The sequence below is a fragment of the Prionailurus viverrinus genome, chromosome D1, assembly GCF_022837055.1.
Source record: "Prionailurus viverrinus isolate Anna chromosome D1, UM_Priviv_1.0, whole genome shotgun sequence".
In the NCBI taxonomy this organism is placed as follows: domain Eukaryota; kingdom Metazoa; phylum Chordata; class Mammalia; order Carnivora; family Felidae; genus Prionailurus; species Prionailurus viverrinus.
In genome coordinates this window covers 21,301,345-21,373,433 of record NC_062570.1, presented here as the reverse complement: position 1 = coordinate 21,373,433, position 72,089 = coordinate 21,301,345, and the positions used below count along the sequence as shown (strand labels likewise).

Sequence of the window (72,089 nt, the reverse complement as noted above, 5' to 3'; positions counted from 1 at the left end):
CCTCTCATCCCATCTCCCCCTTCCTTCCCATCACCCCCTTCTCATCCCATCACCCCCTTCTTTCCCATCACCCTCTTCCATTGCCATTACACCATTTCCTTCCTATCATCCCCTCTCTTCCCTCCTCCCCTTCCCTTCCCATCATCCCCTTCTCTTCCAATCATTTTCTTTCCTTTCTTCAAATTATTGTTTGTATTAGAAAGGCACATTTCACAGGCTATGCTCAGTAGGTAAAAGAACAAAAGAATGTTAGCAAAGAGAGCTAAAGTCACAGCCTTTTGGTAAGCAGAGAATCCAAAAGCAGACAGCAGTAGCAGCTTGGACTTTTTGCATTGACCCCTGGCTGTGCTGCAGATTTCAAAGACCAACTCAAATTTCTGATACTGAAAACAACAGAATTAGTCACCCTTTCACAGATTCTCCCTGTCTAGCCTCTTCACATTCTCTAGCCTCTCATCCACTGCCCACCTCCCAGACGATGGACTGTTTCTAGATCCAAGACTGACAGGCTTTGTAGGTGATCTCTGATTCACCCATAACAAGCCTGCCCCAGGTCTCATCCAGAGAAGCCCTTTTCCTTGACACAGCATCTTTACATTCCAGAAGTCACAGAATGTCACCTGGAGCAATGTGGTTGAAGCCCCCCCCCCCCCCCCACTATTTCAAAAACTCCTAGACCATCAAATGGCAGTGTATCTGATGCAGGCATTTGAGAGAATAATTGGATAATCATGCCAAGATGAGGGAGTGCTAGAGTAAGGGAAAAGGGAAAAGAAGGAGAGGATGTGGGAGGAGGAAAATAGGAAATGAAAACAGAATGAGGAACAGCAGAACTAGGCTTTCTTGCAAAATGGGAAGAGATAATCCTTTGTAGGCAGCATAATTTATTAGTTATGTGGCTTTGAACAATCCACTTTATGACTTCAAACCTTAGCTTCTTTAAACAAATTTTTTTAATGTTTATTTTTGAGGGAGGGAGGAGACAGAAAGAGAGAGAGAGAGAGAGAGAGAGAGAGAGAGAGAGAGAATCCCAAGCAGTTCTCTCACTGTCAGTGCAGAGCTTGATGCAGGGCTCGAACCCACAAACCACGAGATCATGACCTGAGCTGAAATCCAAGAGCCGAACACTTCACCGACAGCCACCCACGTGCTCCAAACCTTAGCTTCTTTATCTATTGAAGGGCCTTTGATAACATCTGTGTCCTAGCAATGTGGTGCTGTTGAAGTGTAGTCACTAATCTCTCTCATTGCTCAGGAAGGAAGGCTACCTGCTGTAATACCTTCCTCAGAGAATATTTTACTTCTTTATTTCTCAAGCTGTAAATCAAGGGGTTCAGCATAGGGGTGACCAAGTTATTCAGGACCTGAACAGTTGCATTGAGCCAGGGATTGGGGGTGGGCTGCAGGTAGATGAGGACCACTGGCATAAAGGAGAGGAGGATGGCAGTAAGGTGGGCACTGCAGGTGGAGAAGGCACGGCGTCTGCCTTCAGTAGAGCGGATCTGCAGGATGGAGCAGACAATGCGGCTGTAGGAGGTGAGGATGAGAAGGAAGCAGCTGAGGGGCATGAGGCCCACGCTGACGAACCCCACCATCTCCAGGGCTGAGGTGTCAGCACAAGCCAGCTTCAGCATCACCGGGATATCACAGAAGTAATAGTCCACCTCATTGGGGCCACAGTAAGGCAACTGGAAGGTGAGGGTGGTTAGAAAGGTGGCCTGAATGCAGCCAAAAAAAGAGGTCCCCACGGCCAGGATGGCACACACCCTGTGGCTCATGATTACCGTGTAGCGGAGAGGGTAGCAGATGGCGACAAAGCGGTCGTAGGCCATCACCGTGTACAGGAAGCACTCGGTACAGCCCAGGAAGTGGTAGAAGAAGAGCTGGGACACGCAGCCCGCATAGGAGATGGCCCGGCTGTTCCCCGAGAGGTAGAAGAGCATCTTGGGGGAGCTCACAGAAGGGAAAAATATGTCACACACAGACAGTTGACACAGGAAGAAGTACATGGGGGTGTGAAGCCGAGTGGAGGAGACAATCGCCAGTAGGATGAGCAGGTTCCCCATAAGAGTGAAGACGTAGCAGCCCAAAAACAGGACAAAGAGCATAGTCTCCAGATCCTCCGTGTGTGGGATGCCCAGCAGGATGAACTTGGTCACCACTGAAGCATTCCCCATCTTCGTCAGATGTTGGACTCCCAATAGAACATAGGTGTCCAAAGTGTGAACACTGATGTAAAACTGAGAATCTCTCCAATGGATGGATGTGTAGGTTTCATGTTTTAACAATCAACAGTAAACCTTATGTAAGGGCATTTCTACATCAAAAGATAAAGAAAATAAAAATTTTTTACTGTATTCTGAAAACTTTGGTTTGGGCCAAGTTAGATTCAGTTCACTATATTCTATCTTCCCCAGAGACTACAATTAAAAACTCTGGAGGGACGCCTGGCTGGCTCAGTCAGAAGAGCATGCGAGTCTTGATCTCAGGATTGAGACTTTAAGCCCCATGTTGGGTCTAGAGGTTTCTAAAATAAATAAAACTTTAAAAAAAACACCAGACAAAACAAAAAATGTATTTACCTAAAAACTTTTGAACATAAACAGAAGGAAGCAGATTGTGAAAAGGAAATAAAACCTGGAGGAGAGGCCCCCACAGCTATGCTTCCACTTTTTCCTTCTTTCTCTTGTGCTTTTGAGCTGAGAGGGGTCACTATTGCAGAATTGTGTGGTGGCTCCTCTGGATGCTGAAATTCCAATAGAAAACCCATCTCTTTGACAGGACAACTTGATAAAGGGTGCTTCCCAATCAAAGACCATGAAGAATTAACTGGTGTCCACCCCCCTCTTTTTTTTTCCAGCCCTGCCCCAAAGAAATTCTGAAATTATGTGGCAGCAGTATGAGCAGTAAACATTTGCAGACAAATTCCAATTTATGGACAGAGGATTTTCACACTGAGGAGACAGGAGAGAATATTTGTGTGAAAACACACTGGGCTCTATATTTGCCATGTAATTGGAATGTTTGTTGTACTTTAATAAAGCCATGAACTTAAGGAAAGAGAGAGAAAGAAAATTACCCAAAACCAACATGTAGTTACAATGCTAGATGCAGAGAAAAATGAAGACTCCAAAGAAAGAGTCAGTGACATCCTGAAAAAAAAAAAAAAATCACCTGTGTTTACCAGAAACTTGTTTCTCATTACTCACTCTAGATATACTAGAAGATGGTCTGTGTGAAATTCTGACTTATCTGGATTCCGTCCTTGAAGAAGTTTCATCATAGCCTCGCCCTGGAAATATTTCCTCTTTTGGTCAGTGAAGACTCAAGAGTTTTCTGACTGTAACCACGCTCAGTAATTAATATGCCATTCCATATTTAATGGCCACTAACTTGCCATTAAATATCCCATTCCAGGGATAATTTACTATCCCTAAGACAACAAATCTATGATCCTCTTGTTTTCTCAGTCCTTTTCAAGTAAGAGTCATCTTCAAGAATTAAAAACCTAACAACTCCCAACAACTGGATCCCAACACTTCGGTGAATAAGAAGCGAAAGATGTCTGTGAGAGGTGAGAAAAAATCTGAACATGCACCTTGTTCACAGGGAACACGGTGGAATTTTCTGTAGTACAATAACAAGATAACCCAAGTCACACTCTCTGGTTCCCAGAAGAACACAAAGTACCCCAGCCACAGGAACTGAGATTTAGGTGTTTATAAAATAAGGTACCAAGAGCATATACCCTCAAGACTTGAACACATTCATTCCCTCTGGGTCATCTCCTTCAGATCCCTTTGGACATTTCTCATGATTCACAGTGGTAGTTCTGAGGGAACAATTAGATTAAAATTAACCACATTTACCCCCAAGACAAAATAATTATAGATGTTTTGAAATGGAAAACATCTACATCTCTTTCAAGTCTGCTGGCCTGGAGAATGGACTCCAATCTTGACTTCAAGGCTTCAGGCTGAGTACTTTTTTTTGCCTCCTTTACTTGCCTGTCTTTACATGTGGTAATATTGCAACACCTTATTTTCAAGGACGCAAACATTTTTAGGACTATGTAGATATTTACAATGAGTATCACTGTTGCAGACGGGATATAATCAATAATAAGGAATTATTTAATTATCATCTTATGTGGTTTTTTCTAGCAAATGCACCTTACAAAAAAAACATTAATAAGCTAAGTACTTTCAAAGGAAGATTATAAATCGGTAAAGTGTCTTTAAACCATCCCGTATGAAAAAGATTTAATAAAAATAACAGTAATATACATTGAGCATTTGGCAGGTACTATGCTAATTTATTATTATTTTTTTGTTCTTTTATGTTTAAATTTAGGTCTCAAAACAATCTTATTAAATAGGAGAGGAAATAAAAGCACTGGGAGTTTTAGAACTTGATCGTATAGCTGCAAAGTGAGCTGAGGTTAAATCTCACATCTTTTCCAGATCTGATTCCAGACCAAAGCTTCAAACTTTTCCACTATGAAAGCTCCTGGGACGTTTTGCATACAAAAGCAGAGACATGACACTTATTTTCAAATTCATGAGCAGCTGCTAATTAGAATTATTACATGCTTTTTCGCGGCGAATAACCAGTAAAAAAAAAAATGGAACTAATAAAAAGTTAGATTTCGTTTCAGTATAGAAAGAAAAAAATTAATGGGATAAAAATGACTTGTCAAGGATTGAGTTTCTATCACTATAAGGGTTTAAGTATGAGTAAGAGGGCATGCTTACAGGGCAGAGGAGGCCTTTGAGCACAACTGGTCTGGGCTCAAATGCAAAGTTAGGTGGAGACACACACACACACACACGCATGCATGCATGCTTGTGTAGAAACACACACACACAGCAATATAAAGGAATATTACTCAGCAATATAAAGGACGAGATCTTGTCATTTAGGACAACACAGATAGACCTGGAGGGTATTATGCTAAGTGAAATAAGTCAGACAGAGAAAAACAAATACTATATGATTTCACTCATATGTGGAATCTTAAAAAGAAAAAAAATGCAAAAACAAAAAAAAAGCAGAAATAGACCCATAAATACAGAGAACAAACTGATAGTTGCTGGAGGGGAGGAGGCACGGGATGTGAAAAATGAGCGAAAGGGAGACGGAGGTACAGGCATCCACTTATGAAATGAATAAATCACAGAAATGAAAGATCCAGTATAGGGAATATAGTCAATGGTATTGTCGCAGTGTTTTATGGCGAGACATGGTAGTTACACTTGTGGTGAGCTTTGCATAATGTATAGAGTTGTCAGACCACTGCGTTCTACACCGAAGACTAATGTAATGTGTGTCAACTATACTTAAATAAAAATAATAAAAATACATAAAAGGGGGAAAATCAAAGACCAAATTTTTTAAAAAAGAGTACAATGTATCTCTACTGCTGGAAGCAATAACCAAGGCTTTACATTTAAATATTTAATGCCCTTTCTTCTTAAGTTTAAATAGCAAAGAATTTCCTCTATGCCAGTAGGTGGAATTATTTGGGTACGGTGGCCAGACGGGGTTGTTTCGGCCCCAGACATCATTCTACCACATGATTTGCCATGTTGACCCATTTGATTTCAAATCTACTTAATTTTTTTGAGTATCTAAGGCTGCATACTTAAATTCACGAATAATTAGACTTGCTTTAGGGGCTCCTTGATTGTTGACAGGATTTAATGACATAAAAAATCAGGTATTTGCAGGTTACCATATCTGTGCTGGGATTTGCCACAGAAGAATCTCAGGACTAGTATTTGTTAGTTGTTTTTTTTTTATTATTATTACGTTTCTTTATTTTTGAGAAGCAGAGAGAGACAGAGCATGGGTGGGGGAGGGGCAGAGAGCAAGGGGGACACAGAATCTGAAGTAGGCTCCAGGCTCTGAGCGGTCAGCACAGAGCCCGATGTGGGACTTAAACTCCCGAACCGTGAGATCATGACCTGAGCCAAAGTTGGACGCTCAACCGACTGAGCCACCCAGGCACCCCAGGACTAGTATTTCTTAGTCCTTGTACAGAAACAACTAGGGATGCTACAAGTTATCTTAGAGATCCTTAGAGAATTCTCCAAAGTTACACCTCATTGATTTAAACTGAAACCAGAAAGCCACATATATCACTTGAAGGGGTTAATGGGTGAAGACCTACGTTGGATAAATATTAGTTTTCATATGAATATTTTATAGGGGGAAAGTAATTACCAAGAAAATTATCAAGACCCTTTGATAGCAGGCATTCTGCTATTTGGAGATATGGCACTGAACTGCATGTACAGGTGTCTACCTTGATGGAGATTACAGTCTAGTGTGAACTTGGACAATACACAGATCATTGCAAACTAGATTAGCGGATGCCAAAGCAGGAGGATATTGGATTGGGGACAATAACAACACCTACATGGGCCTGTAACTCAGATTTAACGTTCTGTCCTTTTCCACGGTTAATAACCAGTAAAAAAAGAAAAAAATGGAACTAATAAAAAGTTAGATTTCCCTTCAGCATAATAAGAAAAAATGTTTCTTACGTATGAAAGAGAGGAAAAAAGTTTCTTAAGTTTCTTAAGTATGAAGTAGAGGAAATAACTCAGAAAAAGAAAGTACGGGGTAGGATATAGTGGGAAAGAGGTTTTCCCAGATTAGAGGTGTGCAAAAACTAGAGATTACAGTCATTACATTGCTATGATTTTTATATTTTTGATTGCATAGAAGAAAAGGATATGGCTAAGCACTTCTGGAAGATACTTTCATTATGGTTGCAAACGGAGTTTTTATCAGTTTACCGAAGACAAGGGGAGGAGGTGATGGTAGTGGCATTAGTGGGTTCATGTATCCAGGTCATCCTTAGTACTTCTAATCTGTGTCTCAGTGATACTCATGGGAGAAAAATCCAGAGAGCAGTGACATCAGAAGGCCATAGGAGTAAGAAATAATGTGAATAGAAGCCCACTAACTGAGGATGTGTATTGACAAATGGGCTGAAATTAAACATATTGATTCATACAATGTAACAGACAATGACTGAGACTAATAAATGATCCTCATGTTATTTCTAATCACAAGAATATTCTTCTCTCTAGCACTTTCTTCAGTGCGACATTGACATCTTTATTCCTCAGGCTGTAGATCAGGGGATTCAACATAGGCACAACAATAGTATAAAACACAGAAGACATTTTTCCTTGGTCCAGGGAGCTCACAGATGATGGCTGCAGGTACATGAATGCAGCAGATCCAAAGAAAACGGCAACAGCTGAGATGTGGGAGCTGCAGGTGCTGAAGGCTTTGGCTCTGCCTTCGGTGGAGCGGATGCGGAGCATGCTGGCAATGATGAAGATGTAGGAGCTAAGAATCATGAGGCTGGGGGCGAGGATATTAATTGCACTAAAGACTAGAATCAGTAATTCATTGACGTGGGTGCTAGAACAGGAGAGCTTTAAGAGGGAAAGAAGATCACAGAAATAATGGTTGATCACAGCAAATTTGCAGAAGTGAACCCTAAACAAGCAGCCTGTATGAACAAATGCACAAACCAGGGCTATAATATACACTCCCCAAATCAGGGAGAAACAAGCCTGATGGGACATGTTGATATTATAAAGCAGGGGGCTACAGATGGCAACATAGCGGTCGTATGCCATTGCAGCTAACATGTAACACTCTGAGATAGCAAAAACAAGGAAGAAATAGAGCTGAGTTATGCATTCAGAGTAGGAGATGGTGTTCATCTCTGTCACAAAGTTCACTAGCATTTTGGGGGTAATGACAGTGGAATGGCAGAGATCAATGAAGGACAAATTACTGAGAAAGTAGTACATGGGGGTGTGTAGGTGAGCACTGAGCCCTATCAGTGTGATCATGACCAAGTTCCCCACCACTGTGACCACATAGACTCCTAGGAAGAGAAAGAAAAGGGGCAGCTGGAGTTCTGGCTGTTGTGTTAGCCCAGTGAGGATAAACGCAGTCACTGTGGAAAGATTTTCTGCTGCCATGTTCCTGTGAGTGGTTTCTGAAGGGGACAGAGAAAAACATGGTTGTTGGGAAAACTTCATTATTCTCTATTTAGAGTAGGATGCCCCATGTAGATGATTCTTGTTTTAGATATCCTCTTGGTCTATATGGTTATTTAACTCTAGGTCAACTTACATAAGTGAAATTCATCATGATTTAATATTTATTAAGCCTCATTTTCAAATATAATAAATGTCTTTATATAAAAATAACCATGCTTATAAATCATTAAAAATTGCCAAGTGTTTCCCATTTTGAACATTTCAATGATAATCAAGCCAATATTTCTCAGTTGAGGCTCAGAAACCTAAATATTTAGAGAAGCCAGTGTAGATGAGTAGAACTGGCATCATGACACCTTGAGGAGACCAAATACTGCTAAACGTGAATAGCCTGCAATTAATTTCTGGCAGAAATGCGTGAGATCTTATGATTTTCAGATCTTTACATTTTAAAAATAATTATCAGGAAATCTGAATCTCTACATAAAGTCTTCAGATGTTTAAATACTATTATTCAGATGAAACAACACCTACAGCTATCATTGTACAAATCTACCAAGTGGATTGGCCCACCATTAGTGGCTTTGTGGTCCTGGACCAAGTACTTCTGCCTTTGCTTGAAAGAAAGCGGTATGAGTAGTGGTTAAAAGGCAGGCCTTAAATTCAGATTCTGATACCGTCATTTAGTTAGTAGCTGATACCCTTGGAACAAGTCAATCAATCTCTTTCTGTCTTGCCTTCTAAATCTATAAAAGAGAAATAACAATATTATCCACTTTGTCATAAAATTGGGAGAGATTTATCAATCAGAAAGTGAGAATAATCAATTACTGTGTTGTTTTTCATGATTAACAGTTTATCATTTGCAAAATAAGCTGCAACTTACTTCAAATTACAGAAACAGAAATGTTAGCATCTCAGTCCTTCTTTCTGTTCCTTCATCTTTGATACAAAGCAGAGGCATAAAATTAGAAAACAGAATTACAAACGCCCTCCCGATTCAGTTAAATGGCAAAAAGATTATTTTACCATTACGTGCACCAAAGTAAACATTTCAAATGGGTTAGAGTTGAATTTATGTAAATATAGAAAATACAAAAAAATCTATGGGGCGCCTGGGTGGCGCAGTCGGTTAAGCGTCCGACTTCAGCCAGGTCACGATCTCTCGGTCCGTGAGTTCGAGCCCTGCGTCAGGCTCTGGGCTGATGGCTCAGAGCCTGGAGCCTGTTTCCGATTCTGTGTCTCCCTCTCTCTCTGCCCCTCCCCCATTCATGCTCTGTCTCTCTCTGTCCCAAAAATAAATAAACGTTGAAAAAAAAATTAAAAAAAAAAAAAAAGAAAATACAAAAAAATCTAAAAATTTCTATCTCACTTCTGCTCCAATATAAACCTGCAATCAGATCTGAGCACAAGGACTAAAACATCAGAAAGAAGGGACTGAAGAAAATCTCTTAGATCATGGAGTAGTTTTAGATTTTTTTTAAAAAGGGTATCTATGTATGTATATATATATATACATATATATATGTATGTATATATATATATATATACACACACACAAGAATAATAACAAAAACAAAAGATATAAACAACAAAAAACTAACCATAAAAATTATTTACTTGTACTTCATCAAAATTAGGCCGGCACCTGTTGGGAGAAGCACTGGGTATTGTATGGAAACCAATTTGGCAATAAATTTCATATTAAAAAAAATAAAAATAAAAATGACCATTAAGAAAATGAAAAGCGGGAAGACTGGGTGGCTCAGTGTCCGAATTCGGCTCAAGTCATCAACCCATGGTTCGTGGGTTGAAGCCCTGTGTCATGCTCTGTGCTGACGGCTTGGAGTCCAGAGCCTGCTCTGGATTCTGTGTCTCCCTGTCTCTCTGTCCCTCCCCCACTTGTGCTCTCTCTCTCTTTCTCTCTCTCTCTTTCTCTCTCTCTCAAAAATAAATAAATAAACATTAAAAAAAAAAAAGGAAAAGAAAAGAAAATGAACAGTTAATCCCAAAGCACAAGCTTTGAGTTGGTGGGGCTCGAACTCACCAATAGTGAGATCATGACTTGAGCCGAAATCGAGAGTCGGTTGCTTAACCAACTGAGCCACCCAGGTGTCCCAATATTTGCAATTTTAATGTAAATACAAGCAAAGTTTAAAATATATGAGCAGATTCCTCACAAAAATGCATTTGAATAGTCAAGAAGTATATGAAAATATACTCAATATCCTTAGTCACCAAGGACATGAAAATTTAAAACTAAACGAGACACGCCTATACACCTACACTGGATTGGGTGATGAACAACCACAAATACCCTGGCAATACCAGATGTTGGTGAGCAGCAACTGGACTGATACAAAACTGGTGGGATACTAATATGGTTCAGCCACTTTGGGGAAGAAGTTGGCAATTTCTTGTAGATTGAAATAGACAATCCAACAATAAAGTAAGTTCACATTAAAACAGATCTAGGGATGACAAGTGTGGAGCCTGCTTGGGATTCTCTCTCCCTCTATGCCCCTCCCCTGCTCTCACACACGCTCTCTCAAGCTCTCTCTCTCTCAAAATAAATAACTAAACTTAAAAAAAAAAAAAGGTGTGCTCCCAACAATAGATAATAGCAAGTGGTCACGATATATATATATATAACTATAATATAATATAATATAATATAATATAAATATATTATATTTATTAGATATATAATATAATTACATATAAATATATAGACATAATAAATATAAAAATTATATATAAATATATTTATAAATATATATAAATGTAAATAATTATATATAATTATATATATAATATAACATAAATGTATATATAATATAAAAAATATAATATATTATATATATATATACATATGTAAAATCAGGGGTGCCTGGGTGGCTCCCTTGTTAAGCGTCAGATTTCAGCCAGGTTATGATCTCGCAGTTCCTGGTTGGAGTCCTGTGTCAGGCTCTGTCTCTACTCATGCTCTGTCTCTGTCTCTGTCTCTCTCTCTCTCAAAAATAAACATTAAAATAAGTAAAAAAATTAAAACAGATCTATTTAATACAATAATTCATTTATCCAAAACAAATGTAAGCATTTATATCTACAACAATTTGTACAAAAATGTGCATGCCAGCTTTGTTCATAACAACACCAAATTGGAAACAACTCAAATATATGTTCATCAACTGCTGAACAGATGGATGAGTTGTAAAATACATTGCATATATACATACACACACACACACATATACATACGTAGATATATATATATATACACACACACACACACACACACACACATATATATATACACACGTATATGTATATATACATACAGAGAATGGAATAGTACTCAGGTTTTCTTTGTGTGAGAATTTTTTTTTTTTTTTATAAACATTTTTTTTTTAAATTTTTTTTTTCAACGTTTATTTATTTTTGGGACAGAGAGAGACAGAGCATGAACGGGGGAGGGGCAGAGAGAGAGGGAGACACAGAATTGGAAACAGGTTCCAGGCTCTGAGCCATCAGCCCAGAGCCTGACACGGGGCTCGAACTCCCGGACCACGAGATCGTGACCTGGCTGAAGTCGGACGCTTAACCGACTGCGCCACCCAGGCGCCCCTCTGTGTGAGAATTTTTAACAAAGGATTGGATTCATTTAATAGATACCACCTATTTTTTCTTTCTTCTGAGTTTTCCTAAAATGAAATTTCAATGCATTCATCCACTTTGAAAATGATCAAATGTGTGGTATTGGGTTTTTCATGATGATTTCTTTAACATTGAAAAATATTTTTGATTATGCAGAGATTTCTGCTTATTCATTTCTAAAATCAGCAAAGTATGGTACTTCTCTTTTTCCTTGATTTCTCATTCTAGAAGTTTTTCAATTTTATGAATTGATTTCAGTAAATCAACTTTTGGCTACGTTGATTTTATAAAATATATGTATATTTTCTATTTAGTTTATTTTCTAATAACTATTTTTTTTATTCTTTGTTAATTTCTTCAGCATGATTTCCTGTTCTTTTCCTAACTTCTTAAAATGGAAGCTTAAATCAGTATCTTCAGCTTTTTTTTCTAGTGTGTACATACAAGTTATACATTTCTCTCTAAACTCCACTTCAGCTGAATCTCACATGTTTTGATACATCAAGTGTACGATATCATTTACTTTAAAATATAATTTCGGTTTCATTATTTTTACTGCTCCATGGATTACGTGGAAGTGAATTGTTACCTTTCCAGAAGTTGGGCTTTTTTCTTTTTTTTTTTTTTAGGTAGTCCTGTTTTTAGATGTTTGCCTTAATTTCATTATGTCTGATGAACATACTATGAATTATCTAAATTATTGAAAATTGCCTAGAATTCCTTATAATGAAGTATAAGGTCAGTTATTATAAGTATTCCCAGTGCATCTTAAGGCATGTTGTTTGTTTTTGAGAGTCTTGTGCTATATATTATTACAATTATTGAAATAAATCACATATTGAAATAATACACAGTCACTTATTAATAATGTTGCTTAGATTTTGCATATGCATAATGATTTTTTTTGTCTGTTATTCTAATAGTTATTGGGATTAGGTATGTCAGTGTCTCCTACCAAATTTCAGATTGTCTCTTTATCCCTTTAGTTGTTCAAGCCTTAAATTAAACCTTTTATTGTTATGGAATGGCCCCTTTTAAATTTAGTAATGTGTTCTGGTTATAGTCTCCTTTGTCTGATATTAATACATCATCATGAAATTTATTTTTGGCTAGTGTTTGCAAAGCATTTCATTGTCCATCTATTTAATATTTCTGCATATTTTTTGAAAGAGGCAACAAGTGAAACAATTATTTTAAAATAACATTGCACAAAATAACAACAGGTAAACATCAAATACATCAAATCTAAGAAAATTTGTGCAATGTTTATACACTAAAACTTATAACTAATTCTGAGAGAAACTAGAAAAAACCGTAATAAGGAGAGAAACTTGCCATATGCATGGATTAAAAAACTGAATAGTGTAAAGATATCCCTCTCAAGTATAGGGATAGTTTCAACATATTTCATTTCCCAGATATAATTTCCCTTTTTAATGTTTACTTGTATATTTTTGAGAGAGAAAGTGCGAGAGAAAGAGAGGGAGACAGAGGATCCAAAGCAGGCTCACTAGCCAAAAATACATACACATATATATGTATATATATATACTTATATACTTATAAGTAATACATATATATACTTATATATAATACATATATATGTATTATACATATATATACTTATATAAGTATATATACATATATATATATACTTATATACGTATATAAGTATATATACGTATATAAGTATCCAAAGCAGGCTCACTAGCTAAAAATACATATATATATATATATATATATATATATATATATATTGTTGGGAGCGCAACTTTTTTTTTTTAAGTTTATTTATTTATTTTGAGAGAGAGAGAGAGCTTGAGAGAGCGTGTGTGAGAGCAGGGGAGGGGCATAGAGGGAGAGAGAATCCCAAGCAGGCTCCACGCTTGTCATCCCTAGATCTGTTTTAATGTGGACTTACTTTAATTGTTGGATTGTCTATTTCAATCTACAAGAAATTGCCAACTTCTTCCCCAAAGTGGCTGAACCATATTAGTATCCCACCAGTTTTGTATCAGTCCAGTTGCTGCTCACCAACATCTGGTATTGCCAGATGTTATGTATATATATATAACTATAATATAATATAAATATATATATTATATTTATTAGATATATAATATAATTATATATAAATATATGCATATATAAATATAAAAATTATATGTAAATATATTTATAAATATATATAAATGTAAATAATTATATATAATTATATATAATATAACATAAATATAAACATATATAAAATATATATATATTTGAGCTGTCAGCACAGAGCCCAACGTGGGGCTGAAACTCACAAACAATGAGATCATGACCTGAGCCGAAGCTGGCTGCTTAACTGACTGAGCCACCCAGGCACTCTTTCTAGATAGAACTTCTAAACAGATAATCAGTATATTAAACACATGTAGGGTCCTGAAGGGATCATTTGGCTACTTCTGGTCATCTCATGGATTTATGGAAAATATCAACTTAGTATAATATCAGAGGAGAATCATGATATTGATTCTCAAAAGGTTTTAAATATTGTACTATAGAAACTCTAGCACATTTTCCTGTGCTAGACTTCATTCTCTATATCCCTTTCTCCTTATATCTGTTTTTACTTAATTTATACATATTGGATCAGTAAATGCCTTTCTTTCTAGAATCCTATTTGTCCAAGTCAGAAGAATTTTATGTCAGTTGTTCAATATGAACACAGACACAATTTATTGTTATTTCATATAGGCAGGTGGCACAGGTAATAATACTAATAAGCTGTAGGTAATACAGAATTCCGTAGGCTAGTTGCTCTACAGACTGTGCTAGACTTCAGCCAGATGTAGAAGACCATATCTGAACACAGAGTGGTCAAGGATTCCTCAATATGGTTGATCGGGGTTATCTAGGGAAATTACAGTATTTACAAAAATGATGACTGTAAACATAATTATAATGAAAAACAGAATTTCTTGAATCACCCTCCCTGTGCTGTTGGTCTGTTCCTGAGCAATAACGTAATGTCTGCAGAATATCTCTGGTAAAGTTTTTTTTCTTTTCCATTTTTTTCTGAAGGTTACCTCTAGAGTTCTAAATAATGTGTTCATATTGCTATTTCTAGAATTATCAACTTTGAACATTAAACAAACTTTCCATGTCATAGGTAAAATTACTTTTTATTAAAAAGTTAAAGTGGTAACCATCACCTTCCCTCTCATTCCAATATCTAGTAGTTGGATTCTATTTTTGATATTTTCTTAATCACTTTTGCATATTTAAAAATATTCTCAAAACTCCTTTATTCATAACTTTCAAAATTCTCTCAACTCCTCTGGAGAGATTTTGTTTGTTTAATATAAAATTTCCACCCCTATTCTAGACATTGTGAATCAGAATCTCTGAGGATGAGAAAGTTTATAGAACTGAACTTTCTAAAATTAAAATTAAAAGAAAACAAACAAAACTATCTGAGTAATTCTGGTGATTGTTGGGGAATAATTGGATTAAGAAATTAAAGTCAGTCTATTGTTTCAAATGGAGAGCTTCTCTCTTTCTTTGGTTTAATTGAGCAAAAATTACTGAGAGACAACAGAGTGCCCGACACTGGGCTGAGGTATAGAGATATGAAAAGTAAAATGACATACTCCTTGCTCTAATAGAATTTAAAATCTAATTCCTATTTTGTTACATATTTTTCAATACCTTCTAAAGATTAAGATGTAAATGTTGTGATCATCTAACTTAGGGATTAAATGAATTTGGGAGGAATAGCCTAATAATCAATAGTGAAGTTGACTTTTAATACAACCCAACAGACCTGTGCTAATAGCTAGAGAAAATATTGTGTAGATATTTGATTTTAAGGAGGTCTAATATTCCTTATAATTAGACATAATGTGGCAATAAAATCAGAGTGAAGTCAGAGAGAAATAAAAATTTTGGATGGTTTCCTTAACTGATTCAGAGTTATGAACCTAAATGTATTTGAGTTTTTATTTATTTAAAAATGTATTTTCTAATCATTTCTCAGCCTTTTGACTAAGATCAAGTGTAAAAATGTATTTTCTATAATTTGTCATAACCTAATGTCCATAGGATCAATATAAGGCTCTGAAAAATATCTTTGCTTGTGAAAAAAAACCTATGTCCCCTATAAACATAAAGACAAATTAAGCATATAGGGGTCCCTGTCTATTACATTCAAGTTTGGTCATTAAAAATTCAGCATATATGATAATGGCAATAAAAAGTCCGGCCAGACCCAGTTTAGAATATAAATCATATAACATCAAAGAATGAGATAAGGTCACTGAACATCATAAATATTGAAGGCTTTTCCTTCTACCATTTACTTACTTGGACTGTAGTAGTCATGATGGGGAGTACAGTTGTAAAAAGCATTGTGGAATCAAACTCTGTGGAGTTTTCCTTTTGTGAGTTCAGCTTGGTTTGAGAAATTGCCACTCCCTCGTCGTATGGTGTAAATCGTACCATCGACAATACCATCATATAACTATAACTTCTGCCCTAAAGGACTATCAGGAAAATGAACCCAGACACTGAAAATAGTTCAAGCAGTCATACAGAGAAAGACAGATGCCATATGTTTTCACTCTTACGTGGTTCCTGAGAAACTTAACAGAAGACCATGGGGGAGGGGAAGGGGAAAAAAAGTTACAGAAAGGGAAAGAGGCAAACCATAAGAGACTCTTAAAAACTGAGAATAAACTGAGGGTTGATGGGGGGGTGGGAGGGAGGGGAAAGTGGGTGACGGGCATTGAGGAGGGCACCTGTTGGGATGAGCACTGGGTGTTGTATGGAAACCAATTTGGCAGTAAATTTCATATTAAAAAAAAGAAAATAGTTAAAGCAAACAAGTTAGAACTTGGTGGAGAAAATAATTGTTAACTTCTAATGTAAGTTAAAAAAAATTCTTCCTGTACACGGTATGTGGTTTGAATGTAATTCTTATGAAACATAAAATAAGCATATTCCTTATTAAATCAGTAAAGCCCATAGAATAGTGGGTGAAAGAAATGGTAATGGGAGATTTTGATTTCATTTATAAAAATGCTAGACTATGATGATGAATAATCCACATAAGATCGATAATATAGCTTCCCCCTAACTCAAGCGCTGAAGAATTGGAATATCATGAAATGATCACAATGGTGAAGTATTGTTTTTTAGCCCTCAGGATAGTGGGGGCAGCTTAGGACATACAGAGCCTCTTAGCTGGTCACCAACAGCCACAAACTATCTCATCCCCTTACCCCATTATGCCACATCAATATTAAATATTCCAGGTGTGCCATGAGGCTAGGAAGCACTGTGCTACACTTATATCCATTTATATCCATAGTTCTGTATTAGTTATGGATTTTTTTTTGAGGAGGAGGGGCACTGACACTATAGAAAGCATGCAGAAGTATCAAGAGTTTGGAAAATATTTGAATGTAATGGGATAACTTGCATTATCAAACAGGAAGAGAGTTCATTGTGTGTATGTGCTGGAAACATTCATGAATATATATACCCTTTAACCAATGTAAGGAAAAATATTCTAACATTTATTAGAAATGGAATGAGCTATTTATTGTTAGTGATAAAATACACTCAACCATAAACCAGTTGATAATCCACATTCAGGGACATTGGAGAAAAGATGTCCTTAATTGAATTTAGGATTAAGTACAAAAATCCACACTCTTGCCCTTCTCCACCCTTAGTTTTTGTATCGTCTTCCTCCACCACAAAACATTTGGCTTCTGTCAGCTCCTGGAATATGGGATGTTTTCTCAACTGTCTACCTTTTTTTATTTGCTATTTTTTCACATGAAATGGCTTTACCAATTCTTTGTCTCTCTGTTGTCTGTTAAATATCATTTTCCTTTTCAAATCTCATTTAAAGGGGCGCCTGGGTGGCGCAGTCGGTTAAGCGTCCGACTTCAGCTAGGTCACGATCTTGCGGTCGGTGAGTTCGAGCCCCGCGTCAGGCTCTGAGCTGATGGCTCAGAGCCTGGAGCCTGTTTCCAATTGTGTCTCCCTCTCTCTCTGCCCCTCCCCCGTTCATGCTCTTGTCTCTCTCTGTCCCCCCCAAAATAAATAAACGTTGAAAAAAAAATTTTTTTAATCTCATTTAAATTGAAGAAACTTTTGAAACATTATCCAATTCCTTGTAATTGATCAGACCTTTCAACTGCATTCTCAGAAAACTGTCATTTCTAAACAGCACATTTTCAGACTTGAACTACCCTAGAAGTCAGATGATGGACCAAATCAGACCTCTTCTCCTCTGTGTCCCAAGTGTGTAGCACAATGTTTGGGACATTAAGGAGAATTGCCAAAAGTATTTTATAGATCAATCAATAAATGTATTGAGGAATATTTGCCTGAATTCCAAGGTAATTACTTCCAGACTTAATCATCTCAAATCACAAAGGTGAGATGAGCACAGTCACCTCTCTTCTTCCTAGAAACCTCAATTCCAAATTGTATTTCTACATGCTCTCAGAGCAGAAAACACTCATGCTGGTACTGGGGACGCCACACTCCGCTATCTTTAGTGCCAAGACGGCAGGCACAGCCACTGGTCCCTGAGCCACTTTTTGAGCAGGTCTGTGACACAGGCCAGCGTCTCCAATTGTAGGTCTCCAGTTTGTGTTTCTCCAGCTTCAGAGTAGCAAACCCCTTACCTTCACAGTTCCCTGATCACTTCTGATCGCTGCTCTCTGAAAATTGGTCCTGGATTTAGGCATGCCAGGCACCAAATAACGTGGGGACAAATACTCTTGAGGATTTCCATGTCTCAGGCAACCAACTCTTGAGAAAAGAAGCAATTGCAGTTGGCATTTCCCAGTTGTGTAATTTTTTCCTTCTAGAGAGATTCTTTTTCAATTCTGAACTTACCAATTAGTGATAAAGATTTGCTCACAGGAGCACCTTAGGATTTTTTTTTTTTTTTTTTAATGCAGAGAGTGATCCAGCCAGATCAGATTATGCATTTCTTACAAACTCTTAGCCAGTGCTTTTGGTTCACAGTCCACACTGTGAATAGCAGGTTTTGGAGGATCAGGGCATATCCTGCCAAGGTGTCTTATGTGGAATAGGGTTACTAATTTTAAAATAATGGATTAAACCATCTATTTCCTCGCACAAAATATGTGTAATTTATTTTATGCATAAGTAGGTAACGTACTTACCTGATTCAAAAGTAAAATCTGTGTATAATTGAATTTTGAAGTTATGGGACAAGAACTCCGAATATTGATATAATATTTGCCTTTTTGAGGTCCTTGTTACCAATAATTTCATTTGCTAAATTGTGTATTTAAAGACAGTACAGGGGCGCCTGGGTGGCGCAGTCGGTTAAGCGTCCGACTTCAGCCAGGTCACGATCTCGCGGTCCGGGAGTTCGAGCCCGGTGTCGGGCTCTGGGCTGATGGCTCGGAGCCTGGAGCCTGTTTCCGATTCTGTGTCTCCCTCTCTCTCTGCCCCTCCCCCGTTCATGCTCTGTCTCTCTCTGTCCCAAAAATAAATAAACGTTGAAAAATAAATAAATAAAAATAAAGACAGTACAGTAAAAACCTTGGATTGTGAGTAACTTGTTCTGTGAGTGTTCCGCAAGATGAGCAAACATTTCTGAAAAATTTTAACTTGGTAAATTATCCATGTCTTGCAATACAAGTAGTACATGAGGTCGAATGTCACGTGATCACAACTGAGCCCATGGTTCTTGAAATTCGCTTTGATATACAAGCACTTTGGATTACAAGCACGTTTCTGAAACGAATTATGTTTTCAAACCAAGGTTTTACTGTATTTTATTATCAGGCATCTATGTTTCATATTCCTTTCCTTTATTATATATTTTCAGACTTTTTTTCATTAACAGGAATATTTGAAAGCATTCCAATCTGAATCAAGGTAAATTGGATGCTCACATCAGGGAAACTCTTATAAAATATGGTTAAATATATCAGGTTCAATTCTCTTTAAAGAAGTTTAAGGTTGGTTGCATCTTAGTGTTTCTCAATTTTCGAATTTTATTTTTTTAATTTTTTTTAAACGTTTATTTATTTTTGGGACAGAGAGAGACAGAGCATGAACGGGGGAGGGGCAGAGAGAGAGGGAGACACAGAATCGGAAACAGGCTCCAGGCTCTGAGCCATCAGCCCAGAGCCTGACGCGGGGCTCGAACTCATGGACCGCGAGATCGTGACCTGGCTGAAGTCAGACGCTTAACCGACTGCGCCACCCAGGCGCCCCTCTCAATTTTCGAATTTTAGATGCACGTTTTAAAACATCAAAAAAAAAAGTTTTATTAATCTCAATACCAAGGGTGTACTCCACAGCAATTAAATCAAAATTTTAAAGTCCAAGGTCAGATATCAATATTTGTTAAAAAGCTTCTCAAAATTTAGTGTGCATGAGAATAATCTAGGGATCTCATTCAAATGCAGATTCTGAATTCATAAATCTAGTGTATGGCTAGAGATTATGAATTTTTAACAAATTCTCAGGCTATGCCAATGCTGTTGGTCTATGGATCACATTGAGGAACAAGATGTTAGATGATCTCTTGTTTTGAATTCCTTCCACTATAATTCTTTCAAATTCAAGCAAGGTCCCACATGTCCATGCATTACAAAGCTTTTTATCTTTGGAATAGCAGTGGCTTCAGGATTCTGGAATGTTTATGGTAGAATACTACGTGTCGGGAAAGCAACCTTACAAATGAACAGACTAAGATGTGTCCTGAACGAAAGAAGTGGGAAGGGAGTTGGAACTTGGTTAAAGTCAGAAAAGGGAAGGGTAGGAACAGACCTTTCCATAAATGATTGCACAATAATGAAAATATTAAATTCATAGTAGCTATAGTGTTCATTCTGTCAGTGTATATGTACAGATTCAGGAGAGAATACATAAAGAGAAACAAGGAGACAGAAATTTGAATGTTACCAAGACTTACGTGTCCCAGTTGCGTCGCTATGAATTGTTGCTTAGGTTTAGTGAGCTTAATCTTGAGAGTTCAACAATTGTCATCCTTCCATTTAGTAATCCAAATTAGAAATTTGTATCCATTCTCACAGTTTCCTGTACCTTCAACTCACCTCGGTTCAGCCATGTCTGAACAATCCACTTTTCAAAAATCTTTTGAGACTTTCCTTCCTTTCTAGCTCCAATGTCACTGCATGAAGTGTCCTGTTTAGAACAATCAAATGGCTGCTGACCGGTCTTGATTCAGCCTTGTTGTCTTTCCATTATCTTCCAACCAGCGTAAGTGTGATACTACTAACATGCTAAGCTAATTGTTTCACTTCCCTGATTAAAAAATGTGTAGCACCTCCCTTCACTAAAATAAGGAGACAGTGACCCAGAGGTGATTCATGAACTGTCCTCTGTAAGTTTTCTCTTTTCATAGCTTTGCCACATCACCCCAAATGTAACATGATTTTCTGGGTCTGCAGAGGCTTTTCCCTTCTTAGCAATGAGACCATTACCTTTCACATGGTCTGTATTTCATATAGAAGCTTAAGCCCAGGTAATTCAAAGGTCTACCTACAAGGACTCTTTTTGTTTGTCCTATGTGAGTCTTTCTGTGTCTGTTGGACAGAACACTGGACTAGGAATCACACCTAATGTGTGTGGTGCACTTGTAGCCTTTTTCTCTTGCTTCATACAACTGATGAAAATTAAGCCAAATAGTAAATATGACGGCTTTTTGAAAATAAATGTTTGCAATCAGTGAGTGGATACATAATGGGTACAAGAGTGGTAAGATATTTATTTTTGTCCTATATTTGGAAACTATGTGTAAATACTGCAACTTTTTATATCAGGTGAATAACAGAACATTTTCCTAAGGACATTGATCTGACAATAATGATGTGGATGGTGTGAACCAGGAAGAGACACAAGACAACAGTTTAGACTATTATGTAAATGTATAGTTACAAGATCTTAAATGCCCAAAAACAGAAGAACAAAATATGAAAGGAAAGAAGAGTTGTCTCAAAGAGACAATTGTCATGAAACGGCAACTCTTTCTAAATTATTGGGGAAAAGAACATGAACCACAAGAAAATGATACAACTGAGCAGGACAAAACCGGTTGTTTTCAAGTATAATAACGTGAAACTCTGTAAAGAGATTCCACAATGAGTCTCCATGTTTGCTCTGTTTTGGCTTTGATCTGTACAGGTTTGAAATATTTTTATTATTTTCTTTGTATCACATGAAATAAAAGTGCAGTTCGCGTTGAAATTATTTATACGAAAGCATCAGTCACATAGGAAACTGGAGATGATATATGTGTAGAAAGAAATTCTCAAGGATGTCCCAGACTTATCCACCATCATCCGGGGCCAAAGTACCACTTTGAATAAAATTGTGGGCCATGGAGTCAATTTTGTAGAAAGATCGTTATTATGTTTAGGACCAGGGCACCTACAAACCAAATAAGGTTCTATATCTTCATCTTTCAAAGGAAAATAGCACATTCTGTGACAGAATAAATATTAAATAAAGTTATTTATTTAAAATGCTTGACACAATACTTCAAATTTCATAGGATGTCATAACATATGTTATAATTATTATCTTCATCATCTTCATCATCATCATCGTTATTATTGTTGTGTGTATTATTATTAAACATAAACCTGAGGCTCCTTTCATACTCAAGAGTCTTTGATTTCATTCTTAGTATTTCTCCACACATAATCACTGTAATAAGGTTTACAGGAGTGGCCTGGAGAGGAATTTAGGAATTGTGTTCTTTGGGGAAGTGTTATTGGATTTCCAAAAATGTGTACGATAAACCTAACACATTACATATCTCAGCAAATCTGAAAGACCTGCTTCTGATATGACATTATGATATTGATTCTATTCATGAACATTTTCTACTGCCCAGAATTTTCTTCAGGGCAAATTTGACATCCTTATTCCGCAGACTATAGATCAAGGGGTTCAGCATGGGCACAATCGTGGTATAAAACACAGAGGACACTTTCCCTTGGTCCATGGAGCTCACAGACGATGGCTGCAGGTACATGAACGCAGCAGATCCAAAGAAAACGGCAACAGCGGAGATGTGGGAGCTGCAGGTCCTGAAGGCTTTGCACCTGCTTTCGGTGGAGTGGATGCGGAGGATGCTGGCAATGATGAAGATGTAGGAGGCAAGGATGGTGAAGGCAGGAGTCAGAATGTTAAATGCACTCAAGACTAAGACCAATAATTCATTGATGAAGATGCTGGAACAGGATATCTCCAGGAGTGGAAAGAGATCACAGAAATAATGGTTAATCACATTGCTCTGGCAGAAAAGGAGCCTCATCATAAACAGCGTATGGATTGTAGATCCAACGATGCCCAAAATATAAACTCCCACTGTGAGCCGGAAGCAGATGTGTGAAGACATGACGACATTGTAAAGCAAGGGGTTGCAGATGGCAGCATAGCGGTCATAAGCCATTACAGCTAACATGTGACACTCTGCAATACCAAAAAGGAGGAAGAAATAGAGCTGAGTCATGCATGCTGAGTAGGAAATTATGTTCTTCTCAGTCACAAAGTTCGCCAGCATTTTGGGGGTAATGACAGTGGAATGGCAGAGATCAATGAAGGACAAATTGCTGAGGAAATAGTACATGGGGGTGTGCAAGTGAGCACTGAGCCCTATCAGTGTGATCATGGCCAGGTTCCCCACCACCGTGACCGCATAGACTCCTAGGAAGAGAATGAGAAGAGGCAGCTGAAGTTCTGGTTTCTCTGTTAGTCCAGCGAGGATGAACTCAGTCACTGTGGAATGATTTCCAGAGTCCCTTATCTTTGCAGCAGGTTCTGATTCTAAAAGAGAAAAAATGAATATTCCTCTGTATGTGTATTTGTGTGTACACATATATGTTTGTGTGAGTATATGTGAAGAGAAGAATAATTCCATGAAGATCATTATTCCTGATCAGAAGAGATTCACAATTCAGGGATCTATTGAGTCTTTCCTGCTGATCAATCAGTGATTCTGGTTGAACTGGAGAAGTAATTACAGACTTCAGGAACCTTATAAATTAGAAATTTCATAACTTTTTTGCGGCACCTGAGTGGTTCTGTCAGTTAAGCATCTGACTCTTGATTTCGACTCAGGTCATGATCTCACAGTTCGTGGGTTTGAGCCCTGCATCAGACTCTGCACTGAGAGTTTGGAGTCTGCTTGGGATTCTCTCTCTCTCTCTCTCTCTCTCTCTCTCTGCCCCTGCAGCTCTCTCTCTTTCTCTCAAAATGAAAAAATAAACTAAAAAAAAAAAGATATCTCATAACTTTTTAAGAGAAAGCACCAATTTCCAGACTTTTAAAGTCAGTCAGAAGGGACATTGCTACTGTTATTTGTGTGGCCTCTTTCTTCCTCCCATGTTCTATATGTATATATTAATATCATGCTAGTCAAATGGCAAACAGTTTTGATTTATTCAGAATAAATAATAGTAGCATGTGCTTTCTATAATGAATAAACATAGGATTCATAAGTCCGCAAAAAGTAATTATGCTAGTCTGAGCTTTTTTCCTTACTGTATCTCATCTCAAAATAGCTGAAGGATGGTCAATTACTGATATCTTTCCACCAGAGAATCTCTGCTTTATATGCACCAGCTCTCATCCCTCAGGCCGATCACCCCAAGAGCAGAAACATACTGTTTGGCAGACATCATGCTTATATCTCAACAGCTTTTCCCAGAACAAAGAGCCATTCTCCCTTGTTCTAATTTGGTTAATCCCAGGCTATCATATAATGGCTTAAATGTAGGTCATGTTGTCCACCAATATGACCAGGAGTGCATATTATTGATCTAAGCAACTTGGATTTCCTGCTTAAAGTGGTGGAGGTCATAAAATTATTTATATTCTCAAAATATGAGAAGGGATTTTGAAGACAAACTGTAGGTGTTACTCTCCTGGTCTTGTTTTATAATCCTATAATTTGTGTGTGGTTTTTACAGAGTTCCAAGACATTGAAGATATGGATCACTAGTGCATGCACAAATACAATTAGAACTTGTAGGTTATGTTCAATGCTAATCTAGAGTGTGATGTGTTGTTTTTTGGTTTTTTTTTAAAGACCAATGTACTTTGAGTTTCGACTTGGAAAGAAAATGAGTACATTCTAGAAAATGCAAATTCATATTCTTAATATTCAAGCAATTGTTAGATTAGTGTTTTTAGGTTAGGGTCAAATACTTTATGTGATATAGAAAAATTGGACAACTTCAGAAAACATGATCTAGAAATTTTTCATTTTAAGAGTGGGCAAATAACCAAAGATATTTTGCTGGCAAAGCAAAAATTCATGTGGCACGTGACAACATGACATGTTCAACAGTGTCATCTGTTCAATATGTCACTGTTCAACAAATTGCTTTATTTAAGAAGTACTGGAAAGGTGCCTGGGTGGCTCAGTCAGTTAAGCATCCAACTCTTGACTTTGGCTCAGGTCCTCAGCTCATGGTCCGGGCTGGACATGGAGCCTGCTTGAAATCTCTCCCTCCCTCTACCCCTCCCCACCTTAAAAAAGTGAAGAAGAAGAAGAAGAAGAAGAAGAAGAAGAAGAACTGTACTCATTGCCTATGTCTCCAAGAGAGTGAAATAAAGCTAACTGCTTGAAACCCTGGAGAGAAATCTTTGGTTTCACAACAAAGATGAACAGTCCCAGAAAGATCCTTGATCTTACAGTCCGAAATGTTTGAGCACAGCCTGAATAACCACTTTCCAAGCTGATATTGTTCAAGGACACAAGAACCTAATGGGTGATGGGATTATATCATCCATATCACCTCATCTAGTTTCACTGATTCATGATTCGCCAATTCTAGTGGGTTTTGATAATTAAGTTAGACCAGAATGCATTGAAATCTCAACTCAACCCCATACTTGCAGAGCAACCTTGGGATAATTACATCCAATCTCCAGCCCTCTGAAAAACAAAAAATGCTATTATCTGTTTCCAATGAAAACTAAATTAAATGATGCCCACAAGGTGCTAAGCACAGTTCATGGTTCTTGGTAAGAACTTCATAATGTCAATGTTAATTTAATTTTAATCTTCTGAAATTGCTCTGTTTTATATTTTATTTGACCAGCATTTTCTTTCCTTATTGATGACCAGAGTTAATTTTTTTTTCCTTAGCACATCTTCTTGTCCCTCCTTCCTACACTGACACATACAAAATACAGGGAGTTGATATTTTGCACTGAATATTAACTTCCTGTCATCAATCTTTTTCATAGTCTTCACATAAATTCCAAACTAATTTCCTTGTCATTCAAAGATTCATATCATCTGGTAACAAAAAGAAAATTTTTCATTTCCTGGCAAGTATTACATGATTTAACCATTTCACAAAGAACGTTTTGTTGGCTCTCATCATATTCTTTTAGATTTTTATTTTTTCATTTATTCCCTGTGCCCTGTGAAATCTATTTAATACTTAGGGCCCTTTAGTTAAGGGCTTTCATAGTGAAAGCTCCAATTAATAAGACCATTTTCTGCATGTTCATGAAGATGTTTCTTATGTTTACATTTAGCATGTATATAATTCTGCATTAATTATTATGAGTTATGTACTGGTTCTTTTCAACTAAGCTATAAATGCAACATAGTACTTGCCACATACAGCAAATATCAGTAAATACGTGTTTTTAATAAAAGTGTTAAAAGGATGTTAGACATAACCTAACATAGACTCAATATAAGTGAACAGTCTTCACACTGCCTGGTGTGAATAAAAAAGTGTTCGCCATAATTCTATTCAGTAGGGGACAAGGAGATGATAAGTCTACCTTTTTGTTCACCTGATAATATGAATATTAGAGTAATAACAGGTAGAAATAAAGAATGAGTGCACTGGGAGGGTGCTAGAGTAGAGAACTCTAAAACTTTTAAAGTCAAGGACTGGGACATACTCAGACATACCCCTCTTGCCCCCCAGAACTGCAGCCATGTATAATTCTCTCCTCCATTTTTCTGAATGGAAAAATGATCTGATGATGCTGGTAGATAATTCTGAGTACTAACCTGGCAGGACACCTTGGTGCTGAGGGGGACTTAGACTAAAAGTCTTCATGGCAATAATTTGGGGTCACTGATCCTGATCTGTAATGTAGCTGATGGCCTTCTGCAAAGGTTGGTTGAGATGGTATGATGATTTTATACACTGGGCAGTGATGCCAAGAGTCTTATTAGGAACAAGGAATGATAATGGGCTCCCACTAGAATCTCATCCTATGGGTATCAACCTTTGGGAAAAGAAACACTCAGAATTTCCCTTTTCCCCTATTGGTTCCCAAGTGTTTGATAGTGTCACAAAGGTGAGAATCATTGTTCTTGTTAAATTATGGATTGAAAACAAGGAAGTATTAGATTTTGTTAGAGCTTGAGTGAATATCATGCCAAGCTATTTAAAAGGTCAAGAATTCATGTAACTTTTAAAACATACTCTAAAGAAATTTTCTGAACTGATTTCCGACAAGGGATAAATAGAAAATCAGGGAAAACACTTTTGTATGTAAGATTTGAAAGTTTTTGTGTTCATTGACCTCTACTAACTGTATTTAGATATCATAATGTGCTCATAGAATGGTATTACTTGGAATATTTCAACTTGGGGGCTGAATATAAAAGCATCTACTAGATATTGCCATAACCCCATGAGAAATTCCTAACATGCCTAACAAGGGAGAAGATGACTTATTTTCCTCTACAACTAAAAGAGATTTGTTGAGTAACAGTGTAGATACATTGTCCCTGAGACAATCCATATGTCTCCCCAGAATTTCAACATTTGACCATTTTGAAACTTGCATAAAACAAGACACAATGGACTTTCCATTTTCCTCTTGTGAATTCCTAAGAGACTCTTCAATTAGGAAGGTCTGCTTCCTTTCGGACCCAGCTATTCTCTGGTTATTCTTGCCACCAAATGGGCCCTGGATATAACATTTAAACTCAAAGAAGCAAGATCTTAAGGCAAAATGGAAAAGTATGGATGGGATCCTTTGGTTGTATCTGGGGTTCTCTCAGGATTCATGGAAAATACCAGCTCAGCTACCAAATCTATCCTGGAAAGTATGATTCTCAAGAGGTCACAATATTGGAGTCTAGAAGCTCAAGGTAGATATTTTAGTGGACTGTCCTTCATGCTCTATACCCCTTTCTCCTAGAATCTGTGTCCATTTAAAATCTACATGTAGGATCAGAAAACACCTTTCTTTCTACAATCCAGCCTGTCTCAACTCACAGAAATTTTACATCAAGGCCAATATTTCGGTTACTCAAGGTAGACATGACACAGACACCGTTCATCATCTCATACAGGCAAGAAGCATGATATACTTGTAAGACAGAGTTCTGTGAGCTATTGCTTTACGACCAGATATAGAGCATATTTGAGTGTTGACTAATTCAGGATTTCTCCACCTGTTTGATCATCAGACTCACCTAGGGAGACTACAGTATTTATAAAGCTTATGACTGTAGAAATATAAACATGATCAAATGAGAATCAGAACTTCCTGAAACATCTTCCCTACACTCATTACTCCAGGGACAATTTAATCTCGGTAGAGGAGCTCTGATAAACAGTTTCTCTTTCCATTTCTTCTCCCCAAGATTACCTCCACAGCTCTAAATAATTCATACATCCTGCTATTTTTAGATTACCAATTTTGAATGTTATCTCAACTATTATATTACACATGCAGTTGCTTTACTTGTTATTACCACTGCCTCCTTTCCATCCACATATTTGATACTGATAAAAATTCTTTTCTTAATGGTTTCGAGACCTTTAGAAATATTCTCAAAACTTTTAACTTGTCAACTGTCCAAATGCTCTCATCTGGAGAGATTTGTATTACAGACTTCCTATTCTAACGCCAGAATTAGTGAATCATAATCTTTGAGGTCACAGGTCAGTGTCTCCAATTGTAGGTCTTCAGTCTGCATTTCTCCAGCTTCAGGGTAGCAAACTCCTCCACTTCTTAGCCCCCTGAGCCATTCTGACCAATGTGCTGGTCAAATATTCTTGAGGATTTCCGTGTCTCAAGGAATAAGACTTTGAGAAAAGAAGCAGTTGCTGTTTAGCATTTCCCAGGGGTCTAACTTTTTCCTTCTAGATGTCCATTCTAGGGATTCTTTGTCAATTTTGGATTTATCAATTAGTGATAAAGATTTTTCACGGGATCACCTGAATTTTTTTTTTTTTAATGCAGGTTCTGGTCCAGCAGGTCTGAATGGGGTTTGAGATTCTGCATTTCTTACAAGCTCCTAGCCAGTGGGTTTGGTTCACAGTCCATACAGTGAATAGCAGGTTTAAGAGGATCAGGGCACATCCTGACAGGGTATCTTTCTTTTAATAGGGCCAGAATTTTTTTAAGTTGATTTATCTATTTTGAGAGAGAGAGAAAGCACGAGTCGAGAAGGGGCAGAGAGGGAGGAGAGAGGGAGAATCCCAAGCAGGCTCCTTACCAGCAGTACGAAGCCCAGTGTGGGGCTCAAACTCACGAGCTGTGAGATCACGACCTGAGTGAAGTTAGACACTTAACCAACTGAGCCACCCACGTGCCCCAATAGGGCCAGAATTTTTAAATAATTAATTGAACCATTTTTCTTTTATAAAATATGTTTATTTTATGCATAAGTAGGTAATATACTTACTTGATTCAAAGTCAGATCTATACATAATTGGATAGAGTTACAGGGTAAGAATTCAGAATTCTCATGTAATGTTTGCTTTTCTTGAGGTCCTCACTGAAAATAGTTCCACTTGCTAAATTGTATATTTAAAGAAAATATTTTATTATAGCCACCAGTGTTCCATATTAATTCCTCTTCCTTACATATTTTTGCTTTTTCCCCCCTAAGCTGGGATAATTGGAAGCACATTGAGTGCAGTATGATTTAAGGTAAATTGGACATTCATATCAGGGGAGCTCTTACAAAATAGCTTTAAATGCATTAAGTTCAATTCTCTTCAAAGGAGTTTAATTTTACATTAGTTTTGGGTTATATTAGTGTTTCTCACTTATGGAGGCACATTTAAAATAATCAAGGGTGTTTTTAAAAATCTCTATATCTAGATTGTACCCCATATCAATTAAATCAAAATCTTAGTATCTGTGGTCTGATGATAATATTTTTTAAAACCCCTAAACTTTAATGTGCGCAGGTATAACGAGGGAATCTTGTCGTTCAAAAGCAGATTCTTGATTTAATAAGGCCAGTGTAGGGCTTGAGATACTGCGTTTTAACATACTCTCAGCTTTTGCCCATGCTGCTGGTCTGTGGAGCAACCTCAGGAACGGGGCATCAGAGGATCTCTTGTTTTGAATCCCTTTCACTATCTATGATTCTTTCAGTTTCAAGCAAGGTTTTACATTCCCACACATCCCAAAGCTTCTTTTAGCTTTGGAATAGCGGTGGCCACAGGATTCTGGGACATTTTTAGAAGAAACTATATGTCTGGAATGCCACTCTACAGGTGAGCAGACTAGAGCTGCCTGTTTCCTCAGTGTGCTGAGTTAACGAAGTGGGAAGAGAGTTGGAGGTGAAGACAGGAGTGGGAAGGGTTTAAAGAACCATTTCCATAAATGATTATACAATGATGAAAGGTACTGAAATTCGCAAAGCCACTGTTTCCATTCTGTCAGGATATATGTAGTGATTCCGGAAATTTAAAAATATGTGTGTGTGCATGTGTCCATTTTTACATATACATAGATAGAGAAACTGACAGAGAGAAATAGAGAGGGAGAGTTGAATTTTACAGACTTATGTAACCTAATTGCTTTGCTGTGAAATGTTACCTAGAGCCCCATCTTGAGAGTTCTACCATCATTGTCCTTCATTTATTTATTTATTCATTCATTCATTCATTCATTATTTTATTTTATTTTATTATTATTATTTTTTTCAAGTTAGTTAACATAGAGTGTCGTATTGGTTTCAGGAGTAGAACCCAGTGGTTCATCACTTACATACAACACCCAGTGCTCATCCCAAGAAATGCCTTCCTTAATGCCCATCACCCATTTAGCCCATTCCCCCTCACCTGCCCTCTAGCAACCCCCAGTTTCTTCTCTGTTTTGAAGAAGTCTCTTATGATTTGCCTCCTTCTCCGTTTTTTTCTTATCTTTCCTTCCCGTCCCCTATATTCATCTGTTGTGTTTCTTAAATTCCACATATGAGTGAAATCATACATTTGTCTTTCATCATCCTATTTAGTAATCCAAACTAGAAATTTGCATCCATCCTCAACACTTTCCTGTACCTTCAACTCACCTCGGTTCAGCCATGTCTGAACAATCCACTTTTCAAAAATCCCTTGACACTCTCCTTCCTTTTTGGCTCCACTGTCACTGCATGAAGTGTCCTGCTTAGGACAATCAAATGGCTGCTGACCGGTCTTGATTCAGCCTTGTTGTCTTTCCATCATCTTCCAACCAGCAAAAGTGTGATACTACTAACATGTAAAACTACTTGTTTCACTCCCCTGCCTAAAAAAAAGTCAGCACCTCCCTTCACTAAAATGAGTGACGTCTGACAGTGATCCAGAGGTGATTCATGAACTGTCCTCTGTCTACTTTTCTCTTTTGTAGCTTTTCCATATTACTCAAAATATGACATGATTTTCTGGGTCTGCAGACGCTTTCTTCCTCTTTCTTGATGTTACCATTACCCTTCACTGAGTCTGCATTTCATATAAGAACTTAAGCCCCAGTAATTCAAGGGTCTACCCACCAGGTCTCTTTTTGTTTGTCCTGTGTGAGTCTTTTTGTGTCTGTTGGACAGAGCGTTGGACTAGGAATCACACCTAAGAGTTGCAATCGTAACCATTTTTCTTATCCATTTTTGGACCGATGAAAATTAAGTCAAATAAAAATATGAGGTCTTTCTCATATGAACATTTGATATCAACGAATGAATGGTTAATGGAATACAAGAGTGGTAAGATATTTATTTTTTTCTGTCTTTGGAAACTATATGTAAACACTGCAACTTTCATATCAGGTGAATAAAACAGCACACTCTCCTAGGAACATTGATCTGACAATGATGAGGTGGCAGGTTTGAACTGAGAAGAGAGAGAAAACAGTTGAATATTCAGAATTATCAAACAAATCCACAGTTACAAGATTTTAAATGTCCAGAAGCAGAAAAGCAAAATATGAAGGAAAACATGTTTTAAAGATAAAATTGACATGACATAGCAATTGTTTGTAAATTATGGGGGAAAGAGCATAACCACATGAAAATGATACAACTTAGCAGGATTTTTAGCTTTTGTAGCAGTTACTTCATAAATAGCTGCATGGTCACTGGCATAAAGACAACACAGTGTTGGTTGAGCTACTATATAAAGTATTGCTATCAAGAATAATAACTTTTAAAAAAAAAGAATAATAACTTTACTTTCTGTAATGGGACTCCATAAGGGGTCTCCAATATTTTGCTTTGATCGGCACAGGTTTGAAAGATTCTGATTATATCAAATGAAATAAAAGTGAAAATAGGATTGAAGATATCTATAGGAAAGCAGCACTGTCATATAAGGAACTAGGGAAGCTGTTTGTGTACAAGGAAATTTCTAGGATGTCTTAGACCTGTCTACAGTTACTTGAGGCCAAAGTACCGTTTAAGTAAAATCATGGGTCCTGGAGCCAAACTGTCTAGGATTAATAACTTATTATGTTTGAGACATAGGGCATTTACTCAAACTAAATAAGGTTCTATTTCATCTTTGAAAGGGGAATAATACTAGGGCTTGTCCTCAGGGGAAACTAAATATTTGGTAAGTAAATGCTGTAAATAAAGTTGTCCATTTAAAGTGTTGGGCATATTCTTGATATTTTATAAAATCTTAATAATATACATATTGCTATTATCTTCAAAATATTCATTGTCATCTTATTGTTGTGTGTATTAAAACTAAGGCTACTTTCATACTCCAGAGTCTTTGACTTTATTCTTTGTATTTCTCCACACATAATTACTGTAATAAGGTTCAAAGGAGTGGCCTAGAGGGGAATTTAGGAATTGTGTTCTTTGGGGAAGTGTCATTGGATTTCTAAAAATGTGTACAATAAACCTAACACATTACATATCTCAGCAAATCTGAAAGACCTGCTTCTGATATGACATTATGATATTGATTCTATTCATGAACATTTTCTACTGCCCAGAATTTTCTTCAGGGCAAATTTGACATCCTTATTCCGCAGACTATAGATCAAGGGGTTCAGCATGGGCACAATGGTGGTATAAAACACAGAGGACACTTTCCCTTGGTCCATGGAGCTCACAGACGATGGCTGCAGGTACATGAACGCAGCAGATCCAAAGAAAACGGCAACAGCGGAGATGTGGGAGCTGCAGGTCCTGAAGGCTTTGCACCTGCCCTCGGTGGAGCGGATGCGGAGAATGCTGGCCATGATGAAGATGTAGGAGGCAAGGATGGTGAAGGCAGGAGTCAGAATGTTAAATGCACTCAAGACTAGGACCAATAATTCATTGATGAAGATGCTGGAACAGGATATCTCCAAGAGTGGAAAGAGATCACAGAAATAATGGTTAATCACATTGCTCTGGCAGAAAAGGAGCCTCATCATAAACAGCGTATGGATTGTAGACCCAACGATGCCCAAAGTATAACTCCCACTGTGAGCCAGAAGCAGATGTGTGAAAACATGACGACATTGTAAAGCAAGGGGTTGCAGATGGCAGCATAGCGGTCATAAGCCATTGCAGCTAACATGTGACACTCTGAGACAGCAAAAACAAGGAAGAAGTAGAGTTGAGTCATGCATGCTTGGTAGGAGATGAAATTCCTCTCTGTCACAAAGTTCACTAGCATTTTAGGGGTAATGACAGTGGAATGGCAGAGATCAATGAAGGACAAATTACTGAGGAAATAGTACATGGGGGTGTGCAGGTGAGCACTGAGCCCTATCAGCGTGATCATGGCCAGGTTCCCCACCACCGTGACCACATAGACTCCTAGGAAGAAGAAGAAAAGGGGCAGCTGGAATCCGGTCTTCTCTGTTAGCCCAGCGAGGATGAACTCAGTCACTGTGGAATTATTTCCAGGGTCCATTATCCCCTCATCTCATTCTAAGCTTAAAAAACAGAAAATGACTGTACTTGTGGTGTGTGTGTGTGTGTGTGTGTGTGTGTGTGTGTGAGAGAGAGAGAGAGAGAGAGAGAGAGTGTGAGACAAAATAATTTTATGGAAATCATTATTTTATTCCTCATCAAGGGACATTCATAATGTTGGTATCTCTTGAATCTCTTCCATCACTCTAGGGCAACCTATGATTCCAGCTGACTAGAGGAAAATTCAAGAAACTTATAATTAAGATATTTTTAATTTTTAACAGAAAACACCAATTTTTAGATTTTTTTTTTGAGCTAGTTAGTAGGAAAGTTACTACCATTATTTCTTTTTTTTAAAGTCTTTATTCAAATTCCAGTTAATTAACATGCAGTCTAATAACTAGTTTCAGGTTACAATATGGTAATTCAACTACTGTTATTTCTAATGACTCTTTCCTATATCCTTTGGGGTATCCTATATGTATGTATGTATGTACATTAATGTATGTATGTATGTACATTAATGTATGTATGTATGTATGTATGTACATTAATGTCATACTTATCAAATGGCATAATGATTAAATCTTCATTTAATTCAAAATAAGAAAGAGTAACTTGTTTTCTACAGTTAATAAACATAGGATTCACAAGTCTGTAAAAAGTTGTTATTTTGACCTGAATCATTTTCCTTACTAGAATTCGAACTCCGAATAAAAACCTGAAGAACTGGGCAACTACCAATACCATCCCACCTGGAATTCTGCTAGTCTGCTTGTTGAGGGTTCCTTCACCCAGGAAGAAAGCTACTGCCTCATAAGGTAAGAACATAGCATACTTACACCTCAACAACTTCTCCCATAGTGAAAACTGTCTTCCTTTGTTTATAAATTCAACTAATCCCAGGGGAGTGACACAATGGCCAAAATTTAGGTAATATATTGCATCACTATGGCCAGAGAAGCAAAGGATTATAAATAATTTAAGTTAATTGGACTTCATATTGGTGGTGGAGGCCAGAAAACTACACTTATTCCCAAAATATGAGAAAGGTTTTGGAAGAAAAACACCCTGGTGTCTTCTTACCATGTATTTCTCACGTACTCTCTACAGAATTGAAAGATGATAGAGGTATGGATTATTAGAACACGTGCAAAATACAACTACAAATTTTAGATTAAATTCAATACAAGACAACAATGTGATTTTTTTAAAGAAAGGCTAATATATATTTCATTTAGATTGCAAAGAAATTAAAGAGATTCTAGAAAATGGAAATTTATTTTCTTAATACTCAAGCAACAGTTGGAATATTGTTTTCAATTTGGGTTACAATATTTTCTGTGATTTAGAAAAACTGGAAATTTTCAGAAAAAGTATCAGAAATCTTGTCTTTTAAGGAATGGCTGAAGTAACAGGATATTTATTAGCAAAAAAAGATTTATGTGACACAGAACAGTTACTGCCAAATGTTCAACATAATGCTACATTTAAAAGATGTAGGGTTTGGGGCGCCTGGGTGGCGCAGTCGGTTAAGCGTCCGACTTCAGCCAGGTCACGATCTCGCGGTCCGTGAGTTCGAGCCCCACGTCAGGCTCTGGGCTGATGGCTCAGAGCCTGGAGCCTGTTTCCGATTCTGTGTCTCCCTCTCTCTCTGCCCCTCCCCCTGTTCATGCTCTGTCTCTCTCTGTCCCAAAAAAATAAATAAACGTTGGAAAAAAAAAAAATTAAAAGATGTTGGGTTCATTTTTTTAAGTTTATTTATTTATTTTGATAGAGAGAGAGAGAATGCTAAAATTGGGAAAGGACAGAGAGAGAGGGAAAGAGAGAATCCCAAGCAGGCTCAGTGCTGTCAGCACGGACCCCCAGTGCAGGACTCAAACACATGAACTGTGAGATCATTACCTGAGCCAAGATCATGACCTAAGTCGAAATTAAGAGTCAGATGCTTAACTGACTGAGCCACCCAGGCTCCCCATTTCGATATTGGACTCATTTTATATGTCTCCAAGAGAATGAAGTCAAATGACCTGCTTGAAAGTATTAGAAGAAATATCTGGTTTCACATCAGAGAACATTACAGTCACACATAATTTGATCTTATAGCCAGAAATGTTAGAGCACAGCCTAAAAAGCCACGGAGCAGATATTGTTGATGGATGCAAGGTTTAGATGGGTGGTTGGATTAAATCATCCTGAATATCTCTTTAAATTCCAACTTTCATGACTGTGTCCTTCTAATAGGTCCTGATATTAGCATAGTAGCCATTGATGCAAAAAATTCAGTCCTACATTTGCTCTAATGTTCTGAAAAATGAAAACATTAATTTCTGTCCCGTGTGAAAATTAAATTAAATGATACCTGTAAAGTGAGGTCCCCGGCACAGTTCCTGTCTCTTGGTAAAAACTTAATCAATGTCAGTGTTGTTTCAATTGTAATCTATTTAAGTATCTCCCTGCTCTGTTTTTCATTCGCCCAACACTGTCATTCCCATAATGGCAGTAAGAGTTTCCAATTTCTTTCCTCAGCAGATCTTTTTGTTGTTTCTTTCCATGAACACACGATAATACAGAGATTTCCAACTTTTTTACTGAATAGTAACCTCTTAAAATAATCAGTATTTTCCAAGGTCTCCAAATAAAGTTCAAACTAATTTGTCATTCAAAGATTTACAACAATAACAACAAAGTTTCCTTTTTTATATCCCAACAAATACCATGTTATTTAGTTATTTGGTAGACTGTTAGCTTTTACTCACCATATCCCTTTAGCGTTTCTCTTCTTCCATTCCATCTACCTTACAACATTTATTCAACAGTTAGGATCATTTAGTTAAGAATTTAATATGAGAGAGGCACCTGGGTGGCTCAGTGGATTGAACGTCAGACTTCAGCTCAGGTCATGATTTCGGGGTTCATGAGTTCCAGCCCCACTTTGGGCTCTGTGCTGACAGTTTAGAGCCTGGAGCCTGCTTCAGATTTTGTGTCTCCCTTTCTCTCTGCCACACACACACACACACACACACATACACACACTCTCTCTCTCTCTCTCTCAGTCTCTCAAAAATAAACAAACATTTAAAAAAATATTTGAAAAGTTTAGTAGGAGAGCCCCAGTTAACATGACCATTTTGTGTGTGTGCCTATGAATACATTTCTTGTGTTTTACATAAGCACTTACTTTATACTAATTAGTATGAGTTATTTACTGGTTTCCCTTCTCTACTAGACTGTAAAATCAATACAGTACTTAGCATAGTGTTTTGCATCTAGTGAACCTCAATCAATATGTGTTTAATAAAATTATGAAGGAAGGTTAGAGATATATTAACATAGACTCAATCTAAGTCGGCAAAGCCCTCACACTGCCTGAGTTGAAATGAGTAAACAAAAAAGTTTCTGCCATAATTTTATACTAGAGGGGACAGAGAGATAACAAAGGGGCCTGTGGTCATGAGAAAGTGTGAACAATAGAACGAGGACAGGTGAGGATGAAATGGCTGCGTACATCTCTGTGTGCGCTGGGAAGGGAGCCTGAGTGGAAAGCTAAGATTTTAAAATCCAAGGACTGTGATTCAGACATAGCTTTCCTTCTTCACAGAGAATTCAGTGCCGTGCACTTTTCTTCTTCATTGTTCTGAAGGGAAAAATGATCTGACGATGCTGATGGATAGTTCGGAGTACCAACCTTGCAGGACTCTTTAGTGCTGAGGGAGTCATAGCCTGTAAGTCTCCTTTGGCCATTGTTTTTAGTCACTGATCTTGATCTCTGGTGAAGCTGATGCCCAAAACTGTCTGTCCCCCGGCAAAGGTTGGTTGATATTATCTGAGGATTTTACACTCTGGGTATAGATGCTAAGGGTCTGATTAAGAGCAAACAATGATAATGACCTCCCACTAGGATCTTATCCCACAAGTATCCACTCATGGGAAAAGAAACAATTAGAATTTCCCTTTCTCCATTGGTACTCAAGGGCTTAATAGTGTCACAAAAGTGTTATTCATTGTTCTTATTAGGTTACACATTAGAACCAAGGATGTGAGAGATACTGTTAGAGCTCTGGTGAATTTCATGCCAGCCCATTTTTAAATGCAAAATTTCAGGAAATTTATAAGACATACACTAAAGTTTTCTGAAGTCCCTTCCCACAAGGGCAAAGTAGAAAATCAGGGAAAACAACCTGGTTATGTAAGATCTGAAAATTTTTATTTTCATTGGTCTCTGTTAACTGTATTTAGATTTCATAATATACTCAGAAAACAGTGATGTTTGGAATATTTTAACTTGTGGCCTAAGTGAAAGCATATGCTAAATATTGCACAAATCCCTGGGAAGTTCCTAATTAGAGTAAGAAGGAGATATGGTAACTTTATTTTTTTTTTCTAAAATAAAGAGAAATGATGAGGAGCAAATAAATATGTGTGCTATACAAATTATTTTATTTCTGTATAAATACTGAATCATTTTATTTGTTTGGCAATAAAAACCGATGGTTTAATCCCATTAAAAATGGCCAGGGGACCTGAATAGACATTTTTCCAAAGAAGATGTATAGATGGCCAACAGCACATGAAAAGATACTCAACATCATTAATCATCAGGGAAATGCAAATCAAAACTACAATATCATCTTATACCTGTCAGAATGACTAAAATCAGAAAGACAAGAAATAAGTTTTGGTGAAGATGTGGAGAAAAGGAACACTTGTGTATTGTTTGTGGAAATGTAAATTGGTACAGCCTCTGTGGAAAACAGTATAGAGGTTCCTCAAAAAGCTAAAAATAGAAATATCATATGATCCAATAATTCCACTACTGGATATTTACCCAAAGGAAACATATATGCACCTTTATGTGTACTGCAGAATTATTTACAATAGCCATTCAAGTGTCCATGGAAGCCATTCAAGTGTCCATCAATACATAAGTGGATAAAGATGATATAGCATATCTATACAATGGAATATTACACAGTCATAAAAAAAGATCTTGCCATTTGCAACAACATAGATGGACCTAAAGGGTATTAGGCTCAGTGAAATAAGTCAGACCAAGAAAGACAAATACCATATGATTTCGCACATATGTGGAATCTAAAAACCAAAATGAATAAACAAAAAGTAGAATCAGACCTGTAAATACAGAAAACAAACTTTTGGTTGCCAGAGGGGAGATGGATGGGGTATGAGCAAAAAGGGATGAAGGGAAGAGGGAGGTACAGGCCTGCAGTTATGGAATGAGTAACTCACAAGAATAAAAGGCACAGCAAATGGAATGTAGTTAATGGTATTGTAATAGTATTGTATGGGGACAGATGGTAGCTACATTTGGGGCAAGCATAGAATAATGTACAGAGATGTTGAATCAGTATGTTCTATACCTGAAACTGAAGTAACATTGTGTGTCAACTATATTTGAATTTAAAAAAAAAAAAAAGAGGGAAAGGAAAGCTTACTGGTAAGACCTTGGCTGGCAGGTAGTGTATGTTACCTATTGTGGTTAGTCATAGTCTTCATGCCAAACATGTAAAATTAAAGGTTTATTTACCCTATATTTTAATAATGCTGATTTACAATATACCATCCTTTCCTATAACTAGCAGAAGTTAAGTCTTGAAAAACATATTAAAATATAAGGCAATAAGTATTATCAAAGGAATTGTACTTGACTTATTTCATCAATTTAAGTTAGCAAATAACCATTGTTATACATCCTATTTCTAGGAGATATCCCAATTCTGTAAATTTTGTTTGCATGCACTCTGCTTTCTAACTCTATGTCCAATACACTTGGGGTGCTATCGTGTCCACATGGTGCCCAGGTCAATGTCTAATATACCCTATCATATGGTGATGCTGTCCAGGTGACTGGCACTATGAATCCAGTCCTCCCGCACTGTTCTTCAAAATTATCAAGTAGAATGAACAATTTCATTACTTGTGGACATACCTTGTTGTCTCCGGATTGTTTCCTTATCAAACCTTCTCTGAGAATTACAAAGCTTTTCTCAAGCAAAATACCCATTTCCTTCTATTTTCAAGGATCTTATTCAGGACAACTCTGACATCTTTATTCCTCAGGCTGTAGATCAGGGGGTTCAGCATAGGCACAATAATGGTGTAAAACACGGAAGACACTTTCCCTTGGTTCATGGAGCTCACAGATGATGGCTGCAGGTACATGAACGCAGCAGATCCAAAGAAAACGGCAACAGCTGAGATGTGGGAGCTGCAGGTGCTGAAGGCTTTGCACCTGCCCTCGGTGGAGCGGATGCGGAGGATGCTGGCAATGATGAAGATGTAGGAGCTAAGAATCATGAAGCTGGGGGCGAGGATATTAAATGCACTGAAGCACAAAACTACCACCTCGTTGATATAAGTACTGGAGCAGGAGAGCTCCAACAGTGGGAAAAGATCACAGAAGTAATGGTTGATTCTGTCAGCCTTACAGAAAAGCACTCTTAGCATGCAGCCTGTGTGAGCTGAGGCACCAGTCAAGCCCATGATATACACCCCAACTACCAGCCGGGAGCAAACCTGATAAGACATGGTGACATTGTAAAGCAATGGGTTACAAATGGCAACATAGCGATCATACGCCATTATAGCCAACATATGACATTCTGATATAACAAAAACAAGGAAGAAGTAGAGTTGAGTCATGCATGCTTGGTAGGAGATGAAATTCCTCTCTGTCACAAAGTTCACTAGCATTTTAGGGGTAATGACAGTGGAATGGCAGAGATCAATGAAGGACAAATTGCTGAGGAAATAGTACATGGGGGTGTGCAGGTGAGCACTGAGCCCTATCAGTGTGATCATGGCCAGGTTCCCCACCACCGTGACCACATAGACTCCTAGGAAGAGGAAGAAAAGGGGTAGCTGGAGTTCTGGGCTCTCTGTTAACCCAGCAAGGATGAACTCAGTCACTGTGGAATGATTTCCTGCTGTCATTTTCCTCTGGGAATTTTATGTAGAAAGAGAAGAAGAAAAATTGTGGTAGATATTTATTGTCCTACCATGCAATGTAGTATGAAACAGAATTTGTCTTTTCAGCCATGTAGCTTCAGTGCTGTCTGTCCCTGATCTATGTTAGCGCTCAAAGACGCTGAGGTCTCCATACTGTGGGGCATGTAAATAAATATCAGTTAGAACTATCCCTTTTTTGTTCTATGCTGTAAAAGTTTGTCTTACGCACTTCTATGTTTATGCAGCATTATTTACCCTAGCCAAATTGTGGAAGCAGCCCAAGTGTCCATTGATAGATGAATGGATAAAAATGTAAAGATATATATATATACATATATATATATGTATATATATATGTATATGTATATATATATATATATAACAGAATATAATTCAGCCATAAAAAAGAATGAAATCTTGCCATTTGCAATGACATGGATGGAGCTAGACAGTATTATTACACTAAGCAAAATCAGTCAGTCAGAGAAAGACAAATATATGATTTCACTCATACATGGAATTTAAGAAACAAATGAGCAAAGGGAAAAAAGATAGAGAGAGAGTAAACCAAGAAACAGACTCTTAACTATAGAAAACAAACTGATGGTTACCAGAGGGGAGGTGGGTTGGGGGGGGGGGATTGACTAAATAGGTGATGGGCATTAAGGAGTCCATGTGTGGTGATGAGCACCAGGTGATGTATGGAATTGTTGAATCACTATATTGTACACCTGAAACTAATATTACAATGTGTTAACTAACTGGATTTTAAAAAGAAACTAAAAAAAACAAAAATGAAAAGACTGGTGATATTACTGTGTATTAGGTACATAACGGTTTGCTGTCGAGGCACTTTAGAAAATGTATCTGATTTATTTTTCCCCGATGAGAAAACTAAAATTCAGGGACTTCAGTTACTTGGTAGTGGAGACTCTGTGGCTTTTTATTATAAGGGTGGATGATAGTTTCCTAAAAGTACAGGTGAAAAATTCAAAATAGCCAGGAGAAATAAAAGTGATAATAACGGGCTTGAGCTAATACTGATATCTGCCAGAAACACCATTCTTTCTAAAACCAAAGCATGTACAAAACACATGCTAGTTCAAAGAACATAAGAGATGGAGAAAAAAATCATAATAGTGATACTAACATTTATTGAGTGATTCTAAATAGAGCAGAGTCTAGGTAAGATTCTATAGAGATGTGGGGCGCCTGGGTGGCGCAGTCGGTTAAGCATCCGACTTCAGCCAGGTCACGATCTCGCGGTCCGTGAGTTCCAGCCCCGCGTCAGGCTCTGGGCTGATGGCTCAGAGCCTGGAGCCTGTTTCCGATTCTGTGTCTCCCTCTCTCTCTGCCCCTCCCCCATTCATGCTCTGTCTCTCTCTGTCCCAAAAATCAAGAAACGTTGAAAAAAAAAAAAAAAAAGATTCTATAGAGATGAATCTGATACTGGTTACCTATCTATGCATGGATTGCCCAATGAATAGTGTATGAATAAAGGGAACCAACTGGGTTCACAGCATGAAATAAATAAAAACAAAAAGTCTTTGTCAGTTGCACGTAAACTATTAGGAGCACGGTTCCATTCTGCCACTAAAATATCTGTCTGTGGTATTTATGTTTACACTGTGCAAGATATGGCTGGAAACAGATAAAGCCAAAATTTAATCTTCTATGTAGTACTCTGTCTTCCAGTTCCAACATTTTTTTAGTATAATACTAATGATTGTTTCTATAGTAAAATAATCTCAGTCTTTGGAATTTACAGTTTTCACATGCTTACTATTTTGTTAACTATTGCTTAGTTATGTAAAAGTATATCTCAAATGTTTTTAAATAGGAAATGGTTTTCTGCCATTCTCTTACTGTTGAGACTTTCATCTATAGGCATAGAATTCACTTATGATGGTGAAGACATCTTTAGGTAACAGGACACTGGTGATTTTTAAAAGTTATTTATCCAGATTTTAGTGATAGCACCATGTAAAACTGTTTGCCTTCTTAGACACAAATTTATTTAACTTAAAAAAAGTGAAATTTGTAATATATGTATTTGCTCCTATACTCCCTCCCCATCTGGATCATCATTCTTTTTTTTTTTTTTTAAGTTTATTTATTTATTTTGAGAGAGAGAGAGAGAGCAGGGGAGGAGCAGAGAGAGAGGGAGAGAGAAGATCCCAAGCAGGATCCACACTGCCAGCACAAAGCCCAATGTGGGACTTAAACTCACAAGCTGTGAGATCATGACCCGAGCAGAAACCAAGAGTTGGACGTTAAACCAGCCACCCAGGTGCCACAGTGGGTCACCATTCTTGAAACTGTATTGGGAAAAGAGCTTTTGTCTTAAATCTTCCCGAGTCAGCTCACACTGCAGCCTGCCTCACTGCTGTCTTTAGGTACATTTTCCAACAATAACTCCTTGTTGGGCCTTTCCCATCTTTGCCACCCATTAATGACTGGAAGTGATAAAACTGCCCACAATGTTCTTCCTTTTTTTTTTAAAGCACCATTAACACATGACCATTGGATATAATACATTTTTACTAAAGGCTTAGTCGTAATGTAGTGATTATACCTTTGGCAGAATAAACTTCAAACTGAGTGTTACAAAGTCATGGTGTAAGGAATTTCTTTCTTGCAGTGGCCAGTGCTTGACTGCCACATTCTCCTCTCTTTCTAGAAAAGGAATAACAAGTTAGGCAGAAGTAGTTCAGTAGCTATGTTTTATCTTGATAGCACAGCTTTAGAATATGTTACAGAACATGCAGTTTTCAAATCACCACTCTCTATAAACTTAAAACCTCTATATACTTCTGCTACCTACTTGACCCATGAAAGTATCTGAGTTTGTAAATCTTCTCTAAAACTTTCTCTCCTGTCCTCCTTTAGGAAACAGACTCTCCCTTGAGAGGAATAATGACAACTCTAAGATTCTCTTTTATTCAAATGATCAAAATTAAATTTGTTTTGATTTCCTCATTTGTTTGTGGTAAAAAAAAATCACATAACATAAAATTTACAGTCTTGACCATTTTAAGTGTAGAGTTCAGTAGTGTCAAATATGTTCACATTGTTGTGAAACAGATCTTCAGAAATTTTTCATCTTGCAAATCTGAAACTCTGTACCCATTAAATAAATCCCTTTTCTCTCTCTCCCTTGGGCCCTGTTAAGTCCTATTCTGTATGTTTCTATAAATTTAACTACTTTACGTACCTCACATAAGTGAAATCATACAGCATTTGTATTTTTCTGACTGACTTATTTCACTTAACATAATGTCCTGAAGATTTCTCAAACTTAAATGACTCAAAGGACCGCCTTGATTTAAAAATAATAATAATAATAAGATGTTGGGACACCTGGGTGACTCAGTTGGTTAAGTGTCCAACTTCGGCTCACGTGATCTTGCCGTCAGTGAGTTCGAGCCCCCCCCCCCCACCCCGCCCATCAGGCTCTGTGCTGACAGCTCAGAGCCTGGAGCCTGCTTCTGATTTTGTGACTCCACTCTCTGTCCCTCCCTTCCTCATGTTCTGTCTCTCTGTCTCTCAAAAATAAACAAATAAATAAATAAATAAATAAATAAATATTAAAAAAATAAAAAATAAAATGTTATGATGCAATTTGAAGAGCATAAGCCCTGTCAAAAAATATTGTTTTATATTTTAAATAACATCAACAGCACCCACAAAAAAACACAGCTAACGTTATACTTAATGGAAAAAAGATTGAATATCATCCCCTAAGATGACGAACATGGCAATGATGGCCATCCCTCTACTTCTACTCATCCTTATACTGGAGATTCTATCTATATCAATCAAGGAAGACAATGGAATAAAACACATCCACAATGGAAGGGAAGAAGTAGAACTATCTCTGTTCACAACTTACATGATGTAACCTATAGAAAATGTTAAGGAATTTGCAAAAGAAATCTTAGAAGTAATTAACAAGTTCAACAAGGTTGACAAATACAAGATCAACATACAATGTTCAACTGTATTTCTACACACTTGCAATAAATAATCCAAAAAAATCCATGTTTAATAGCATCAAAAATAATCAAATACTTAGAAGTAAATTAAACAAAGAAACAGAAGACATGTACACTGAAAATTACAAAACATTATTGAAAGAAATTAAGCAAGACCTACATGAATGAAAAGATATCCCATGTTTATGAATCAAAAGCTTTATTTTTTTTTTAATTTTTTTTTTTCAACGTTTATTTATTTTTGGGACAGAGAGAGACAGAGCATGAACGGGGAGGGGCAGAGAGAGAGGGAGACACAGAATCGGAAACAGGCTCCAGGCTCCGAGCCATCAGCCCAGAGCCTGACGCGGGGCTCGAACTCACGGACTGTGAAATCGTGACCTGGCTGAAGTCGGACGCTTAACCGACTGCGCCACCCAGGCGCCCCTTTGAATCAAAAGCTTTAACATTTTGGGGCGCCTGGGTGGCTCAGTTGGTTGAGCATCTGACTTTGGCTCAGGTCATGATCTCATGGTTTGTGAGTTCAAGCCCCACGTTGGGCTCTGTGCTGATAGCTCAGAGCCTGGAGCCTGCTTCGGATTCTGTGTCTCCCTTTCTCTCTGCCCCTCCCCTGCTCATGCTCTGTCTCTCTCTGTCTCAAAAATAAATAAAACATTAAAAAAAAATCTTTAACATTTTAAGAAAGCAATTCTTCCCAAATTGAGCTACAGAGTCAATACAGTCTCTATCAAAATGTTAGTTGTTTTTGCAGATATTGAACAGCTCTTCCTAGAATTCATGTGGAGATATAAAGGATTCAGAATAGCCAAAATAAACTGGAAATCGAACAAAGTTGGAAGACTCAGGCTTCCTAATTTGAAAGCTTGCTAGAAAGCTACACTAATCAAGACAGTGTATCACTAACATGATGGACACATATATCAATGGAATTGAAATTAGAGTTTAGAAATGAACACATACATCTGTGGTGGATTGATTTTGACAAGGATTCCAGAACAATTGACGAGGAAAGAATAATATTTTCATTAAATGGTTCTGGAATAACTGGATAGCTACCTACATAAGAATGTAGTCAGACCCCTTCCTCACACCATACACAAAACTTACTTCAAAATGGGCTTTAGACCTAAACATAAGAGCTAAAACTACTACACTCTTTAAAAAATATGTAAAAGTAAGTATTTGTGCCTTAGGAATAGGAGATGTCTTCTTAGATAAGATGTCAAAGTACAAGAAACCATGTAAAAAATAAACGATATCATCAAAATTAAAAGCTTTTGTGTTTCAAAGAATATCATCCAGGAAGATGAAAAGACAACCAACAGATGAGAGAAAATATTTGCAGGTCATATATCTAGCAAAGAACCTGTATACAGAAAATATAAAAACTCTTAAAACTCAACAATAAAAAGACAACCCAATTTTAAAATGGGCAGAGGATTTGAGTAGACATTTTTCCAAAGAAGATACACAAATGACCAAGAAGTACCTGAACACCATCTTTTGTCACTAGGGAACTGCATATCAAAACTACAATGAGATACCACCTAATACACATTAGAATGGCTATAATCAAAAAGACAGACAATAACAAGTATAGGCAAGGATCTGGAGAGATTAGATCCCTCATAGAGTGCTGGTGGGATTGCAAAATGATACAGCTGCTTAGAGAACCAGTTCAGTAGCTCCTGAAAGTGTTAAACAAAAAGTTACCATATGCCCCGGAAGTCCTACTCTTTTTTTTTTAATTTTTTTTTAACGTTTATTTATTTTTGAGACAGAGAGAGACAGAGCATGAACGGGGGAGGGTCAGAGAGAGTGAGACACAGAATCTGAAACAGGCTCCAGCCTCTGAGCTGTCAGCACAGAGCCCGACGCGGGGCTTGAACTCACGGACCGCGAGATCATGACCTGAGTCGAAGTTGGCCGCTTAACCAACTGAGCCACCCAGGCGCCCCCAGAAGTCCTACTCTTAAGTACATACAAGAATTGAAAATAAATGTCCGCATAAACGCTTACATATAAATGTTTAGCAATATTATTTATAATAGTCAAAAAAATGAAAACCATCCAAATGTCTATCAAATGATGAATGGATAAACAAAGGTATACCCATAAAATGGAATAGTATTCTGCCATAAAAAGTAATGAAGTATTGGGATGCCTGAGTGGCTCAGTTGGTTAAGTGTCCAACTTTGGCTCACAGGTTGTGGGTTAGAGCCCTGCATCCAGCTCTGTGCTGACAGCTCAGAGCCTGGAGCCTGTTTCAGATTCTGTGTCTCCCTCTCTCTCTCTGCCCCTCACCTGCTCGTGCTCTGTCTCTCTCAAAAATAAATAAACATTAAAAAAAATTTTTTTTAAGTAACGAAGTATTGAGGCATGCCACATCATGGATGAACCTTAAAACATTATGCTAAGTGAAAGAAACACAAAGGGCCACATATTGTATTATTCCGTTTATACAAAGTGTCCAGAAAAGATAAACTTATGTAGAGAGAAAGTCTCTTCCAGGGGCTGGGAGCAAGGGAGAATGGGAAGTGACTGCTGATGAGTACAGAGCTTTATTTTTGAGGGGAGGGAGGAAGTAATGAAAATGTTCTAAAATTAGGACGTGGTGATGGTCGTTCAATTCCACGAATATACTAAAAACACTGATTTGTACACATTGCATGGTTGAATTTTATAGTGTGTGAATTACATCTCAATAAAACTGTTATAAACAAGTAAAACAACCACAACAAAATGATAGTGATAACATACTGACTATACAAAACATTTCACCACCACCTGCGAATTTGCCATTGTCCTCCAAGCCTTCCCCATCTAGGTTATGCCGGTGTATACCTCTTTATTATGCCAAATTTCCCTACTAAGTGTTTTCTTCAAACAATGAGATCTTCCCCAGCAAAAAATTATGCAACAGTGGCTCAAAAATTATAACCATATTTTACAATTATATTTTTTCTCTCTGGTAGATAAACAAGAAAAATACAGGATTTAACCATAAATTGTTAATAAGTTAAAGATATAAGAAATAAATATGCTCTATTTAAAATGTTTCTCCTTTGTCCTATGTCTTCATCAGAGAAAAAAAAATCAACAAGTACAAAACAAGTAAAGTAAACATAGTAAAGATGGCCTGAAACCACAGTACCCTGTACTGAAAATACCCAGTAGTTTGCTGCTTGGTGTCTGTTTTCCTTTTACTCCTCGATAAGCAGAAAGCTTGCCATCTCCAGCAGAAACTAACCATCCTTGGTTCTGGGTCAATTCTATACTTTGCTGTGAAGAATTTAAGTATGTCTAATGCACAAAACTGTCCGTTCATGATCAAGCCAAACCTGTTGCCAATTTTATAAACCCAAAATGGTAGTTTCCCCATTATCTTTTACAAAAATCCCAGTTATTTCTTTTAATCCACCCCCTAATTTTACCTTACCTGATATTAAAAAGACTGAGTTGCTACATCCTTCCATATTTCTCTGACTCTTTACAGTGGCCACTGACTGTTTCTCCTATACTCCTGGCCCTTCACAAAAGTGAGCCAGTAAATACTCCTGCCCATCACAGAAGTTCCATTATATCTTGTCCAGTCTTTGTAATTTTGACTGAAGATGTTGGGCTTTTATTCATTATGTGTGACCATCTCCCTCTGAAGTCTGACTGTCACACATGGTCACAGTTTCTATTATTTTCTGTTCTGTCCAGGTAACAATACCTGTCTGTTTGAATGCCCATTACTCGTACAAGTGGATAATTACCAACATTGCATCCATGGTCTTTTCTTATCTTAGTTTGATCTATCTGAGAGATGAATGAGTCCTGAGGAAAACACCAAAACAGATTAAAAAAGAAAAAAAAAATTTGAGCTCTTATAAAAGAAATATTATGACTTATAACCCAGAATTTTTGTTTCTCTAGTTTTACTAGGTCAATAGACTAAAAGAATGTTCTAGTCCTAAATTATCTTGATTTCTAAAAAGTTTTTGCTAAATTTCTTGTGAGTCTATGGACATAAGTAATGTGTGGTAGGTAAAAATATAGAACAAACTTCATAGCTGCATGAATTCAATGAACATCTAAAGATAAATCATAAAATGAAAAAAATTAAGTTATTTTCCCATAGGACTTGTATACTTAGTCTTGTCTTGAAAAACATTCTATCAGTAACTTGGATGATACCATGGAGGAAATCATTATGAAATTCAGAGACAATATTAACAAAGAAAAGAGTAATAAACACTTGTATGATGATAATGATTTAAGAAGACAATGTTAGGTGAATGTAGACTGATATTAAAAAGAAGAATTTAGGGTCACATGGGTAGCTCAGAGGGTTAAGCATTCAACTCCTGATTTTGGCTCAGGTCATAATCTCGCAGTTTATGAGTTTGAGTCCCACATCAAGCTCTGTGCTGGCAGCACAGAGCCTGCTTGGGATTCTCTCTCTCCCTCTCTCTCTCCCCATCTCTCTCTCTCTCAAAATAAATATATAAACATTAAAAAAAGAATTTAGAAATCTTGCCATTTGCAATGACATGGATGGGTCTAGAGAGTACTACACTTAGTGAAATCAAATCTCTACACTCAGAGAAAGACAAATACCATATGATTTCACTCATATGTGGAATTTAAGAAACAAACATAGGGGAAAAGAGAGAGAGAGCAACAAACCAAAAAACAGACTGTTAACCATAGAGAACAGTCGGTTGGTTACCAGAGGGGTGGTGGGTGGGGGATGGGGGAAATGGGTGATGGGGATTAAGGAGGGCACTTGTGACAAGCACCAGGTGTTGTATGGAAGTGTTGAATCACTAAATTGTACACCTGAAAATAATATTACACTTTATGTTAACTAATGGAAATTTAAATCAAAACTTTAAAAAGAGGGAAAATTTAACAGTTTTATAAGCATAAAATTTTTCATGAGCACTCAGGCTAGAGATGAATGAGAGAATCCCTGCTCTTCAGAATGTACAATCTAGGAGCGGGGAGGCAGACTAAGAGATGTGACACGTGATTGCGCAAGTCTTACAGGAACACAATAAATGTGGTGCTAACCCAGAATAGGTGTCAAGGAAGGCTTCCAAAAGAAATATGAATCTAGGACAAGTAGGGATAAGCCAGGTCTGCAACACATTCAAAACTGAGAGGCATTGACCTCACAGCCCTCATGTTCAAAAGATCCGGATCAAGAGAAAAAAAACACTTAACGATGCTATTAAGTTCATTAAAAGAAACATACTATCTAAAATAAGGTGATAGTCACACAAGATAAACTGCATCTGGTGAATTGTGCTTAGTTCTGGGGGCCGTATTTTATGATGACAATTTACAAACGATAATTATCCATGAAAACTGAAGATTTGGATCAATATAATTTACACCGAGTGTCTACATGACTGGTAACAGGAATTGGAATTTGATTTTTTGTATGTTACTTCAAAGGGAGGAGCTATGGCCAATGAGCTGTTTCTTTTTTTAAATTAATTAGTTAATTAATTAATTTATTAATTTATTTATTTATTTATTTTTAATATGAAATTTATTGTCAAATTGGTTTCCATACAGCACCCAGTGCTCATCCCAACAGGTGCCCTCTTCAATACCTATCACCCACCCTCCCCTCCCTCCCACCCCCCATCAACCCTCAGTTTATTCTCAGTTTTTAAGAGTCTGTTATGGTTTGGCTCCCTCCCTCTCTAACTTTTTTTTCCCTTCCCCTCCCCCATGGTCTTCTGTTAAGTTTCTCAGGATCCACATAAGTCATACAGAGAAAGACAAATACCATATGTTTTCACTCTTATGTGGATCCTGAGAAACTTAACCTGTTTCAAAATCAAATATCTAACCATTAAATATGTATGGGTTGAGTTATGAAAAAGATCGTTTTCTGTCTTCAGATGCATTCTAGCAAAACATGAGTAACCACCTTCTAAAAGCTTTAGGAAATTTTTTTAATGTTGTGAGGAAGCTAGACTCCTTTAACATTCTGAGATTAAAAATTCTAGAATAGAGAGAACTCAGATACTCACCCTTTACTTGGAAATTTTACTCTGGGTTAAATGTATTATTTAGACCATGTATCTTCCAAGGAAAATAGCTCTTGAGAATCACAGTAAAGGCTATTCAAAAATAGACATTTCTGGGCTCTCCTTTACTGAAGGAATCAAAGGCAGGTCTGGATTTCTGAGACGTTTACATAGATAATATGTATCAAAACCCATGATTCCCTATTGTAGTCTCATAATGCTAACAGAGTCACTTGCCAAAGTGATTTGTTTTTATCTAGGGTAATAGACAAGAGGTATCATCATATAGTTTCATATATATATATATATATATATATATATATATATATACACACTCCCTCAAGATTTCCTTTCACCAATTAAAATTTGATTTTTTTTTAATCCTCGGATGATACTCTCATTATCTCCCATGTGTATAATATTGTCAACATAGAAATAAATACATTGACATTAGGTTAAGAACTAGAAATTAAAGCTTTGCAGACATTGTTCTCGAAAGTCTTTATGACAATAGTTTTCTGGATATAATTTCTGAAATATTTAAAATCATGATTTCAATTTTTTTTCCTGTTGAAGTTTGGGGAAATAGTTAATTATATATAATTATTAGTGGTGATTGCTCTTTATAGTTTTCAAAACACTTTATTATTGCATACATAAACCATGGTTTATAATGATAATGACAAGTGTTTATTGAACATTTAACTATATGCCATATATAATTCTAATCTTTTTACATTCACTAATTTATTTTATTCTCACAATAGCTCGATGTAAAAGATAATATTAGGCTAAATCAGGTAGCAATTTCATATGATTCAACCTAACAGTAATATATTTAATGTTTTAAAAATAAAGAATATGAAGCAAGAAAGCTTAATTTGCCTAAGCTTACCAAGATAGTAAATTTGCTCATAAAATGATTACATCTGGTATATTACAAATATTTTAAAGTATTCAATCATTTATTCCTTCAATAGAAGTGCAAAACACCATAGTATGTGTTAGGACTGTGAGCACAAAATGGGCAAACCTTTTAGAATTTCTAAAAGAAAGAACGTTTTATTTGAGCCCAGATGAGGACCACTGCCCAGCATACACAATCTTCACAAAGAAGAGAGTGCTCCCAGGAAGGAATGTTTAATACAGGGTTTTATATATATATATATATATATATATATATATATATATATATATAATATATATATATATTAGAGGTGACCCCTTGGGTGATAGTCTTGAACCTGAAGGTGAGTCCCAGGTTATGTTATATCCATCTTGACAGTGAGGTGGAAAAGGCATGAAGAAATCCTGGCACCCACACCACTGAACTGAAATGTCTTCATCCACGAGATATTTCTCATGTATCATTTCAAGGAATAGTTCTCAAGCCTTCAGCATTCTGACTGCTTTGGTGGGCACTGACTTGACCATGTCAATTTCCTATTAAAAGGTGTCGCCCAGAAATTGTCACAATGTAACATATGTAGCCTGACAAGCACTTCACAGTTTAACCTATAAATTGTTACCTTTAGGCTTTTCCTGACCTTAAACCCTCAGTCATGTATATCAATCATAGGATTTTCTCTAAAATTACTTTTCCATCTCTTGGGAAGGACCTACGGTACTGATTAAGCACATGAACTTTGGAGTCACATAATTGCGGTTCAAGCCTTTCCTCTACTTCTTACCACCTGTGTGACACAGAGAAAGTGATCGAATTTATGTAAAAGTCAATTTCCTAGTGGTTAAAGTGGTGCTTATTAACATGGCACGTACATCATGAATTTATAGCTAGGATTGAATAACAGTATTGCAAACATTAAATAACACTGGAATATGATAAGTATGCAGAAAAATTTAGTTATTTTCATATTTAAGCCCTTTGGCTAACACAGACTCAAAGGAATTTCTCAGAAAATTATTCTAAACATCTTTAATTTATTTGCTGCAGCTACACTAAACATTCTAATATTCACCAACCCCTTCTCTTTTTTCAAAGGTACTGTTAAGTCCCTGTCACTAGCCATTTTTCATCTGTTTCTGTCTAAACTATATAGAGATACTATATCAATGTATAACAATGTTCTTATCAATCATGTCCTAGATGATGCCTCCTTTACTTTCTATGTTGAACTAGCCAACACCAGGTATCCAGACTTGCATGCTGACTAAGGGTTTGAATTACAACATGTAAAGAAACTGAGAGCTGTCATTCCTGTCTGTGCAAGAAAAAACTAGGCAAACTGAAAATTAATGGCTTTTCTTGGACCCATGAGAGAATAGAGGCTGTAAGGCAAACTGCCAGCCTGACATCTAGAAACAGATGTATCCAGACAGAGGCAGCCCTCATGATTTGCTTACCTGTAGCAGAAGTCACTGAACTCCATAAACTTGTAGGAGCTCTCAAATAATAATTGTGATGAACTTCTGGAGACTGACTGGAGACTAGCATGACTGTTAGAAACTCCTGGGGAACTCAGTCATAAGGGGACCCCATACTTACAGGCTTGCCCTTTAGGAATCCACCAGGTTCTCATGGTGGTGAGATGAAACAGATCATCTGTCAGCTCTGGCAAGGAATCAAGAGTTGCCATCTTGGAACACCCCCAGTGTGTTCTCCCTAAAGGAAGACCCAACCCCCAGGGGGAAGGTATTTGATAGATAGCAAATCTGAAAGCTTTTCCCCAGTCAGGGACAGAAATGCTGCCTGAGCTTTGGACTTCCTTTCTTATCTTAAAAACAAAAACAAACAAACAAACAAAAAACATGGTAGACGTCTTCCAAAATAGATTGCGAATGATGCCCCTAGGTAAGGGAGTAGCAGACAAGAGGCAAGAAAGTTATAGCCATTGATGGAATAACAGAAACACTTAAAAAAATTTTGTTTTTTTAATGTTTATTTGTTTTTGAGAGAGACAGAGACAGAATACGAGTGGGTTAGGGGCAGAGAGAGAGGGAGACACAGAATCCGAAGCAGGCTCCAGGCTCCAAGCTGTCAGCACAGAGCCCAATGTGGAGCTTGAACTCACAAGCTGTGAGATCATGACCTGAGCCGAAGTTGGTGGCTCAACTGACTGAGCCACCCAGGTGCCCCAACAGAAACACTTTTGAAGGCCACATCCCTGAGACACAGGCCCACTAAAGGACTAAGACTCAATTAGAAGGTTATAGAACACTCCCTCAACCTCCCTACCAATGTTGTGGCATAATTATACCCATTACATTTTAAAGAGCTTCAAGACAGCTTATCTCTAAGGAGCAGGACATAAAGACCCAAAGCTAAGAGAGCACACAAAAACAAGAGATAGAGAAATCTGAAGCCCAATACGTAGAACTACAACAAGCACTAAACACAGCCTCATTTCCAGCCATATTCATATAAATCTTCACACGTAAGGGCCTGTTTACCTCAGTCCATATTAAGAGATAGAACATGAGTGGTTTTCAACAAAAGTCACCAGACATGCCAGATGGCAGGGATAAAGCATTCTGAAGAGACCAAGCAACAGGAGAACCAAACTCAGATATGATAAGGAGATTGGAGTTATCACAGCAAGAATTTTTTGTATTGGGATTGTTTACTCTAGCCACAGCTGTTTGGTTTGGTTTTAATCTGTTTAATAAAGGTCTGAAACAGATGATTTCTTGAGGTCTCTTAATGCTAAGATCTGTGACTACGAATACATAGAAAACGGTTTATCTGAAGCCCAAATTAGATTTGCGGCATTCTTCTAATTGGCTTACGCTGACGGGAGCCATAGAAATAATGATCAGTGAAGGTGAGTCAGGATAGTTCTTACAGACATCAACCAACAGCTTGGGGGTGTCTGGGCATTCCATTTTTTAAAATATACAACTTGACATCTTTTTTTTTTTAATTTTTTTTTTAATTTTTTTTTAACGTTTATTTATTTTTGAGACAGAGAAAGACAGAGCATGAATGCAGGAGGGTCAGAGAGAGAGAGTGAGACACAGAATCTGAAACAGGCTCCAGACTCTGCACTGTCAGCACAGAGCCCGACACGGGGCTCGAACTCACAGACGTGAGGTCATGACCTGGGCCGAAGTCAGACACTTAACTGACTGAGCCACCCAGGTGCCCCACAACTTGACATCTTGAGAGTGAAGCTGATCCATGATTTTCTATTAACTCTTAGGTGGGTTTAAGAGTCTCACACGTGTGGCATAAAAAACTAGATTGTTCACAAAAATAATAGATCGATAAGGCAAGGTAGACATTTGCAACGGGAAGTGGTTGGTTCATGGAAAGGCTTGCAAAGCCTGGGGATCTAACCTGGGAAAGGGCATAGCAAAGCCAATCACTCCATTGTTCATAACTTTGCAATATGACCATAAGAAGAAGAAAAAGAAAAAACAAGATTTCAGTCTGGTTCAGTGTTCTTTATTATATTTTTTATTGTGTATTGCCATCAACATAGGAAAATGAACTATATTAGCTCCAAAGTTCTTTCCATTTTTTCCAAGCTTTGAGAAAATTGGAATATGCCAAAAAAGGGACTAAATTATACACTTATGGACTATCACATGCTGGTCTAGATGACTAACAGAGAATACAAAGTTTGTAGTTAATGACTGAGTTTTCAATTCTGCCTGGGCATAATAGACTGGTTGATGGCCTCTTGATTTTGTGTGTGTAAGGGTTTTTCTCATATTTCTAAGCTGGGATCTTTCCATCACCCCTGCTCTGTTTTTGCCATATCCAGTCTCAGCTCTGTTATTTCCTTGGGCTGAAAATGGACTCTACCCCAAACCTACAATTCACCTACAAGGCCTATGTCTCAAGGAGCTCACTGCCAAGCTTTGCCTTGCATTCTCAGAAGATGAGGAGCTGTGAGATTAATTATAAATGTGTGCTATCTCTCCTGAACTTTTAGAGGGTGCTAAAAGAGTTCATCACTGAGGGAAAATAAATCTGGAGCTTTTTTAGTCTCCAGACTTTAATTCTCTCAGGGTATGAGTTCAATTCAGGAAAGGGTTATTTAACCTGACTTAAATTATTCTCAGTGTCTATCATTATACAGCAAGATGTCTTTATTTTGACTTTTTTTCTGTTCTTGAGAGCTAATGTAAAGTCGGTTCCATTTGTGGCCATCTATACTCTACATTTAGAACAAACATCAGCATATCCATCCATAGAGATAGCGAATTCCCTTTCTTGCTGCTTGTTGTGTCATGCTTTCATCTCCTTGTTATGTCTAGAGAGGGAGACTTCTTCATTCTCCGCTATTCCCTGTTTTAGTTGGGTGGTTACCCAGCTGAAGAAGCACAGAGTTTGCATTTCATGTCAGTTTCAGGCCACAGGCTGGCCTCCACCATCCTCTATATACTGAGCGACTGTGTTGGTGTGAGGAAGGAAGAAAAGATATTACTGACACCAGTATACACTTCCAGGCTTTAAGTCAGTTCTACTTCTCCCAGAGGGCTGTTCTTTCCTCTCATTTGTGCAGAATTTGCCACTTATAAAAACACATTCTCATGCATTATCTAATATTAGTGACTCCCTGTGAAGGCATGGTGTGAATTGTGAGTCCTGTTCTACAGATGAAGAAAATTAAACTCAGGGAATATTAGTGATTTTTTTTTTTTTTATAGTTGGTCTTGGAGTTATTTTTGTGGATTTTGTTTTTGTTTTTGTTTTTTTTGTTTTAAATTTAATTTCTTTGGTAGATACTCAGATTGCCTATCTCTTCTCAGGCAAATTTTGATAATTTACAAAACTGGTCTATTTCCATATAGGCTATTATAAGTTTAGACTTGCCTTCCATGGGTTGTGGTTCTAATGTCAGTTCAGTTTTGGAACCATCTGCTATGTTATTTGGATCCTGTCCTGCATGTGGGCCACCACGTGTAGGTTTGGGACCTGGCTAATGTACCCCATATTTCAGTTATCCAAACATTTGACATGCTGTTTATGTTCAGATTCGTGCATATACAGCAAAGGGATGAGCCCGAAGGGTCCATATACAAATTTTATTTGATTGCCATGTTTCAGTCTTCTACATGCTCAGAGAGCTATACTTTTAGCTCCAGTTAGAAAATTGGAACTTTAGTTTTCCAACTCTGCTGCACATTTCTGTGATGGTATCTGCCTTCAGGGAAAGTGGAAGAAAGAGAGAAAGTGCAAAAGAAATTATTCCCACGTTCTTGAAACCAGAATTCTTCTCAGAGTTCTGTGCCCTTCCTAGGCTGCCACTGCCTCACTACTGCCACCATCACTGATGCCTCAGTATCTTCTGAGAGCAGAGGGAGTAGGAGAGAATAGAAAACACACACACACACACACACACACACACACACACACACACCAGAATAAATCCAGGGACTTTCCACCCTCTCTCTGGCCCTTGGAGTTTCCCTTCCAACTGTCCAAATCAGAAAGTGCTTCTCTAAGAGCTCTTTCTGTCTGTAAAATGGTGTGATTTGGGGATTCGATTTGCCTTTGAATCCAGGCTAGAGGACTCTGAGGTGGGGGAAGGGACAGGAAATTCACTGCTGTATCTGTCCTACTTTGAGTCCCAGTTTCTCTCCCCCATCTTCCTGCCACTATCTACTTTTCAGAGTCCTCAGATAGCAACTTCATGCATTCAGTTTGAGAGATTAGATGGAGTGTGGTTACTTCCTCTTAATCAGAATCTTTTAAGTGATTCTGATGAGCAGGAATGTTTAGCTTTCTAACTGCAATTTGTCTTTTCCAATAAATTTAGCAACTTAGACAAAGTTTACACATTTCCTAAAAAGCATAACTTTTTAAAACTGACATAGGATGATGGGGCGCCTGGGTGGCTCAGTCAGTTAAGAGTCCGACTTCAGCTCAGGTCATGATCTCGCAGTCCGTGAGTTCAAGCCCCGCGTTGGGCTCTGTGTTGACAGCTCTTAGCCTGGAGCCTGTTTCAGATTCTGTCTCTCTCTGACCCTCCCCCATTCGTACTCTGTCTCTCTCTGTCTCAAAAAATAAATAAACATAAAAAAAAACTGACATAGGATGAAATAGAAAATCACATTAGTTCTTTGACCATTAGATGCATTGAATTTATAATACAAAAATTTTTAAAAAGTTGCTGTAAAGGAAGCTCAAGGCTCAGTGTCTTAAAACTTTCAAGAAGAAATAATGTAAATCTTAAGCACACTTTTACAAAAGAGAACAGGAGAAAACACATTCTAATCTATTTTATGAGGAAAGTATAACTCTGACTCAAAAACCTGACAAAGACATTACAAGGAATAAAAATTAGAAGGCTTACATCCTTAACAGTATTATTAGCAAGAGAATACCAAAATACAACACAACAAAGTGGGATTTGTCCTATGAATGTTAGTCTGCTTTAACATTTGAAAATCAAGTAAATGATTCAATAAGTTATGAGACTAAGGAGAAAAACCAAATGATTATCTCAATAGATACAGGATTATAACATAATATTTAATGGTGAAATATTGCATGTTATTCCCCTAAGATTGGGAGCAAGTCTAGGCTCCTTTCTTTGGTTAATGTTATTCAAGATTGCACCATAATTCTTAGCCAGTACAATAAGGTGATGACGGGGGAAGGCGGTATACAAATAGAAGATACAGATAATTCTTTATTTGCAGATGACATGATTTTCTGTATAGCAAGTGCTGAGGCATCTATAAAGCAACTCTGATACCTAATACATAAATTTAGAAAAGTTACAGAATATAGTGTCATTATACAAATATCAAGTATATTCTTACATATAATCATAAAACAATTAGAAAATGTAATAAAATAATTATATTTATAATAACATCAAAACATATCAATTACTTCAAAGTAAACTTAAGAAAAGAAATGCAAGACCTCAATAATAACAATTATAAAACATTGTTGAGAATAATTAAAGGAGACCTAAGTAAGTGCAGAGATATTCCATATTCATGGATATGAAAATTCAGTTAGATTTATTTTTGCTGGGGTGCTGGGGTGGCTCAATCAGTTGACTGACTGATCAGTTGGTGGCTCAATGCAACCCTTGATTTAAGCTCAGATCATGATCTCACAGTTCGTGGGTTCAAGTCCCACATTGGGCTCTGCACTAATATTGCAAAACCTGCTTGAGATCTTCTTCTCCCTCTCTCTCTGCCTCTGCTTGTGCTCTCTCTCTCAAAATAGATAAATAAATTTAAAACTATGTTTTTATTTTTGAAAATTCACCTATATATTCTAATTAATACCAATAATCATCCTAGCAAGTATTTCTTTTTTTTAATGGAAATTGATGAGCTGATTTCAAAATTAATATGACACTGTAGAGAACCTAGAATAGATAAAACAATGTTTAAAAAGAACAATGTTGAAAGATGGACTGCCCAACCCAGATTCTCTAGAATCAATGTAATGAGAAATGGGTATAAGACTAGACAGCTATATCAAATAAATATGAAAAAAAGTCCAAAATAGACTCAAATTTCATTGTTTTACCATGACCTCATAACAATTCAGTAGGAAAGAAAATCTCTTCAACAAATTATCCTGAAAATTAAATGGCAATAAGGGGACAAAACAACCTCAATCTTTGCTCCAGGCCATGGAGCACAAAAACTAATTTAGGTCTAAATTAATCATAGATCTAAATAGAAAAGAAAGGCTCTAAAGCTTCTAGAAGAAAACATAAAAGATGGTTTTAATGAGCTGGGATCCCAAATGTAGTGTTTTGCCCTTTTTCCTTACATTATTTTGTAGTCTTTTTCTCATACAGCTACATAATTTTAATAGTTGGCAATTTTGAGAACCATATAATATTATATTAACTCAATGTTACAATTTATCTAACATTATCCACGTCTACATATTTAAGCTATTTCCCTTTTCTGTCGCTATTTGAAGTGAGCTGGCATTATAAAGTATTTTCCTTTGGAACATTTGGTATGATGCTTTCTCAACATTCAGCTTGCTGTACCAAAGTATTTGAACACATTTATTTATTTATCTTGATTTGGATTATAAAATTGCTTTTCTAAAGGATGAACCAATCTACCTTAAGCCCTTCAAGGAATCATGCTGCATTCTTTTGTGCTTTCATTAACCCTGCCCACTTGCTCTCTTCACGACTAGATTTGAAGAGTTAGCTCTTATTTTCTATTTAAATTTAAGATTTCTTTTCTCGCTGGACGTTTTTCTTGCTATTTCTTCCATTTTTTATTTTTTTATTGTTTGAAATATTTTAAAATACATGTCCCTCTTCAGTGCTCTCATAAAATCCTACGTGTTCATGTGTCATTGTAATAACCTTCTTCAGGACAGGATCAATGGCTTATTTAACTTATAAACCCAGCTCCTGTCACTATACAACATATAAAATTGATACTCAATAAGCACTTGTTGGGTGAATATATAAATCAATACAGGTTACCAATAATGTATGGGTGTTGCCAAGTTTCTGTAGCACCTTAATATATAGTTTGATTCTTTTTGCTAATTGAATAGATGTAAAATGTCCCATTGACTATACTTTTTATAATTTTTTTTAAGTTTTAGTTTATTTAATTTTGAGAGAGACAGAGACAGCTTGAGCGGGGGAGGGGCATAGAGGGTGGGATAGAGAGAACCCCAAGCAGGCTCTGCACTGTCAGTGAAGAGACCCATGGGGGGCTCGAACTCACAAAACCATGAGATCATGACCTGAGCTAAAACTGAGAGTCAGAACCTTAACTCACTGAGCCACCCAGGTGCCCCAATTTTTTAAAAATTAATAGTCATGGGGCTTTGGGGTGACTCAGTTGGTTAAGTATTGGACTTTGGCTCAGATCATGATCTCACTGTTGGTGAGTTCCAGCCCTTATTGGACTCTGCTGTCCACACAGAGCTGTTTCAGATCCTCTGTCCCCCTTTCTCTCTGCCCCTCCTCCACTTGCACACACGCATGCTCTCTCTCTCAAAAATAAACAAATAAAATAAAAATTAATAGCCAAGTTAACAATCTATGCTTATTATTTTAGTTTCCTCTTATGTGAAATTTATGTCTTTATATGTTTGAAATGATCATAGTAGTGTGGTACTTCTTATTCTACTCACTTTTAACCCATCTGTGATTTTTTTATTTAACCACGTGAAAGATTTGAAATATGCTGAATTATGTCTGCCTCTCCACTATTTGCTAATGTGTGTTCAATTCATCTTCCTTCAATTGAATTCCATCTGTGAACCCACCATATATGAAGCCATAACAAATATAAAAATCAAAAACACAGTCCAGACTTCCAAGAAGCTTAGAGAATACAATATAATGTGACAGGCAACATTATGGTACTTACCACCTAAAATTAGAGCAAAAAGGAAACACAGTCTATGTTTTTTGTAAGAACCAGGTCAGACTTTTTACAGAGAAATTTTGACACATGAAAAAAGAATAAATTGCATTTCAGAGTGGTAACAGCATATCCAAAGGCACCTAATTTTGATAGAGTTTTAGAGAAATGACAAATAATTTCACAATTCTGGACTCAAGGTCGGTGGGGGAGGTGGGGGAGATAGACAATGAGGCTGGATATTTAGGTACAGCTAGATTATAAATATCATAGTGTTTATATTAAAAAGTTCAGTATTTTATTCTGAAGTTTATGAATGGGGAGACAAAAAAATTTAAGACATGGGGATAATACTATTAATTGTGCTTTCACGTTGTTAACATTAAATACAAAATGAAATTCCTTGAGCAAACTGTTTCTAAGCCATGTAACCAAAACTAAAAACTTATTTCACGAATTTAGGTTATTTCTTGTAAATGCCTCTGATAATCATAAAAGAAACTGAAACTGTCTTCCTAAAAATTGTATGAAGTCACTTTTAACCAATCCCCTGCTGTCTGAAAATCCCCTTTTGTAACTATCAGTCATTGTCAAAATTAAACAACTTCTTTATTTTCACTTTATAAGACATCCTTTAACTTCATGCCCTTGAGCTTCATATCAGTCTTTGAAGCCCTTAGTTTGTGAATTGTTCTACATGCACAGTAAACTTTTGCTAACTGCTATTTATTGATTTGGTGGTTTTAATTTTTTCTATTTCTGGATTTTTCAGAATATAAACAGATAAAACAGATTTTTTTACGTAGTTAATTTTATTCAACAGCCTTATTATTTATAGAAAACATTTTTTATCAGGTTGCAACAATAATCACACATATTTATTGTAATTAAAGTAATTCATATCAGAGGTACTCAAAATCCAATTAATTGGGTCCCATCATTATTTTAACACCATTGTTCAATATTCCAATTGTTTCCAATTTTTAAAAAAGATCTTATAAATAATATGGTAGTGCACATATTTGTACATAAATATTTATGCAGAGGTTGTTGTCTCTGCCAAATTACCAAGTAACTTATAAAACACATTTCCTCCTCTATCCCTGTCCCTTCAATGTCAAACACCCTGATAAGTGCTAGTCAGGGAGAACCTTTAACTCAGTGATTGGGAAATGTTTCTACATCCACCAGAGGGCGACAGAGCACAGTTTGCAAAATATTACTGTTCGGTAGTTTCCAGGCTGGAGTAATTTATGTCTAGAGTTGCTGACTTATTAGACTGCATCACACATCCAAGCTACTGCCAGAACCCCTGTTATCTGTTATTTGTTCAAAAGGAGAAAGTGACCATAGCTTCTGTCTTCACACAGGGAGAAACCGGGGCATACAGATCAAAAGATCCAGGAATGACTTAAAGAATTGGAAGGGACTCTGGATGTCTCATTCTTTTTGAGCACAAGCCCAAAATGCAAGGAGAGGACAAAAGTGAATTACCCATTCTTACACCTTTCAGAGTTTCAAATGGAGATTGAACCAATGATTTCCTTTCATTTTGATAAAGTAGGTCACAAGTGAGATCACTGTGACCTTGGACCTCCAACTTTTTTGCATTTCCTTGACTTTATAAAGCAGACTGTCTAAATACAGCCTGGAGGCACACAGCCTAATGCAGCAGTCCTTTGCTCACATTACAGTAACTGGAGACTCAAAAGAGGGAGGGATTAAGTCCCATTACTTACATATTGGTCAAAGAGAATTTCCAAGTTCTCCAGTTCCTGAGGTTGCTAAGAATCAAAACATAGGAAAACATTCTTATGACCAGGGCTTACAAATTAGCACAAATCTATCTCAGATTCATTATAGATTTAAAACGTACTATTTAACACACCCTGTATGTTTATTACTTCTCTTTTACTCAAATACACACACAATCATAAATATAACTTTAGGAAAACTTATGAAGGATGATCATTCCCTAAAATAAAGCATTTAGTTTAGTCATACTGAATGTAAACGCATTCAGATGGTGACTGTTGTTTGCATAATTGTCATGACCACTATGGGTCAGTTACCAATAAATGTCTCTAATTTTTATGGCATCCTAAATGGCGGTGTTTTGGAGTGATGGGGGTCCAGGGCCGATGGTCAAGAAAGAAGTCTTGAGAGGTCTTTGTTGCAAAAATGGTGACTTTATTAAAGCACAGAGATAGGCACTGTGGGCAGAAAGAGCTGCATTATAAGTGTGAGGGGTGACAGTTTATATACTATGGAGTTAGGGGAGGTAAAGTCAAGAGGAAGTTTCTTAAAGGGATTTGCATATGCTAAAAAAAGACTCACAAATTACTGGAAGCCTAGCTATTGTCAAGCTAAGGTTGTTTTTCCCTCTAGCAAAGCATTAGCATTAAGACAGTAGGGAGTTCTTGGAGGTTAGGCTATTGATAAGATTGCCTTTTTTTGTACTTTACTAAGATATTTGTAAGCTAATGGAGACTCAGCTCCTGTGACCTCTATCCTTTCAACCATTTGTTTTCTGTCCTTACCTTTGTTCTTGGGCAACCAGGAGTTCCTGAAGACTATCACCCATACCCCATGGGCAGGTGGGGCTGGGGGGCGGGGGAAGGGGTGAGGGGTTAGTTTCTGCTTTGCCCTCAGCTTGCCTTATGCTCCTTCATCACTAAATGTAACAGCTTATGAGAGTTTATGAGTGTATTTCAAACCTTTCTTATGATTTGCTAAAACTGAATCTCATTTATTCTACAATAAGGTCTGTGAAACTTTGTAGAACATTGACATGATTATTTTGCTCCCTTGCTAAAAATTTCATTAGTATGTTTCCATTTTCTATTGAGTCCAAGGCTGGCGTGTTGTTTGATATTCAAAACCTTTTGGGATCTGCTCCAAAGTTGAATCACCAGTCTTGTTCGTATTTCCCTTTCATACATGACTTGTCCACGGGCCAACCTAAATTACTTCAGAATTCCTCAAAACAGAGCAGCAAATTTCTCCAGCACAACCCTTACTTACAATATTCTATTGCTATATGAGGCCATGTTTCACACTATGCTGGGCCATAGATCATGAATTTTAGTGCGTTTCTCACACATGCCCTCTTTTGTTGACTCTTGAGTCTTGGTTTTGTTCCTTCTGTGTGGTATATCACTTTCATTCTTCTTTGTAGATCCAAATCATTCTCATCTTTCAGGACACTATCCAAACAAAACCTTCCTTGATATTCCAAGCTAAAAGTGTCCTTTCTCTACTCTGAAGTTGTTACAGCAAATACTCAGTGCCCAGGAAGAGACGCATTTGGGGAATCAGAAAAGACTGCTGGCCCAGCAGAGTCACCTCCAAAGGCTGAGTCCCAAACCTTGGCATCGGCCTCCTTTTATGGCTGGGATGGTAGGGAGTTGAGAAACAAAAGAAAAAGGGGAGGGGGCACTTATTGGTGGTGCTCCAGGCAGTTGGTGGACACAGGGGACAAAAAAGATTACAGAAACCAGAAGTGTGCAATGGGAGTATCCAGCTTCGGGAATCTGGCCAGACCCTTTTATCTTGTTTTTAATAGCTTTTCTTCTCGAAGTCTCTTCCTTGGAAGTACAGATAGCACTCCTAACCACTACTACTAAGCTGAGGAAAAAGCATGAGGGGAGGGAAATAAGATGACAAAGGTTTTTTAAAATAAGCTGAATAACTGATGCACTGGAATGAATCCCTACTAAGAATAAAGAAGTTTATATAAAAGAATAAAATCAGAGTGGATCTGTCAACCTTAAAAGTAAAACAGCCAGTTACTTTACCAGAAAAATGGCTTTATTCAGGAATAGGAGAGGAATTGCAACTTTGGACACACAAGCTATGACAGACCATAGGCAAGTCTGGAGATCAAAGGATAAGAAAGTTAGTTTATAGAGAAAAGGATGACGTTGGGAGGGGCTGCTGTGAATCAAAGTCCATTGGAGGAAAGCAAGAGATCAAGGGGGTGAGGGTTTCTCATGAAATGTGACAGTGGAGTTGTGGTATTTTCTGATTGGCTAAGCTTATTGCCAAGGAGAAATTCTCTCTTCCTCTTGCTGGAGTAGTATAGTAGGCTTCTTCCAGTTAGAATGCAAGGTGTGTTTCTTCCTGGGGGAGTCTGCAACTAATGAGGAGTGGTACGGAGTGAGAGCTCCCCCTTCTGGCCTCCCCCGACTCCATGCTAAATGAGATTTCCTTTATTTAATTTCATAGAAGCACTGAAAGATGAACTGAAAATATACAAATGAAAGCATGATTGAATAATGTAAACAATTGCTAACTCTTTTCAGAAAAATGCATTGGATAAAAGTGGCTTAAAAGTTAAAAATGTTGAAATCTCTTGATTGAAGAACAAAGTTGACTACCTTTAATCTGACTTAATTACTTAAGGGGGGGAAAATGGAATAGAATCCTGACTGGTCAGGCCCTTCTCTAATCTTGAATTATACTCAAAAGAGAACTTATCTCAGTGAATTAGGTATGTATAAAGACTTCTTCCTCTGAGAATCTCTATCTCTGTATATATAGAGAGGCATATATGTCATATATATTTATGATAGTCATTATATACAGATACATATATGTATATATGTGTATACAGTGGCTAAAAACTATACATATATGTTTGTCTTTATCTTTAATAAAGTTACATCTTTAATTTACATATATATATAATTTTATTCAATTATCCAAAAATATTGGTTTTCAGAAGAGTCATTAGATTGGAAGTTTTTAGATATTTCATCTCTCAAAAGGAATGGTAAATAATGTGATATCATCAAATCTTAAAGCTATATATTTTAATAACCTATGTTATGAAGAAAGTATCTTAGGATGGTGTGAGGCCAGCAGTAGCAAGCTTCCTTAGGAAATGAAATGTAATTCTTCCTTTTCAATTTTCTGTAATTATAATCATGTCATCAAAAAAAAAAAAAACATGGATTTTGATTTTTCACCTAAGTACTTTCAAGAGTTGAGTTTTTGCTACCCTACTTGAACGGCATCCCAGTTTTCTTTAATAAGAGGATCATTCTCAAGATTATTTCTGTAGTGATGGGGCTTCTGGGTGGGTCAGTCGGTTAAGCGTCCAACTTCAGCTCCGGTCATGATCTCGCGGTTTGTGAGTTCAAGCCCCGCGTCAGGCTCTGTGCTGACAGCTCAGAGCCTGGAGCCTGTTTCAGATTCTGTGTCTCCCTCTCTCTCTCTGACCCTCACCCGTTCATGCTCTGTCTCTGTCTCAAAAATAAATGAATGTTAAAAAAAAAAATTTAAAAAAAAAGATTATTTCTGTAGTGAATACTGAATGCCTAGGGTCACAGCACATGCATTTATAAGTGCACTTGGAACCCATAGTGACACTTGCAACACAATCAGAGAGGCTACCGGAGAATTTGTGATTTAAAGAAAGAACTTTCTATGTGCCTGTCTCTGAGAGGGACCAGTCTACCTGATACTGTGGTTTCCTGGGCCTTCATTTGTGTTCTCTATTCTCAGTGCAACACTGAAGTTAATTTTTGCCAGTATAGTTATTAATGGGTCTACAGTGGAAATGTGTTCGACTTCTATCTTATTTGGAGTCATTTCCTCCATCTTGAATTTAATGAACAAAGGCAGTTTGAGACAGAAATGCATTCCAAGCGTTCCACAGACTTAAGTAAATTTTGTTCTCCAAAAATAGGAACAAAGTAATACAATTTTATTACTATGTTATATAGTTATAAACAGTACCTACACCATTAAGGGGTCAAAACTCTCAATCAGGAAAGCTCTCAGAATGGGGTAAATGGGGTGAGTGGGGTCAGCTGCTCTCTGCTATATTCATTAGTGGCCACAAATAAAATAAAGTGGTTAGAAATTAAAATTTGTTGATGGAGTTCTTGGACCGCATTCTGAATATCTTTGTTAAAAGAAATTTGGAACTAAGCCTGAAGTATTCAAAACTTACCACAGAACAAAATTACTCTTATTTTCCCCAAATAAAGGCAAGGCAGATGGTATTTTGTGTTATGTATTTATATAACTGTAAACTGTGTTAATCCTAGAGGTGATACAAATTTCCAGTCGTGGATATTTCCACAATGAAATGTGTAGGATATTTAAGTATTGGGAATGTTGATGGTTTGGGTGAATTTGGCAACACATGGTAATTGGTTCCTTTTTACAGTCGGTTTTTTGAAAGTTTCCCTTTCTTCTTTAGCAGATGAGTAAAGATGTACAGACGAATTTTCTTCATCAGATTATGGGATTTTGTTTCCCTTTTACTGTTTAAGTCTTCCTCCATCTGATATTCATTTGGATACATATTGTAATTTTTTAAATGTTTCTTTATTTTTGAGAAAGAGAGAGCGGCAGAGAGAGAGGGAGACACAGAATCTGAAACAGGCTGCAGGCTCTGATCTGTCTGCACGGAGTACGACGTGGGGCTCAAACTCGTGAACTGCAAGATCATGACCTGAGCCAAAGTCGGGCGCTTAACTGACTTAGCTACCCAGGCGCACCCATTTGGGTACATATTGTGAGTTTAGATGTTTTCCTCCCAAAATCAATTTTCCACGTTTTATAATAAGCCTTTCTTTTTCATTGTTTTTTTGTTTGTTTGTTTGTTTGTTTTTGAGAGAGAGAGAGAGAGCAGGGGAGGAGCAGGGAGAGGGGGAAGCAGAGGATCCGAAGGGGGCTTACACTGACAGCAGAGAGCCCAATGTGGGGCTGACGTGGGGCTCAAACTCACCAACCCACGAACCCTGAGATCATGACCTAAACTGAAGTCAGATGCTTAACCGACTGGGCCACCCAGTGCATTGTTTTAAGGCAAGCACTCCTTTAAATATTAAGTTCTAACATATGTTTGTTCTTTGTTTTTTGTTTTTCTTTTTAATCGCTCTGAATCCTTTTTAAGGGATTGGTGTGCTGATTTCCAATCAGTAAATAGCTACCCCTGGTTTTAACTAATGATGCTTGAAATCTTCTGGGCCATGTGGAGGATGTGATCATTCATTGTTAAAATTTTTTTCTTCATATTCTCTGAGAGCCAGGACCTCTAGCACTGAAAGTACACTCGTCTTGTAAGGCTGAGGGACATCTGCTCAAGACCAACATACAATTGCAAGGGTTGGGTTTACCCAAGGTAAGGGTTTACCCCAAATGTCTTTCTAGGACCTGTCCCATTGAGTAGCTAGGGTTTTTGTCCTCCTGTGCGCTTCTAGTCTGACATGCCAATATTCTCTGCAAGGAAGACAGATTCATAAGAGCTTATCCGTCCGTACAGCCTTTGGAGCCTAGCTTTCAGAACTTTACCCAGCAGAGCAGAGTCCCAGGGAATCTTCTGAATCAGCGGTGAACCTCAGAGACATAACAGCTGTATTAGTTTCCTATTGCTGCTGTAAGAAATTACCACAAGTGTAATGGCATAAAACCATGCCAATTTATTGTCTTAGAGCTTTGGAGGTTAAAGGTCCAAAGTGAGTCTCCCTGTGCTAAAATCAAGGTGTTGACAGGGCTGGGCTCCTCCTCAGCTGCCATTTCTCCGTTTTCCTCTCCTGCCTCCCTCTTGCACTTGTAAGAACATTTGTAATTACATTGCACTTACTGCCATCATCTAGGAGAATCTCCTAATCTAAACATCAGTTAATTAGCGGGGTGCCTGGTGGCTCAGTCAGATAAGCGTCTGACTTTGGCTCAGGTCGATCTCACAGTTCATGAGTCTGAGCCCCTGCGTCAGGCTCTCTGCTGACAGCTCGGAGCCTGGAGCCTGCTTCAGATTTTGTGTCTCCCTCTCTGTCTCTGCCCCTCCCCTGCTCACATTCTGTCTCTCTCTCCTTCAAAAATAAATAATATTTAAAAAAAAATTTTTTTAAGTCAGCTAATTAGCAACCTTAACTCTATCTACATCCTTGATTCCCCTTTGCCACTAACCTAACATATTCACAGGATCTGGGGATTAGGACATGGATATCTTCGGGAAGCATGAATCTGCCTACCATACCAGCTGATAGGTTTCTCCCCTGCTGAGCATTCTGATTCCATCATTAGTCAGGTCTTCCTGGACAGGAATGTTAAACATGCTCCTAAGGATCATCAGGAACACTCAGTCTACCCAAGCAGGGTTTCTGGATTTCATAAGTAAATCCACCTGTCCTTCTATGTCCATCAAGAGTAGGTTGCCAAAAATGTCACCCTGAATGCTCATTCACAAATTGAGGGATCTGAAAGCCAATAAATTTCGTTGGCTGCTTAAAAATATTGGACAAGTCTTTCAGATTACCCCATTTTGTTTCAAAAATTGATAGTTGAGTTGTTGCCAGAGGTGAAGTAGAGAACCTGAGAGTTTAAGTCTGGCTCTCTTGCTTGTTTTGAATCAGACAAGCATTTGTGTTTTACAGGTAATTGAAATTGACGCCTGAGCCTGTTGCCATGACAATTTGTGCCTGTTGCTATAACAACAGACATCTTCCCAGAAAATGGATTTGGTAAAAGCAAAGAAACAAAACAAACAAAAATGTTCACTCAACTAATCAAGGTCTACAAATTATCTTGACTACCTAGTCTTTGGCCCTGCACAAGGCCGTGGGGATAGACTGATTTTAGAAAGACAGCTAAATTGTTCCTGCTTTTATGCAGCTTTGATCCTGGCAGAGAACCTGATGTACTTCTGCGTTAACCATTTTGCTCAAGAGAGCAAAAAGCAATAGTCTCCAGTAAGACAAGTATGAGTTAAGCCTTTGGAGTGAGTCTAAAAGTCAGAGAGCGCAGCAAGCAAAAAAATTAATTCGAAAGGAATTTAAGTTTTGGTAAACAGAAGAACAGTCAAAAGGCTGGAGCCAGGCGATGGTAGGAACCGAATGGGAGCATTGGTATAGCAAGTAGAAATGGATCTAGGATGTGTGCCTGCTGTTTGACTACTAGTTGTTCTGAACCCAATTTCCAAAAGGAGGTGGGGAAAGAATGATGTCCTCACACATCCAAGCAATTCTCTGACGTTAGCCGGGTGTCCTACAAAATCCAGCTCAGTTCTGACACTATCTACCTGGAGATAACATCAGATCCCACAAGATAAGCTCTCCCACATACACACATTTTGGAGGCCAATTGCAAGTCTGGGTTGTTACCTGGGCTTCTGACCAACTGGCTACAGATTGGAGGTTCCCATGGCCCCCCTTTTGGGGGTTGAATTCATTTATTAGAGCATCTCACGGAACTCAGGGAAATATCTTACTTACTGGATGACCAGTTTGTTATAAAAGGATAGAACTCAGGAACATCCAGATGGAAAAGCTGCGTAGGGCAAGGTGTGGGGATAGTGCACAGAGTGCCCATACCCTCTCCAGACATGCCACTTTCCTTGCAACTACAGGCGTTCAACAACCTGGAAGCTTTCCGAACCCCGTCCTTCTGGGGTTTTATGGACGCTTCGTCACTGAGCCACGGTTGATGAAATCCTTGGCCAGTGCTGACTCACTCCACCTCTAAGTTCTCTTCTCTCTGTAGAAATCAGAGTATAAGACTAAAAGTTGCAACCTTTTATTCATTGTTGGCTCCCTTGGCAACCAGCCCCCATCGTTAGGTGCTTGCCAAAAGTCAGCTCATTAACAGATATGGTGTGTGGAAAGGGGTTTGTTAGAAGTAACAAGACACCCATTTCACCTCTATGCTCTGAAGTGATCTCAGGAACTGTGGATGAGGGACCAAATATAACAAACGATGCCCCCATTACTCTTATCTCTCAGGAAATTCCAAGAGTTTGGGGACCTGTGAGCCACGAACTGGGGACAAATTTCCTGATCATTCAGGAATATATTTGGTCATTCACATAAATTCACAGAAATCACAACATCAGAACTTGCTAACTCATTTCATAGGCAAGTCACGGGGTAAATGAGGGTATATTCAGATACATTTATTCAATGGAAATCTATATAAACATTAAAAAGGCAAAAGTAGGGGCGCCTGGGTGGCGCAGTCGGTTAAGCGTCCGACTTCAGCCAGGTCACGATCTCGCGGTCCGTGAGTTCGAGCCCCACGTCGGGCTCTGGGCTGATGGCTCAGAGCCTGGAGCCTGTTTCCGATTCTGTGTCTCCCTCTCTCTCTGCCCCTCCCCCGTTCATGCTCTGTCTCTCTCTGTCCCAAAAATAAATAAAAAACGTTGAAAAAAAAAATTAAAAAAAAAAAAAAGGCAAAAGTATTATTAAATAAGAAATTTGAAAACTGTGTCGAGATACAGAAAATGCATATAGTGTTACGTTAAGGGAAAAATAGGATTTCGTAGCTCGTCGATTATGAAAAAACTCACATTAAAAGGATATGGGGAGAAATTGGAACCCTCGTGCTCTGTTGGTGGTAATGTAAAATGTAAAATGGTACAGCCGTTGTGGAAAATGGTATGGAGAGTTCTTGAAAAATTAAAACCAGAACTAACCTATGACCCAGCAATTCCACTTTTGGTACATATCCAAAAGAATTGAAAGCAGGGTCTCAAAGAGATATTTGTACACCCATGTCGATAGCAGCATTATTCACAATAGTTACAATGTGGAAACAATGTGTGCCATCCATAGATCAACGACTGGCATATGCATACAATTGGATATTACGCAGCCTTAAAAAGGAAGTAAATTCTCAGTATGCTACAACACGGGCAGAAAGTCATGATGCTAAATGAATTAAGTTAGCCACAAAGAGACAAATACTACATGATTCCACTTTACGTGAGGAAGTCAAAGTCATAAAGACAGAGAATGTAATAGTAGTTGCCAGGGTCTGAGGGGAGGAGCGAGGGGTGGTTATTTTTAATAGGTGAAGAGTTTCATTTTACACGATAAGAAGAGTTGTGGGGTAGAGAGTGACAGCTGCACAATGTGAATGTATTTAACACTCCTGAACTGCACACTTAAACAAAGAAAGGATACATGAAAGTTTTATTGGAGTGGGGGGAGGGGAGGAAGAGGTTTTTCCTTCTCTTTTTCTTTCTTTC

The 72,089-nt window shown here is 37.5% G+C and overlaps 5 protein-coding genes across 5 annotated transcripts; all 5 read right to left on the bottom strand.

Annotated features, from left to right (window-relative positions):
* Positions 1–1,244: 1,244 nt before the first annotated feature.
* Positions 1,245–2,177, bottom strand: LOC125146631 (olfactory receptor 149-like). Its single transcript, XM_047823328.1, has one exon. It carries the CDS (start codon positions 2,175–2,177, stop codon positions 1,245–1,247), a length of 933 nt encoding a protein of 310 aa, XP_047679284.1.
* A 4,899-nt stretch (positions 2,178–7,076) lies between these two features.
* Positions 7,077–8,072, bottom strand: LOC125176672 (olfactory receptor 8G1-like). The gene has a single exon (XM_047878448.1). It carries the CDS (start codon positions 8,070–8,072, stop codon positions 7,077–7,079), a length of 996 nt encoding a protein of 331 aa, XP_047734404.1.
* Positions 8,073–22,572: 14,500 nt separating this feature from the next.
* Positions 22,573–26,797, bottom strand: LOC125177290 (putative olfactory receptor 8G3). Its single transcript, XM_047879459.1, has 2 exons — positions 26,749–26,797; positions 22,573–23,531 (listed from the first exon to the last, which is right to left on the bottom strand). The coding sequence occupies exons 1-2, from the start codon at positions 26,795–26,797 to the stop codon at positions 22,573–22,575; spliced, it is 1,008 nt and encodes a 335-aa protein (XP_047735415.1).
* Positions 26,798–32,888: 6,091 nt separating this feature from the next.
* LOC125176560 (putative olfactory receptor 8G3) lies at positions 32,889–33,847 on the bottom strand. The gene is given in 2 exon segments (XM_047878205.1): positions 32,889–33,382; positions 33,385–33,847. Coding segments are annotated over 2 exon segments (933 nt in total). The 5' UTR covers positions 33,824–33,847.
* Positions 33,848–39,816: 5,969 nt separating this feature from the next.
* LOC125176559 (olfactory receptor 8G1-like) lies at positions 39,817–40,782 on the bottom strand. Its single transcript, XM_047878204.1, has one exon. The coding sequence runs from the start codon at positions 40,774–40,776 to the stop codon at positions 39,817–39,819; it is 960 nt and encodes a 319-aa protein (XP_047734160.1). The 5' UTR covers positions 40,777–40,782.
* Positions 40,783–72,089: the final 31,307 nt, after the last annotated feature.

What these genes read in the sequence shown, in the direction of transcription:
- LOC125146631 (XM_047823328.1), bottom strand. Translation starts at nt 2,177, where the DNA reads ATGGGGAATGCTTCAGTGGTGACCAAGTTCATCCTGCTGGGCATCCCA.
- LOC125176672 (XM_047878448.1), bottom strand. Translation starts at nt 8,072, where the DNA reads ATGAAGTTTTCCCAACAACCATGTTTTTCTCTGTCCCCTTCAGAAACC.
- LOC125177290 (XM_047879459.1), bottom strand. Translation starts at nt 26,797, where the DNA reads ATGAAGACTTTTAGTCTAAGTCCCCCTCAGCACCAAGGTGTCCTGCCA. An exon ending in GCACCAAGGTGTCCTGCCAG is followed by an intron (nt 23,532 to 26,748) that starts GTTAGTACTCAG and finishes TTTCTCTTTTAG; the next exon opens with AATCAGAACCTGCTGCAAAG.
- LOC125176559 (XM_047878204.1), bottom strand. Translation starts at nt 40,776, where the DNA reads ATGACAGCAGGAAATCATTCCACAGTGACTGAGTTCATCCTTGCTGGG.